The 70825-nt window shown below is 41.8% G+C and overlaps 2 protein-coding genes across 4 annotated transcripts; one reads left to right on the forward strand and one right to left on the reverse strand.

The window, feature by feature from the left end:
* Nucleotides 1-85: 85 nt before the first annotated feature.
* On the forward strand, nt 86-35518 carry GLRA1 (glycine receptor, alpha 1). The gene is made up of 9 exons (XM_009875504.1): nt 86-141; nt 15610-15740; nt 19709-19776; nt 27565-27788; nt 29230-29312; nt 29962-30099; nt 30616-30830; nt 31496-31642; nt 35228-35518. Exons 1-9 carry the CDS (start codon nt 86-88, stop codon nt 35516-35518), a joined length of 1353 nt encoding a protein of 450 aa, XP_009873806.1.
* Nucleotides 35519-50569: 15051 nt separating this feature from the next.
* Nucleotides 50570-60578, reverse strand: G3BP1 (GTPase activating protein (SH3 domain) binding protein 1). Of its 3 annotated transcripts, none has more exons than XM_009875506.1 (11): nt 60472-60578; nt 59150-59231; nt 58611-58784; nt 57713-57803; nt 57148-57241; nt 56561-56765; nt 55685-55786; nt 55002-55113; nt 54438-54563; nt 54220-54329; nt 50570-51634 (listed from the first exon to the last, which is right to left on the reverse strand). In XM_009875506.1, the coding sequence occupies exons 1-11, from the start codon at nt 60555-60557 to the stop codon at nt 51428-51430; spliced, it is 1389 nt and encodes a 462-aa protein (XP_009873808.1). In that variant the 5' UTR covers nt 60558-60578; the 3' UTR covers nt 50570-51427. The 3 variants fall into 3 exon arrangements, with proteins under 3 accessions (XP_009873808.1, XP_009873807.1, XP_009873810.1); XM_009875505.1 differs by having other exon boundaries at nt 54220-54350; XM_009875508.1 differs by lacking the exon at nt 55685-55786.
* Nucleotides 60579-70825: the final 10247 nt, after the last annotated feature.

Consider the following 70825-nt stretch of genomic DNA (forward strand, 5'->3'; position numbering starts at 1 on the left):
AAAAAAAAAAAAGAAAGAAAGAAAGAAAAAACACAACGTAAAACAACAAACCGCGAAAAACACCCAAGTAACGAGAGCCGGAAAAATGTGCAACATCAACGCACTTGGTGTCTACGTGTGGGAGACGATCGTTTTTTTCAGGTAAGGATGGGCTTTACAGGAGGAGTGTGTGAGCGCTGTGATCACCCCAAGCTCGGGATACAGTCCCTAGACACAGTGTCAGCCTTAGGACAGCGGCGTTCCGCCTTTCCCGAGCTGCCTTTTCGCCTTCTCTCGGTTCCCCGAGACTGGCTATCGCACAGACCTGGGCTCGGGACTTTCCGCGGCTTTGGGAGTTATTCCGTTTAATTAGCACTGCAATCTCGCTAACCGCAGTGCTGAAAACACCGACCCCGACTGGTTGCAAAGTGACAACTAGTGGCGACTGGGAATGCTGCACTTGAATTTGCCCGGGTAAATATTGCCAACTCGCCCCCTCCCCATCCTCAGATTACAGGTTAAGGTGAGTTCCGTGGAATGCTTTCACTGCTTAGCTATGTTAACTTGAGAGTTCGTGGGGCTCCTTTTCACGGAGGACTCATCCTCCCTCCTTAGTTTGCTATAAATCACTGAAAGCAAATAGTCTCCTTCATTTCCAACTTTTTTCTTTCATGTTTTCAACATCCTTTCCTTGCAGAATCTAAGTGAAAGCCAAAGGGGATGAGGGGAGCTGTTTGAAATTACATCCATTAACTCCTAGCTAGAACTTTGACTGGTTTAGCTGTGTTCAGTTTCTTATTAAGGCTAATGTAAAGGAAAAAACAATTTTTGTCTTTAAGAATTGTTTCTGATCCATCTCTCCTTGCAGTGCTTTTATTAAAAGGGGAAAAATACATTGGAAGTTAGAAGTTCTCTTATATTTGTACGAATAACAGTGTGCTGTTGCAAGTGACAGATGCCAAATACATGCAACAGAAAAAAAAACACTTTCTTTTATGACTTGCACTTGCTCATCAGACTTCACTTCAGTTGCATGGCTCTTACTTAGGCATTTCTGTATTTTATCAAAGTCTCACAGTTTAATATGAAAAGACTTTATTTACATATACTTCGCTGGTGTAATATTGATTATTTTCTGAATTTCAGTAGCAGACCTGCTGATACCGGGCAGACGTTTCTAGCTACCAGGCTCTTTGAACACTAAAGTCTTTCCAGGCATAAAAATTGAGATATCTCCACTTTTTCTCTAATTCCACAGAAAATCAAAGATACCAAGGTTGTAACACAAACTCAAAGCACTTCTCTGTTAACAAACCAGGAAAGAAGTTCTAGAAATAACTAAAATCACCGATATCTGAAAAGCAATGCACAACACCCAATACTTCAGAGCTATCCTTTCTCATCTTATTTAGTCAAAAATGTATAGCAGCACTGCACAATACAGTGGGGTGGACTAACAAGAAGTATATGTAGGTGAAAGAAACTCTTACGTTAAACAATGTTGAAGCATAGAGATTTAAAAAAAAACAACAACCCAAACCCAAACATCAACAAAAACCAAACAGCTACAACAACCAAAAAACCCAAACAAACAGGAAAACAGCAACAAAAACCAAACCACTAAAAAGATTATACAACAAAAAAACGCTCCAGAATGTCGTCCACAAATATGCTATAGACAAAAACAAAATAAATTTTTAAAATATCATTTACAGGCTTGATTTTCCTATAGCCCTGGCATTAAAGCATCTGTCCAGCTCTCATCAGAACTGCCTGAACAAGTGAAATTGATACATACTTGTCATGCTGATTTTGTTCTGTAATGCATGCTTATGCATCACACAACACATGTGAGCACTTATAGATTCTTAACACATCAGGCATTCAAAACTTTGGTAAATCAGTCCCTTCAGGTTCTAATGTAAATGTTTATACTATTATAAAGTGTTTCTGTATATATTCACACATAAATACATGTACTACATATGACTACATCATATTGCATACTAAAGGTATTTCTGCAGGTCTAGCTTTCCTGAAAATAACATCTAAAATAATTTGAAAGTACTTTAAATCAAAGGTAAATGTTGAAAGTAAACTGGTTTATATACTGCAATCATTTTCCAAACAAACAAAAAACCCCCACAAAATTAGTAATTCTTGCTCAGAACTGACTCTAAACAATGTTTTTCTTCTTTCACCTGCATTATGTTATGTGTCAGATTTATTACAGGCCAAAAATCTACCAGCCTTTTGGGTCCAGGAATAGCTTTACTATTTCAATAAGATAAGTTTATTCATTAACAGCCATTAAAAAATTTAATATGCCAAGTACTCCCATATTCCATTATTTAAAATAATCAGAAGCTGATAATCCAATTATCCATAGTGGAAGTATGCATTGCTTTAAGTTACAGGGTGTACCACACTTTGTCAGCCTGTCGAAAATATTCTGGAAAAAGAATCCATTATGTGTTAAGTACATACACCACCAAACCAAAGAAAAATCCAAACTCCCAAAAGAAAATTAGATACAACCAATACAGGAAATAAGACTAGATCTGTTGCTTAACAAAAATGTCCTTTACCAGCCTTTCAGGAAACAAGACCCTGTGGGAAGGAGTAACAGCTGGTGTGTGAATGCCAATATGGCATTGCCTGTATGATATTTGTTTCTGTTACAGTTTGGGTGTTTTAGAAGGAATTTACAATAAGCAGCTTATTCTGATATGCCTTTCTTTATGGAAGGGCATTTCCTATTTTGTTACCTGCCTTCCCAGACTGCAGTCACTTAGCTGTGACTAAGACATTTACTGAGAACCTGGACAGAGGCAGAGATGAAAGCTGGGTTGGAGCAGGAGACGAAGAGACTTCTGACAGACAGGCTGCTTGACCAACCTTTCCTTACACATACCTATGTAAGGCAAAACATTATTTCTTGGAGAAAAAAAAATAGATTGGACAATATTTACATAGGGACTTCCAAACGTCCTGCTTATATCCATGGAGACTTATACAAATATTCTCCCAAAGTCTAACTATGTACAATGCTTGTTTATACTCGGATTCAGCTGTGAGTTCCTTCATGCAGAACAAAAAGCTACCCCATCATGTGATAATCTTGCCCAGGCATTCTGTTGTACCATAATATTTTAATATCTGTAGTGGTCCAGAAACATTTCTACTGCATAAGCCTGGGAGTAGGGATGTACCTTGTACAAGTTAGGAGATAAAAGCCTAACATTGTCACCTTACTCAACTGGACACTGTCCTGTGAGGTTTTGAAATTGTTTAGGTCTGATTCTTGTCCTAATTGCACTTCTGTACATCAGAAATCAGCAGCATGACCTTCACTGAATCAAGATCAGAGTTGGCCCTTTCTGAACAGCAATCTGTCAGGTAGCAGGAGTGACTCAAGGCTACTGCTCCAAGTGATTCACAGACTAAAAGCTGTTGCCAGCCTCATATTCTGTTGGACTCCTCTAACTGGCATTTTCGTATTCCCTTCTGTTAGTAACAGGGCTCTTAGATTCTAGTTTTTAAAACAATAAGATAATGCCATTGTGAGTATGATGCCTCATAACGTTGAGGAAATAGAGACACTTTCCTAAAACAGACTTGACAAGTAAAGGAAGTGACTGGAGAGCAGCTGTTTTCAGGTCCTTGAAAATACAACAAAAGATGGGCAGAAAAAGAAGAGTAATGTGTTTATCTCCAAACCTTCTGTAATAGCTCTGCAGTGCTAGATAGCGTTACAGAGGTACCTGTGAACAAAACACTAGTCAGACAACTCCAGAGCCACAAGCTAAGCAACATAGCTGGTGTTCTCAGCAGTTACAAAGTATTTTCCTCACACTAACCAAAATCTAGTAGAAGTGTGCCTTATGACCTGTTGTGCCTCTGCTGAGTCTGTCAGTTCTCCCCAAAATAAAGCAGATTTAACAAAGGCTTGGACTAGATGGCTCTAAGGACACTCTTTATCTTCCTTGCTCTGCAACATGTAGTAGTCCCATTAGAGACCTTGCTAAAAGGGTTACATATTCAAGGTTTGAAAAGGTGATTAGGTAGACATTTCTACCTAGAAACCCTTATAAATCATTCCTCAGAGAAAGATTAATTTGATGTCATCTCGGTAGAAGCACAAAAAGTTTGGGAACCTGCCTTCTGCAGAGACTTTGATACACACATTCATCTAACCATAACGATTCTCTTGCATTTTAGATAATTAGGACAAATCAACATAAAGTACAAAGCAAAACATTTTCTAAGGCAGTCTAATCCTAACCTTCCTCTCTAGACAGCTGCCTTGAATGACTCCAGATCTGCTGTTGTGATAGAACAGAACAAATGAAAGGCTCTACAAAAGGCACAAAAAACGTTTCCCCCTCCATATGTTGGATGCAAGGAAGAGGAAAGGCATAGATAATCACCTTGCTTAACAAAAATATTGCAAAAATGTTGCTCTTTCTCACATGCACTAATAAAACATCCTTCGTCTCTGAGGTACTGGTGCTGTGGAGATTTTAGGTAGTATAGACTGGCTGTCTGCCTTGACTCCCACTGAACATTACTCTACATGCAGCAAGTCCCATTGGCAGGACACATATTTACTGTCAAAATACATGAAGGGAATTGCTTCTGGAAGAAACTCAATACCTGAAGGCAATGGGAGAATCCTGCTCTTACATAAAAGATCACTACACCATATGAATTGTCTGCAAATACTTGTGTCAATAACAAGAATTTACATATAGGAATTTGGAACACCTGCCATGAAAGAGATGTTGGAGACTCTTGTGTATGAAGCAAGTTAGAGGCAAAGGGCCCTCTGGCTCAGATTTAATAGCACAGGATGTAGGCTAAGAAGTTCATTCTGCTACTGAGCAAGTGATTCAAGTTAAAAACAAAAGCACTTTTAAGTAACACCATGCTGCAGTTCCCCTGGTCTTGGGACACTTCCCTTGTTGGCTGAAGAAATTCATCTCACTAAATCCTCATGAGCTGACCTCAATAAAAAAAAGGAACCCAACATCTGAATTAAGATGTTAATCAATGTCCAAAATTACATTACTTCACTATGCCAGCACTGACCAATGATCATTCATCTATGATAGAAAATCAGCAGAGAAGTCTGTTCTTGTTTCATCCTAGCATGTAGGGTAAAAGGGCTTTCCAAGTTTTGGTATTGAGAACAAGTTGTCAGACCACTTAACAAATATAATTACTGTTTATGTACTGATGAAAGACAAGTATTTTTTTTTTAAATAATCATAATTGAAAATCACAACATCCAAATCAACTCTATAACATTTAAATATGCTACATTAACTAAATCTATTCGCTAAGTTTCACTTGTTCATTTTCTATAACCTAGTGACTTTCTGGGAGTCCCCCAAGTGATTAGAACTAAGACAACAGATAGGTTGATAACACATTTTGACTTGTATAATTTTTATTTGCTTGTATCGGCTCTTGCTTTTGTGGTACATTAAATTAGAGTTTCACTATTTCCAGTAAACTACCCTTTTGCTATCACTGCCTTGCACACTTTCTACTGACCTTTATCTATCAGCAAGAGAACAATGATTTCTATATTTATGAAGCATGGTTACACTCGTGCATCTAACAACTTTCGAAAAATGGCTCATCACATTCTTTCACATGCTAAAAACTTTGCTTCAGCATACCCTCCCCCATCATGGCTTTATTCAATTTTTTGTTTGATTAAAAAAAAAAAAAAGTAATTCTAAATATTTTTGATAATTTCAGTTTAGAGGAAAAAAAACCAAAAACCATCAAGTACACAACACCATCCCCACTCCACACACACCATCATCCTTCCCAGACTAAAAGGCCTTGAGATAAATTAAGCAAGGGACAGGGAGGGTCTTTAGGAGCCATGACCAGCCAACTCGACATCGAGCTGTCTGACTGCTGACTTCTAGACCTACTTGCACACCCCAAAACCAAGCAACTTTTGCATTGCACTCAGTATAATAAAATACTGCTAATTCAGCAGGTCAGTTCCTCTTAAAGAGGAAAGAAAAAAAAAATCACCAGTTCACCTCTTTGGCTTCCTCACCTTTTCCTTAAAATATTCAAAAAATTTACATTTATGTTTACAAAGCCAGACAATAGAAACCATTTTCTTGAGAGGAGGTGGTTTGTATTGGTATTTCTTAGCCAAAATGACTGTTTGGTACAAAATGATGTCATCCCTCTAGCTTCCTGAGAAGCTGCTGATATGATCTAGATGATCTGGTCCTGAAGGTCTGCACATTTTGATCCCACAGGTGTTACAGATCAAATACATCACTCCAAGCTGCTCCTAAATCTCATCTCATACTTCAAGAGACTGATGCACGGGAACCAAAACCCACAGAAATAGAGCTTTTGTCCCCTCAGTAAGACCAAAGCACAGAGTGGGCCTGCAGAGAACAGAAATAGATAGAGACAGATGCACCCATCATTTACACACGCTGAGCACTCCATTATGCAGACAATTATTTCATCCATATCATGCACCACAGTACGCTGCTGATTTGGGGACTGCACCACATCTGGCTGGTACATAGACACAGTTGGCATCCTGTAAACACATCTCTGTTGGATCTAAGCGCCAGCTAAGAAAATCGGAAGAAATCTTAATTTACCAAACCCCATGAAATTAGGATTTTGAAAGGAAAGAGGGAACCAAAAGAACACATTTTGGCACCTGTTTTCATTTTCATTTCTTCCTCTTCACTGTTCCACTGTGGCTCACAGCCCACTAGAAGAAAATAAAAAACAAAAGAAAGAAAAAAAAAGGCAGAAAACTCAAATGTCTTAGCAGGCAGCCAGGAAACTCTCTTGTTTCTATCAGTTCCTCATTGTGGGGTGGGCAAAGAGGGGGAAAAGCCTACCAAGAGGTTGCCAAGACAAGGAGTGTCGCATGAATGGAACAGCAGGGCTTGCAGTGCAATCAATCATCGCTTGCGCTGCCTTCAGACGAAGTCTGTCGGCAGCAGCTCCCGCCCTGAGCCCGCCTCTACAAGCAGCGTCTGTCCCTACGAGCACTCACCCAGGGTGCAGATCCTGTCGCTCAGCCCCAGCAGGGCTGGGGTAAACACACAAATCGATAAATAGCAACAGAAGCAGAAGCAGCGGTGAACCAGACCACTGCCACGTGTGTCTGGTGCAGCAGCAAAATGCAGCCGAGCCAGGAATCGTGCAGGAAACCCAACAAAATGAATGGCTTTCTGCCTTTACCAGATTTCCTTAGAATTTTTTTTCTCTTTTATTTGGGGTGATAAAAATAAAAAGACACTTTGTACAAAGACCCAAGCACAGGTCTCTCCTCTCATGGAAAGAGTATAAAATGTAAAAGCATGAGGGGGAGTCATTATCAGCACTCTTTAAAAAAATCCTTAGCTTCAAATGTCCCTGTCAGTGCCAATAGCTCCTGTGCAAGATGGGTCAAGTCCCCAACTACTTGTATTACTACAGCTTGGGGTAGGGAAACATGATGCTCTGAGTTTCTGGGTGAAGCAGGCTTTTGCTATCATGTAAAAGCTACAAAGATAGGCTGTGCACTGCAAAGTGACTTTTCATGGGATATCTTTACAATCTTTTCTCTTTGTTCACTCCCCGTGCTTTGGAAGCACTGCTGAGCAGGGCAAGGATTCCTGGCATATCTACATATACACAGATTTTTATTTTTTTTCCTGCACAAGAGCTCCCAAGATCCAATTTACAAACCAAAATGCATGCATCCCACCTCTTGTGCCACCTCATGTGCCAGAGAATCACAAGCATCCTGCAGCTTCCAGCCTCATCCATCACACCCTGACACACAGCTATAGGCTTAGAAATCATCTCCCAGCAGCATGGCTGACAAAGTACAAGCCTCATCAAACATAACATGCTCTCCCACACCAACATAGTCAACGCAACACTGGCACGGTTGAAAAAATTGTGATTTTTTTTTTATTATTATTATTATTTTTGATTTGTTGGTTTGGATTTTTTTGTCAGGGAGATGAAGAAACCCAAGTCAGAGGGGAGCTAGGGTGGGGAGGAGAATAGCTCTCCTGGGCAAGGGACCCAGAGCTTAGCCATTTGTTCCAGAAGTTACATTTCATTACAGTTCATGAATAAATTGATAAATTACACCAGGAATCACAGACAGCACAGAGGGAACATTCATCTCCAGCAGGCTATTTGCGTTGCAACGACAACAACTAATTCTATCAGAAAAATATGAAAAAGAGTTCTCTTTATCACACAACTCATTTCAGACAGTGCAAAATACACACATCAGAGAGTCCCAGTTTTACAAAGGAACCCACGATTTTGCAGGTAGGTTATGCATGTTAGCTCAGGAGGCCTTTTCAAAGGATCTGTAGCAAAAAGTTTCAGAAGATAAAACCCATCACCTCTCTGCACTACATGTTCTAACTCTTTTAAAAGAATTCTATTCATACCACCTCTGATTTATCAAAAAAAGAAAGCAGTTAAAATATTCTTATCCGATTTTAACGAGCAGCATAAATCCTTAAACTAAAACTAATTTTTAAAAAGCTGCTGTAGCAAGCTATTTCTACTGATGAAAACGCGACTGATAGTGCGACTGCAGAGCTATAGTTAGAAGAGGATCCACGATTTCTCGTAATTCTCTGACACTTGTGATCTAAAACCTTCTGACGTCAATTGAGGTTCCCACCGCAGCTCTCCGTCCAAACACTAAATCAAGAGCACATCAGTGACGAGAATATTGTTACCTGTATTATGAAGCCTCGTCTTATAAAGACGTTTTCCCACTTTATTTACTGCATTCAGGAAGGCTGTTTATGCATAGCTTTAAATACCTGACTAGCCCCCGTGACTTTAAAGGGAATATTCAGTGTGTGTGAAGCTAGACGTATGCTTTTGTCTTTGCAGACTTGTTTTTTCCCTTTGTTTTTTCAAGGAAAAATGCAATTCTAACATGGTATTTTGGGGTTGTTGTTTTTTTTTAAACCCTGCAGTATATGTGTATGTAAGAGTCAATGCTGGATTTATTTCACAAACAATTAAAACCTGAGCACCGACTTGTGCTTCTCCATTATTTATGTTTTCAAACCTGTCTCAGTAGCTTAGAATCATACATCTCCAGAAAGTCACTGCTTGTACTATAAGAGCTGTAGATGCTTCTAGAAGAGGGATTAATTGAGAATGTCACTAGAGAGAATGCCCAGGACTAAAAACCAAATTTAACATACTTTTTTTTTTAATGTGAAAAAGCAAGAGTAACCATGCAACATATGAGAGTTTGAACAGTCCTTGTAAGAGCAGAGACCTTGCATGAAACCGAGCACTATTCCCATGCAGTTTGGTGGTCTCCTTGTACTCTTTCCATCTCAGCTATATACAATATGCAGATTTCTTCGCCCTCCCCAGATGATTGTCTAGTCATTTATTATTTTCTTGTTGTTCTGTCCAGGCAGCGTCAGCAATTGTTCCAAGTGCTGGTGTCTTTCCACAGAGTTAATCAGTGTAATTGGGATGTTTTATAGTTCTGGACAGGGTGTTTCGCCATATGGCATAGGAGCCATGAGCTGCAGGAATGTGGCAGTGAAACACAGAGCCATCAGAATGCTGCAGTCTGAAGAAGAGAATTTTATCATTCTGCTAAAGTTGTTGCAGTCTCCTGGATGAGAATGATGACAGAGGATTAATTCTCAAAAGCCCACGAAAAAGTGCCTCCAAGCATGTGTTGTGCAGGACCTTTCAGAGTGTTTTGGGATCTGTTGGGTTAAAACTTTAACTGATTACATCCTGTAACTACTGCAATGCAGTTACTTCTGGTGCAAAAGCTAGAACTGGTTTTAACTCCTCACAGCAACAGAGCACAACCATCCAGGGCAGAGACAGTAATACTTAATAAGCCTAATTTTTTCTTTCCTGTGTTCCTCCTCCCACCATAAACAAGGGATAAATAATAACTTATTGCCCATCTCCTTCTCACAGGTTCTCAGATTCCACATTTCACCAGTCTCACTGTACATGACAATTTTCCTATCCTATCCCAACATCCAGGTCTGCTCCATTCCTCTGTTGCACAAGCTCTCAGCTGAATTAAGAAAAAAAACAAGTCTAAATTGCCACTGCACCTCTGAGAATTACTTTTGCAAATGCACCCCTGTAGCGCACCTCACATCCATACCGCATGGACTGTAATTATCAGCAGTTAAATACAACCACATGAACTGTGATCAATTGTGTACAACCAGCACATCTGTAATACTCTGAGACCCTTCTTCTCTGCACCACACCACACCGAAAGCATAGCATTGGGTTTTTCTTCTTCTCACACACTTCCACTCTTCCTTTCTTCTGTCCATCTCTACGGCTACAGGCCACAAAATCAGACAGCATGACAGAGAAAAACACGCAGACAATGAGTTTCATCCTTTTTAATTGAATTGCATATCAATATTGATTGTGCTATTCATTTTGATAGTAAATCTAATCATTCAAAAAAAAAAAAAAAAGTCTGTTTGCAATCTCTGCCAAGCTTTCACAGACCAGCGTCTGGCAGCATTTCCCTCCAGATAACACCCCGATGCACAGTCAGAAACAACAGTCTGGGTACGGAGTTTAGGGCTGACCCTTTTCACTAGGAAAAAAAGAATAAATTTCTCACCTGTCCCTCCTACCTCTCTCTGGCTGCTGAGGACAAGATGGAGACAGGCAGCCCCAGCAGGGAGAGGATACAGGCTGGGCTTTGCTGAGCTCCAGTCTCTGTGCAGGGGCCTCTGTGCCCCAGAGACAACAGCTCAGGAACCAGCGAGATGGTCTGAGAAGAACAGGGGGAGAGTTACCATGGGTAATGCTAGTTAGGCACAGGCAACTTGATGACTTGGCTCAACTGTCCGATGTCCTCTTTGTGACTACCCTTCAGTCTGCTGGAGTCAATAAAACTAAGCTGATGAACTCTCCTCTGTTCCCAAGCCCCCATATCACTCTAGCCTGGTGATGAAGGACCAGTAATACTGGTCACCTCAGCCTGCTCACAGAAAACATCACATCTGAAAGACAAAGGTGTGAGCCAGCTCACCTCCACACTATTCCCAACGCATCTATGATTCTATCCCTGCCAAGCTTGCCAAGACTTGCATTGTCTTTCAAAAATAAACAAACCAAGCAACCACTTCAGAAACTTTTGCTGAGCTGCACTGAACCAGGGTAAGTGATCAGCTATCTTCTATTTCCCCAGCCTCTATAGAGTCCAGCAGAGGAATAAATGTAATGCTGTTCTCTTGAGCCACCTTCACAGGGACCTGAGCCTTGCACATTTTGCAGAGGGACCTTTCCTCTACAAACACTTGTTTTGCAACAGTTTGTGTTTCTGCTGCCAGACATTATTTTTTACCCTCAGAATTAATGATTAACAATTAAATTATTTGACAAGGGAATAGAGGCCCCATGTTAATTAATTTTCTTCATCTCTCCTCTTTGCAAAGACAAAAATTGATATTTCTCAGTATCAACATTCAACCAGAACTGGGTAGTTTGTGACGCTGGACTTTAATTAGATGGACAGCCACAGGTGCAGGGGGAAGGGAAAAAAAAAACACCCAACATGAAAATATTGCACAAGGACCATACAAGTGGGGGGAGGTGGAGGAGGGAACAACCAACCAGGGAGCTGGGAACTAAGCAAACTGACTTATACAGACTGCAAAGAACCTCTTTCTAACCCACATAACTTTTTTATGAGAACATATCATGTATTTAACTAAAACAAAATAATGCGGATAGGGCAAACAGTGCCTGCATAGGTTGGGAGAAACTAGTAATAGGTGCCTTGCAAAGCCCAGCTGCTCTATTTTAAGGGATGCAGTCCTCAGCTGTTCATCCTCACCAGCTTTCACCTTCACGTGCCTGCTGGTGGGCTGGACCTCCCAAGGGCTTGGTGGCATCTGCTTACACACAGCAGTAATATCACAAAAGATTATGCTATTTCATCGACCCTTTGAAGAGATCCTTTCCATTGTTGTTGCTGTGATGATTGCCTGATGGTGCTTTCTCAGCCAGATTCACTAGGGATTACACCAGCGTAAATAAGATAAGCTGCTGTCTGGCTGCTATTAAAATGCACCAAGACGCTCTAGGCTCAGACAACACTCTTGCGCCAATGCAAACTATATTCTCAGTGTTTTTGTTAGATGTTTTGCCTCTTTGTTTGTTTAGAGAATAAATTTTCTCTCTGGACAACACAATAAGCCACCCTAAATTTCCAATTCTCTTCTATTGTCAGCAATTTTCAGATCCCTTAGCAGTTTTCATGTCCTTGTCTCCACTGGGCCAGGAGATGGGACTTTCAAGGGTGCTTCTTTAAGGACTAAGGGTTGGAAGCTTCCAAGGAAGCAGACACAGCACTGATCAAGGCAGACCTGGCAGAGAGCAGAAGCCGATAGCTTCTTTAGGTGTTGTCTGAGCTAAACTGACATAGCACCATTGTCAAAACCCGGAAACGTTCACTCTGGTTGTGTTAGACAGAATCCACCCCTTCAATACACAGTGGAGTGGGCCAGCCACTCTGTAGTTCCCAGCAGTGTTTTCCACTATTCCTTCAGAAGAAGAGAGTAAACACATCTGTCTCCTGCTAGAAAGGTTTTGCTATTCCTTCATCCCATGTTTTCTTCCCTTTTCATGTTAAATCTAGAGGGTGAAGTTGTTACCAGCTAGTTTTAGGAAGAAACTGGAAGAAACTTGGTCACCTGGGTAACACCACACAGGAACCAAAGATATCTTCTAAAAGACACACCAGGAGGTATGCAAATATGTTTGACAGTTTCAGCACAAAGGTGCTCACAGAAACTGCTCATCAGGATGGACATGAAGCTGCAGAAAGCAGTGGGGCTCACCGAGGCTGGTCCTCTCCCAGATGCATGAGGGATTCATTTATCTACTTCCATGTAAGAACTGAGCCCACAAAATTAATTTACTTGCAACTTAGATGCAGAAAGAATCAGAAAACAGCCTGCAAGCAATACCAGCAGACTCACTCATTGCAAGTGGAGAGAACATATATTCAGCATGGGCTTTCACACTGAATTTACAAGAAAGCTGAACACTGACTTTCATGGTTTTTTTCACCTCATTTTTTAAAATGAATGCCAGGGCAATTGCAGTTTCTAATTATCTTTTTGCACTTAAAGCTTATTAGATTTGAATTGCCTCTTCCTCCCCTGCCCCCTGCTTTTCCACTTTCGTATACTTCTTCCAGTCTACAGTTAACAAGAAGAAATCAGTGTATTGCACTACCTGGCATCTTGCTGCTGAAGTGACAGGAGTCTTTGGTTACCAATTCATTTACTGCTTAATTGAAATCTTTTCTCTCAACTCATTGCCATGCAGACACTCTATTGGAACGCAGTAGTCAAGCCCAGTATTGATTGTCGTCCCACTTCCAGCTTTCCTCCTCCGAGTTTGCAAATCAATTGCACCTTGTTGTTTTCCTTCAAAAAAAAATAAATTAAAAGCCATTGCATATTCTATAGCCCCATTTATCCCTGAAACACTCTGGTCTGGCTTTGCACAGTTTTTTACAGCAGAGATGGGGACAAGAAATGGCATGTGGCTATAGTAAAAGCTAGATCCACACCTTGTCAGGTCTCCTCCAAGCATTAACATAAATCAGACAGTTCAGACAAAGTCTAGCATGGAAGTGGATTGTGAATATATAAAGGGTGAATAAAATCCTAGGTTTAGACTCTCATTGGAAGTGATCTAGAATGTATTTCCTCTCTCCATTGCAGAAAATTAAACAATTTTTAACAGTTAAAGATCTATTAATCAGAGAACCCTAATACAGTTACAGCTTGCAAAAGAAGCCAGACTGCAGTTGTAAGTTTGCAGGATTAAAAAACAAGGCTTGGAAAGTGATCACTGCTGACACTAGAGAAGAGAGTCAATGCAATATAGGTTACTTCAGAGACCTGATTTTGAAATTATGGTACCCAAGCACTTTTGAACTCCATCCATTTTTTAAGTACTGAGGAACTCGGTGGTTCTTGTTAAAGCCTTGTCTAGATAACATTTGTATCTTTGGAGTTTCAGCTCAAACTCTCACTTTACGAAGAGGTCTCCGAGAGCAATGTCACATTAATGCCACGCATAGTAACCATCTTTAAATTCTTCCTGCTAGATCTTGTGTCAGAACATAGCACTGCTTCTCTGAAGGACAGCAGGCTTGACTACCGCACAGTCTCTTGAGACAAGAAATGCAAAATTTTCCAAGGTGAGGTCCCGATGCTCTAAGAGGTCTCCATGGTGTCTTTTGTGAGGACATGCATAGCTAAATAACTTGTACTTGTTGTAAACATTCTTAGGCCTCTCAGCTTCTCTACCACTGTGGCTTCCACATATGTAGTTTCCACATAGCCTCGGAACTCTAAAAAATTCAGGAGTTTTGCAAAGGGTGAAGCAATGAGCCTCACTTCCTCCTGAGCAGCTTTCTTAGGCTTACCATGCATTTGCATTGCAATACTGCCTGCAGGCTTTAGCCAGCATCAGGCATCTGAACCCACAGGCAGAGACAGCTCTTGTACTAAGCAAGTTGCATGTCACCTATGGTTTTGGGATTGGTTTGTGTGGTTTTTTGGCTAATCTAGGCAATTTTACACTGCGCTTTCAGCCTGGGAAAAGTTCTGTGTTCAAGTGGAAGCCATATAACTGTAGGGAAGGAATTGAATAGCATCTATTCGTGTCTCAAAATTCAAACCTTCCTGCATTCTCTAGTTGAGATTGAGCACATAGTACCAGGAGTCACTTGTTCCTGCATAGATGACAACAACAGATGCTTCCTAAGCCCAAATCATCACCCTCCATATCTTGCAAACTGCCAGAAAGCGCATTGCCAGGCTTAGATTTTCATCTTGTACAAATAAATTGATAGGTTCACTCCCTCTGCCCCAGGGGCTATACAGGTCCCAAAAAGATTTCATTTCCTTTCTTTCTCAAACCAACATGAGTATCATTTCAGGTTCACATTCCAGACACCTTCCAGTCCAGAGACTGTGTTGCTGTATTGAACTCAGATCCCTGCATTGCAGGTACCAATAGCAAATGCTGGACTGACCAGCAAGCAGGAGGCAAAAATACACCTATCCCCTAGAGTCCCATAGGCTCTACGGGAGTTGTACAATCACGACAGTCATTTAAGTTTCAAAATCCAGATTGCTCTGATCCTACGTGCCTTTTGGAAAACTGTCAGAGTATCAGATATGCTCCTTGCTATTTGCCATGTAATTAAGCAGTAATTTCTGCCCAGGGCTAATCTCAGAGTGTATTTTACCTGTGGAGCTCAGTGCCAAAGTTCACATTTGTAATTTAGTGGCATGCCACGGAGCTATATCTAAACTCACAAAAGGATTTTCTCCACTCATCATCTCTCTTCTACTTTGGTGGCAGCTGGGATTCTGTCTTCAGAGATGTTTGGGTTGGGCAAACAAATTAGCAGAGACCAGCCTCATTAGGAATTCACATGGGTGCCCATTCTGCCTCACAGCAGAAATGAGATGCTGACTGCTCTATTTCTGGACACCAAATTCTCCCCTGTATGGGATGTACACTAAAACCTCCTCTTTCTTTCTATTCACACAGCCTGGCAGCCTCCAAAGAAGCCGAAGCAGCAGCACGATCTGCCCCCAAACCCATGTCTCCTTCTGATTTCTTGGATAAGTTGATGGGGCGAACTTCAGGATACGATGCCAGGATCAGGCCAAATTTTAAAGGTATGCAAAACCCCTGCTTTGTGCCTTTGTTTTATTAGGGGTCTGAAAAACTGCATGCAGTCCTCATGAATACCTCCCTAACTGCATATAGAATACGAACAATCACTATATCTATATGAAATATGTATGATCATGAGAGATTTGACACATAGATCACTTGTAAATGTCTGGAAAGACATCTGACTTCCACTCAGAATGGAAACAACTTTGAAACAACTTTACATGCAGGGAAAACTTCAATACATGGGTCAGGGATCCTGCCAACTCAAGCACTGATTGGCGGCGAGTTGAACATCTTACGGATTAGGAAAAAACCTTTCCTTTCCCTTGGAGTCACTGCCTGCAGCCCCTTCTAATAGTGGGCAATGCTCCTCTCTTACACTCACTGAAGCCGAGAGAAGCATCTCCCATTAGCCTCAGAGGAATTTAGCAAGATGCCAGGGGAAGCTCTGATCCATCCCGGTGCCCCGTACAGAAAAGGGGCTCTGAAAGTGCTGCCCAACACAGCTCCCTTTGCAGAGTTATGTTTCACACCCAGTTTCCCCAGTTCACCCTATTCTCCCTGGCAGCCAAGCAGCATTAAAGCAGACTCTGAGAGAGGCAGCAGAACCTCTTTTCTTTGCTCCTCAAAAACCTCTTCTAATAAGTGTGGATTTGGGGTGGTGTTGCCTGGTTGGTTTAGGTCTGGGGTTTTTAATTTTTTTTGTGGGTTTTTCCACCTGGTGGAAGGTGTCTCTGCCTATGGCAGTGTGGTTGGAACTAGATTATCTTTAAGGTCCCTTCCAACCAAACCATTTTATGCTTCTATCATATTTTGTTTTCTTTTTAAGCAAGCTCACTTTCCCAGAACTATTTGCCCTTGAATCACACACAGAGATAAAGTGGGACCTGTCCCCTCTCAGCCACTGTTCAGCCCAATTCAATGCGCATTTTACTTCCTTCTTTTGTTTCCTACTATCAATTCCTCCTCCCCCTGAGAGTCAGTGGTAACGCTAAAATAGGAGTCCCAGGACCCATAAATCACAGTGGCAGCGCCTGCCATCTAGCTTCAAACAACAAGCTCTATTCTGGGCTTTTAAAACCAATGTTGGTGGGAAGCTTATGTCCTAGTAATCAATTAAGCAACAGAACACTGCTGGTTCTATCCAAATCACAAAGAGTTAAAAAACCACCCTGTAAACCTGCCTACCACTAAATTATGCACACACACAAAAGAAATTAAACTTTAATATTTAATGAAATGTGTACATTATCTTCCTGCGGAAGGCAGCTGTATTGCATTTTTATTTGAGATAATTTAATTTCAGTTCTATTTCAATGAACTACACCTTCCCCACAGGGCAGTTTTGCTGGCTTAGCCTCCCACACATAAATCAGGCTCCAATTTACATGGAAGGCATACGAGGTGTTTTACAGAGCTTGAGGTTGTAGCTCTCAAGCCATGTCATTTAAATTAACTGCAGTAACTCATAAGGGCATTTTAAAGGCTTAGATCCAAATGAAAATAATATCAAAGATCCATGTCAGATGGATTTTTGGGGAGGGGAAGATTAACAAAAAGAAGATTACAACATTTATGGAAAACCTGAAAAATCTGGACTTAGCTGTGGATTCACATTCTGAGAAAAAGGATGAGGCATTTGGGCTTTAATTTAAGATGGAGAATGGGGACAAGGTAACTCTCACCCAAGTTGTACCCTCAACCCTGCTCCTGGAAAACTATATTCCTCCACAGCTTCTTCACACTACAGAGGTGGCACGTTTCAGGGGTAGGCAGGAGAGTTTCCAGAGCATTATACAACACAAAAAAAAAATAATAAAAAATCCAAAATCCTGCAGAATGCTCACAGCTTCCTTTGTACACAGTGGAAGAGCTCAGTGTCTCAGCAAGAGCTGTGCTGCCCCAAGGAGGGAGTCCCCTTCATGGGCACTTGGCTGAGCTCATCCCACACTTAGCTTCACATCAGCACGGGACTGGGAAGACGAGGGCCAAAGTCTTCCATGCACAGCATGGAAGGAGCACATGCAGTCATCCAGGAGGTCAGCTCAGTATTTTTCTTATGCTGTGCCTTTTGGGAGGGAAAAAAAGAATTACATGTATATGGACCTTCTGTATGGTTCATCAGATGGATCCAAAGAAGGTTTTATTACTCCTGAGCTCTACGGGAGCACTAAAGAAGGGATAAAAAAAATGCTCGAGCCTGATTAACTGTGTGCTTTCAGCTCCTGGATGAAATTCACAAGCCTCTTGGATAAGAGGCTGGTGAAGAGAGAGGGGAAAAAAAAAAAAAAAAAGACACCATTTTGTATCTGATATTTCATGCCATGCCTATGTTCAAAATTCTGGAGGAAGAGCTGCACAGGTTGAACAGTAAGTGAGCTGCTGCCCAGATGGCAAATGGCTATCTGGGAGCTGGGGAAACAGAAGCCTAGGACTCGTACCAAAAAAATCCCATGCATAGACAATATTTCTGTTAGTGATGGAAATCCTGCTCCAGCAGAGGACAGGCACAAAATTTCAAAAGAGGCCAAAGTAGGGGAGGAGGAAAAGGAAATCAAGAGGCACAAACCAAGCTCCAAATGTTACTTAGTAATCAGAAAATTCCATTAATTTCCACACAGGAGGAAGTTTGCACTGATTAGAGGCACAAGCCTCTTGGCTAAAGCCATTTTTCCTCACCAGTATTTCGTCTTGCAGCAACCGGCAAACTGCAGATGTGGCCTTAACAGGCAAGTGTTACTCCCTCAGCAAGGCTGAGCCATCAGACAGTGTTTAAAATGCAGACTCCATCCTCGTCTCCATAAAAGATGGAGGAATAATCTAGAAATTCACACTCACTGCTTCCACAGATCTTATCTCCCAGAAGCATATGCCACAGGGATGATATGAGATTAATTTCCCCAGCGTTGAAGGAGGACCTTGGTTCCCAGGGCCATGTTCTCCGCTCTCTGCCTGGGCTGCCTTTCCCCACCACAGATTAAACAGCACCAGCAGCGGGTCCTATGGGATCCCCAGAGCAGAGGCCCCTTTTGCTTCTACCCTTCCCTTGTTAATGTCCTACAGAAACCTTCTCATTATACACGGGCAAGCCACTGGTTTGCCAGGCACCAGATGTGGCTCCGATTGCAAAATGTATCCTGGCTTTTTGCATTCTGCTGAACTGCAGCTCTTGGCATCTCAGATTTGCCAGGCAATATTGAGACCCACTTCCAGTCAAACTGATACCTTTGGGCACCAGTACCACGCAGACTGACTCCCACATCCTCTAACCACAATCCTTTCATCCCTTAATCGTCGCTCCTCTCCTTGGACAGCCTGTTAACTTCTCTAATACAAACAGACTAAGCAAAGCTTCAGTCTAAGAGCAAATAAAGCCCAGGAGAGGCATCACCCGAAGTCTGGGAGTAGCCTCTCCCAGAAGACAACAGCCAGAGAATTTCTGCTGGCAGAGCTCTTCCATGAGCCTTAGTAGACCCCCCATTATCACATGGGGTACTGCTTTCTCCTTCACTCAACCTGGTCCCTGCTGTGCACGCTGCTTCACTGGCTCCATAGGAGTTCAGAAACACTTACGTGCTTTAAACAAATATTTTTAAAATGTAGAGCTCTAAACAAGAGGGTGGGTCAGCTCTTTTCTGGGGAACATTGCAATCATGTTCAAGGTAAGGTTGCCACCCACACAGCACTGTTGGGACATCTAGAAAGCTGCCCTGGCTGGCTGCAGCCTACTCCTTTTCATCAAAACAGTTCACGGAAGAGATATATAAAACGCTCCCCCAAACAGGGAAACAGAGACAAAGTAAAAGCATTGAATCAAGACTAGGCTCCACAGGTCACCCAGACCTTACTCCCATATTCATCCCTGAGCCACCCTGTTCCCAAAATATTTTTTAACACTGCAGAGTGGAGCTACTTTGTCTTCCAAGCACACTGTGAACTGCTGTTCCAATCTGTATTTGTCATGCAGGCCCACCAGTGAATGTCAGCTGCAACATTTTCATCAACAGCTTTGGTTCGATTGCAGAAACAACTATGGTAAGTAAAAATCACAGCACAGCTGCTCAGCTACTGGCTCAGCCTGATTGCACTCACAGTACATGCAGCATCTCCTCCTCTTTAGTGTCACCAGAGGAAAATATTGCATACATATTCCCAAGTTTATCAAAAGTTTGCTTAAATTAACAGCCAACAAGAGACTCATATTGAGTGTAGTTGAAGATCACAGTTTCTATCTCCATTTCTACTGAAACACTGTATAGGCAAAGCATAAGGGTCCAAAAAAGGAAACAAGTAGTCTTTTCTGAAGACTTGCCTAAGGCCCTGAAAGCTCAGAGACTGTTCCAGATACTTTGTATTTAAGCGAATATAAATCCAGAAGTTTAAGTCAACGCTAAGTGAAGGAAAATTAGCTGAACTCAAATTCAGTCTGCACCAGATTTCAGATTCCGAAAGATTAAAAGAATCACTAGATGATTATTTTCTTGGAGGTGCATTTGTGTTAGACAATGATTTTTGATTAAAAAAAAATAAAATCAAAACCAATACTTGCAAGTTAAGCCTCACTTCAGACAAAACTAGTGAACATCAGCAAGAGCTGCATCTAATTGCCAAGACATTAGGAGCAAAGGATCACTAGAACAGGAGATAATTGCTCCATCTGAACACTATTAAAGATTGGTTGTGACATAATCACTGAACAGCAAAGGAAAACTCTGGAGGTACAGCGCCTTACCTCTGTGCTAATTAAAGCTAATCCAGAAATATGGTGTTTAATTACTCTTCAGTAATTCTTTTTCTAGAAAGACATTGAATGAAGAGTGCAAGACTCCATCTTCAGGTGTTTTGTGCATTCAGGCAGGATGTTATAAATTTCACACATAGATCACAGCCCTTGACTTGCACAAGTTACTTGCCATGCATGCCACTGCCAGAGGAGTTCAACAGCTACATATCGGGGGTTATAAGTCTCTCCTGACACTATAACATTCTTCTGGAAATGCTTGGGGTCAGGGGCAGTTCAGTTCCAGGGATGGGAGAAGCAAAAAAAAAACAAACAAAACCACAAACAAACCCAAACCATTACTCTGTCTAAGCACAAAGAAATGCATTTCATGGTTGGATTGCAGAATTTGTCAGATTTCATAGTTGAGATTTGTATTCATGGATTCATTTGTATATAAAGCAAAAGAGAAAGAACTAGAACTGAAATGCACATCTGTTCCCTATGTACTATTTTACTGGATACCTCTTTTGGTGTTACAGGCAATAGATGCTCTGTTCCTACACAATCTAGCAGAGACTATCTAGAGCTCAAGGGAGAGGGACAGACCCACAAAGGATCCCTGTGCAGAGCACATTACAATAATGTGTTTTTCAAGATACACTACAAGATGCACTCAAGCAGTCATACTAAGATGCCACAGTATCCCTGCAAGCAGGATGCTCTATAAAATTAGCATAGACTAGCATGAGAAAGAGAGAGATATAAAGTTCACCTCCAAGACATGCTGCAGGGACTTGCTGTTCTCTCCAGATGCCACTCATTTCAGAGTCTCTCTTCCATAGAAAAAAAATTCCCATGGGAAACCAAGAACACCCTCTGGGCACATTACTTTGTCTAGAAATACCCAAGCCAGCTCTGACAAGCTAGTCCAGATGTCAGGCTGACAAAGCATTGCACAAAACCTAATAGCACGCTTCTTTGGGGACAGCGATTCTACTTGTAAACACCAACAGGAACACAAGCAGCATAGGTACCGAAGCGTCTAAAAATGAGAGCCCAGCAGGTTAGAGCAGTCTTTGGGATTTGTTTGCTGACTTTGGATTTACTCTGTAGAGAAGCCGTTCTCTCCCTCCTCTCCGAGATTGCAGCAGGTTAAATATGCAGTGTCAGCTCCCCACCACAGCTTCTAGGAAGGGCAAAACGTCCCATGTTTCTTTGGGCACACTCCAGCATCTCAATATCTTTCTTATAATAAGAGGTCCCAAACTGAACATAGCATTCAAGGTGCTGCCTCGCCAGGGCCATGTACAGGGGCAATTGTGCCTTAGCCCTGCTGGCCGCAATATTTCTGATGCAGAACAGAATGCCGTTGGCCTTCTTGGCCAAGTGGGCACACTGCTGGCTCATCTTCAGCCAGTTGTTGACCAGCACTCCCAAGTCCTTTTCCATCTGACAGCTTTCCAGCCACTCTTCCCCAGCCTGTAGCACTGCATAGGGTTGTCGTGGCTCAAAGACAGGACCCAGCACTCTATCCACGGTGCCCACTCCTAACCACAAACTCTTAAATTCTTCTTTCTCTTCAAAAGTATAAACAACTTTCCCCCCCAGCAATACCAGAGTAAGCAGCCTATAGCAAAGCTGAACATTCTTCATTAAAAATGGAACAAAAGTCAAGTACACAGAGAACAAGTTCTTGATTTGAAGTTAATGGACTGCACCAGCTTCAGCTTTTCCTTTGTTGCACAAGACAACTAGTAGGATTATCTGAGCACTTAACCTAAAAAATTTCCTACTATAATGGCAAAATTTGAATTAAGCAAGGCCCTTGAGTTCTCTTCCAATGGAAGCTACAGTTCTACTTCTCTCTCAGTGGCTTTGGCAGTTGGGAGCATTTTGAATACAGTGAAAGCACACAGAGAAGGAGGAATTTTTTTTATATCATCACCTAAAGTTGCTAGAAGCTGGATACAACGTTCAAGATGACCCCTCCCAATCTCATGTTTTAAAAAGGACCCATGTGCAGCAAACGAGAGTGTAAAAGAAAGAAAACCACAAAACAGCCAGCACAGGCTCCTCCAGACACATTGCATGCATGCAAATTTATTTTTGCCACTTTCATGCTATAGTTATTCCATCTGAAAAGAGTAAACCAAATGTGACCTTCCAGCCAGCTGCAGTACAGCCACAATTTGTCTCCCAGCATCTCGTAAGGACAGGAGAAGCTGGAGGCTGCAAGTGTCCAAATGTTAAATACTTATTCAGAGACATCTGTAGATGATATTTCCAATGAGATAACAAATCATCCTGCAAAACAGAGTAAGCAATTCATTCCAGCCTCACAAGCCACAGCAGCTAGCAAATGTGAGTGATGAAATGCACAGGTCACACATTTAATACTAGGCCCACTCACCCCAAGGTCAGCAAAGGACATAAGTATCAACACACAAATACACAAAGCCTGTAACAAAGGCTAGGCTTTGAGCTCAATTTTCCACAGTCAGTCATTCTTAAAACCAACCATCAGTCCCACAGAGACAATAAGCACGTAACAAGTCACACAAGGCAAAATGAAAAGGTTTTCACAACACATCACAGTCTACTGCAATTTCAATATTAGACCTGCAATGCTCTGGCAACCTATATGGTTTGAATTTGTCTTTGCACTGAATGGAGAAACGGAAAAGAAACAAACCCTAAAATGGGACTACGCAACTCAAATACAAGGATACATACATACAAAAAACCCAAAACAACCCACCAAGCTATCATCACTAAACTGAGGATACTGGCTACAGCCCACCCCCAACAGCTCCACCCTTTCCCCAGAGAAACATAATTTCTCCTTCTTTTGTCGGGAAACACAGGAAAACTTTCTGGTTTGGGTTCCAATGCAAAAACTCAACACCTATTCAGCACTAGAATCCTGCCCCCATCCCCACCTACCTTCCTCAAGCAACAGACCTCTTCCTCAGCAGCATCCCTAGCACAACTATTACTCAAACCCTCATCCCCTTGGCCCAGCTGAAGTTTTCACACCAGGCTTCAAATTGATTGCTTGGCTACAGCTGTGGCCATATGACGAGGTCACTTATTAGCCCTCCCAAGGTCTACTCCTGGTGTGCTTTGTTTGGGTTTTTTTGAGGTTTTTTTTGTGATCAATCAGTTGTAGTTCTCCTTTGCAGGGTAAGTAACCTTAAAAATGTTTGTTCATTCCCTTCTGAGAGAATGAACTCAATGTTAATACAGCCCCTTGTGCTCCGCTGCCCAGGTGGGATAACAATCCCCTCCTGAGGGAGTTCAGTCTCCACCTTTTTTTCTCCATCAGTAAAACGTAAATTTATCAAAGCGAAGTCTCTCATCAAAACTGTTCAATGTGGAGGCTGGTCTGACAGAACTCCTGAGTCAGGGGTTGAAACCTATTGAGTTTCCTGACAGCATCCATCCCTTCTTCACAGCACTGCCTCCACCCTGCCACTTGCTTTCATCAGCTCACTCATCAGATGCCAAGGCTGCAGGATCTTGGGAAGGAAAAGTCTCAAACAATCTTTTGTTTCCTTGGCTCCTTGCAAGGTCACTAAGCAGAATTTTATTTCAGCGTTATCAAATTGAACTACTCTGATCAGTTGTTATTTTCTTCCTGCCCTGTGTCATTTCCCCCTTGGGAATAAAATGCCTTGTGCCAAATTGCAAAGCTTCTGAGTGCCTTCTCAACACAGAGTTGCTCCTCTCCACTCCCAAGCCAGCCAGAGGAACAGACTGCACAAGATAATCAATGCCTCTATGTGATTGGCACACAAATGAGGAGTTCAAGAGATAAGAAGGATATGGAGAAAGAGATTTTTTTTCTTCTGAATTTGCAGCCTCAGTAAAACCTTCTTCTCTTTTTGCATGAAAGTTCACATCAGAAATTGGTCCATTCTGTCCATCATTTAGGAATAACTGTGTACTTCTTGGTGATGCTAATTAATATCTCATACAACAACATTCAGAAGAAGCACTGTATATCTCCAGGTAGCCAACAAATGAGTATTGTTCATCACCTCTCAGCTTGACTGCAATGTCTATGCATGAAGCTTTCAACACACAGAATCCTTTAGCTGGTACAGAATACTGCAACTCTTATTTTAGGCTATGTCACAGCCACAGACATACCCCATTTGCTCTTCATGCCTTCTACTGGCTCCTCAGGCAGAGTCACGTCCAGTTTGCAGTCATACTGCCTGTTCTTACATCTGTGTCCAAATAAGACTGGACACAAGAAATCTAAAAAGCTGTTCAGCACCTTCAATGCTACAGAGCAATGCAACCATCTGTCACAAGGAAAAAGGCATCTGGGAGGAAAAAACTGGTCTCAGTGGCCAGGCCAGGACTGTAGAATAAACCCACTGAGAAGCAAGATCTTCATTAACACACACGTACACATAGATAGGCACAATACTAAGGCTATAAAATGACAAAGCCCAAGAATTGCATTCAGTGGAAGTATTATATTGATTTGTCCTTGCTTTTTTTTATATTACAACATAAATGCTCAGATGTCTATATTCCCAAACAAAAAATATCCACTGCAAACACTTGTCTGCAAAGCAAGAGCACAAAGAGTAGCATTCACTAGCACTACTCACCACACTGCTGGACATGCCCTGGATGGAGGTAGTACAGTCTCTCACATCACACATCAACCATCCTACATGTTCCCATGTAGGAACTGAATACAGGATGCTTGGACTCTGGAGATGAGATAGGAGAGACCTTCTTAAAGACACCTACTGTGAGAAGATAATTTTCATTTGGCCTACAAGCTTGTGATTAAGATCTTTCATCATGCTGACGAAGACTGTGGCAATCATTCTGTCTATGGTCTCTTATGTCTGCTGTGGGGGCAATGTAAACCATGCTACACATCTCTTCTTAGCTTTTCTTTTTGACAAGTTTTGAAGATGAAACACTGAATTTACTGCAGCAACAAAGCTTATCCACAGCAGCACAGGCTTCCAACACTCCCTCAGGCTGAGAACACTTCTGGGCAGCTACACCTGAAGTTTCTTCCAAACATGAGTTTAATTTGTGTTATACATGACATAAGCCCCCAACTGGAGCTGACCTTCTGGCATCCAGCTTATTTGTAGCTGAATAAGCAAAACAACCTTTTGCTTTCTACCTATTAGGTCAGTGACATTGATTTCCCCTGACTGCAATGGCTGCAGGTCTTAACACACAGGAAAGGGAGAGCTGGAAGTATACAAGGTGTTTGGGGAGCAGCTGCCATGGGAATTGGAGGTTCAGGGCTGCTTTCCTTTTTGAAGTTTGCATGATTGGCTAGTCCTGCACTAAGCCTCTGGTTCTCAGCTGTCCACAGCTATTCGCGTTTTCTTAAGATGCATTATTCAGAGTCGAAAGAGATGAATAATTAAAGTGAGGGGGACCCACTAGGAGTTGTGAAGGTGACATTTGGAATATCAGCAGAAGGAGAGAGTGTTGCAAGTCTTTTTCATGTTCAGAGATCTGCTCCTTTTAGCATCAAGTCCTTGGTCCATTTGCTATTGTCACAATCATTAATGTCACTATCAGCATCTGTGCTCGGAGGATGCAGATGGCACCAAGTGGCCTGAAACAAATTCTACACCATAGGCTTGGCTATGAACTGCCTCATCCAAAACACAAGGCACCCAAGACACAATCCTCTCCCAATCCTCCAGTATGACTGGACACCACAAGAATCATGTCCTCCTGGACAAGAGTCTGTAGGTTCATAGTCAAATGATCACTTGAGGCTGTAACATCAGAAAGACTTTCCACATTCAACCTTCAGCATGAGAGCTTTGTGTTCTCCAGGTGGAAAGAACAGACCTGATGGCAGTCAGGGAGATCCCCTCAGAGGTCCCAAATAATCTCACTGAAAGAAAGGTCCTAGTGCCTGCAGCAGGTCCGCAGCGTGTCAGACACCCTCCATTAACTGTCTCATAATAAAAAAAGTCTTCAAAGTATGTTAGTGTTAGAAAGGCACCAAAGAAACTCTTAATCTTAATAGCAACTACTAGTTCGGGCCAGGGCAATGAAATTGGTTTACTGCATGCTGCTCTTCAGATGCAGTGTGCCTCTGCACTTAGAAAATGTCATTTAATTTACGGACATGAAGCTTTTATCCCTCTCCTGACATCTGGTACATCCTCTTCTCATTTCAGTTTGTTAGCTTACTTTCTTACGTGAAAATCAGCAGCGAAGAGACATGCAGATCACCCTGGCAGGCTATTGGTCAGACAGAGAGAACAGAAACTGCCTTTAACTGTCCAGGAGAGTGTCTGAGCTTGACCTCAGCAGCCAGCCTTGGCCTGGGAGCTCAGGGGAGCTATTAGACACACGGTTACAAGGCAGATACCACGTTCTGTAGTGCTCAGGGATTAGCTTCAATTACAGAAGACGGCTATCCTATAAAATCTGTAGCATTTATGGCATTTTGATACTAGCGAGGGAAACCCAGAAGACTCACTTAGGATTAGAAGGGCAGACTTCATGCACAATCCTCCCATGTTCACGTACTCTCATCAAGAGCAGCTGGTTCTGTCAATTCATCTGAGCTACCCTTATATTAGTGGGCACACAGGGAATATCTCTTCTATGGCCTGTCTGTCTCACTGTGCCCTTTCTTTTCACAAGTCTAGAGGAACCACAGATAGTCACAATGTGGGATGGTTCAATGCTGAAAGGAAGCTGGCTTCAATGTCCTTCCCCCCTTAATCCTCTGCAACAGTCATCTGGATGACACTAGCCCTTACGATCCCTGCAACTGAGCATTGCTTCTCCAGCCCCGGGGTTCAGGCCAGAGTTCTCAACTCCTCACACACAGCTGATGATTGCTGGGATGGAGGGATGCAAGGATAGGCAGCTGCTCTTGCTATGAGATAGCTGTAAGCTACAGAGATAAAAATAGCAACAGCTCCTAGAGAAATAGTGTCAAGAAGCTTGCCATAGCTTGGGAACATAGGCATAGACATAGTTTGTTTTTGTGAATTATTTTAGTACATGCTCCTTGGTGCTCAGCACTTTCAGCCTGCCCTAATCACAACTGCATTTCTCTTCTCCCTGCTTACACCGTGCAGGATTACAGGGTGAACATCTTCCTGCGACAGCAGTGGAATGACCCACGGTTGGCGTACAATGAATACCCTGATGACTCTCTGGACCTGGACCCCTCTATGCTGGACTCCATCTGGAAGCCTGACTTGTTCTTCGCTAATGAGAAAGGGGCCCATTTCCATGAGATTACCACAGATAACAAGCTTCTGAGGATCTCCAGAAATGGCAATGTCCTCTACAGCATCAGGTGAGGTGACTCAATGGGAAGAGCTCCACCAAGGCAGCAGAGGGCAGAGCTAAACTCCACTGAGAAAGTGAAGAATCTGAGTATGCCATTGAATTAAAGAAATTAAGGTGTTTTTAAAGTAGGAGATCACACAATTAGCAGTGCTGTAGCAATGTGGTGGGAAGGGACCTCTGGAGGACTGTCATGCAATCTCATCCTGAAAACTGACTACAGATCAGGTCAGCTCTGGCTTTGTCTAGCCAAACTGAAATACTCCATGGATTGAGATCCTATGACCTCTGTGGGCAGCCTGTGCTGTTGTTTCATCCTCCTCATGGGGCAGATTCCTTCAACCCAAAATCACAAAATAGTGAAACACATCCCTATTTCCCTGAGCAATATTACTTATTTTTTATTGATATTTAAATACAGCTACACAAGCTAAAAGAAAGAAAAAGGTCAGTATCTAGTATCTCTCAGTATCTGTCCCAACATGCATCTAAACTCAAGCAGAGAATTTCTTCCAACATAAGGATTTAAGTTAAAGTGTCTTTCCCTCCTGCCAAGTTTCTTGATGGTATGATAATAGAAAAACTCAATTCCCATTCCCCAGGAAATGCTGCCATTTCTACATCAAGGCAAAAAGCTGAAAAAACTAAACACTTCAGGAAGCAGCACTTTTAGCATTATCAAACCAATAACACAAGTCTAGCTATCTGAATCAAATAATTTAATAGCAGCTTGTTGAACCAAGCAAACATTTTGAGCATAGATCATGGTATAGGACAGAAGAGCAATATATCATAGAAAATACAGCCTGCACCTAGTGGAAAATGGAGCTGGAGAGACAAAAGTAGAGGTCTCAGGAGGCACAGCAAGAATTCAGGAAGATACAGAGGTTCATGTTACCACAACTCATTTTCCTTGCAGAAATCCTACCAAAGTCTCTATTTTCCCCCACAGCAACATTTAATCTTGTCTAAGCTTCATTTTTTAATTTTTTTTTTCTGACATGGAAATGTTCTGTTTAAAGATTTCCAAACAGTCTCAGTCTCTACAAATGCATCTAGGGAGTCCAGAGAATGGGTCTGGTCTTGCTGCTAATCCAGATTACTGTGAATCTGAGACAAGAAATGAAGGTGCAAGCAGCAAAACTGTTTGGTGTGGGAACTCTATGTTCTGCACAATAACATTCCAACGAAACACCATCTGCAGCAGGCAGCTCTGCTGGGAATTATATCACAGACCCAAATGTTCAGCATTTCTGATGCTTTCCAACACCACGTGTGAAAAGACAGACAGGGAAGAGGTGAAGGATCAGTCATTCCCCCCAGCATACCAGTGCGCTTCAGGCAAGGTAACCAGCCTGTTTGCAACATTGGATGTCTGAGATGGTTCCCCCCCACCTGTCGTGAGTGCCACAAACTGTCTGGCATTCGTCTGTGTTGTCTTCTCTCCTCAGGATCACGCTGACTCTGGCCTGCCCCATGGACCTGAAGAACTTCCCCATGGATGTACAGACGTGCATCATGCAGTTAGAAAGCTGTGAGTCCTGCGTACATATCCATTCCGGAGAGGAGACAATGTGTTCTTCCCCTTCCTCTCCCCTGCCATCTCCCTTCCCAGCTGCAACTCATTCCCAGTTCAGCCTTCACTGGGGGCTTGCTCAAGAGCCACCTGATCAAGATTTTCCGTTCATCCAGCACATGAGACATTTTCTAGAGAAGTCAAACCTTAGAAGTTCCCATGAGAGGAGCCCTGGCTTGCTTGTATTTACATTGGCCTTGCACTTTGGAGGAGAAATACGAAAGTGTGTTCAGCTTTAAAGGGGATTTTTTGCTCTCTGGATGAATATTTGCCCCTTGTACATCTTGCTTATCCCAAAGGAGGGAAACATGATGAATAACTTCATTCACAAAAAGAGGTCAAGTTTTAAAAAACAGCAAACAGCTCAATAAGCCAAATTCAAGTAAAAATGTGATTTATAGCAGACAATTCTTTGCACACCACCACAGGTCCTAGCTTTTACGATATGCATAAGCAGCTCTGCCTCAACCCAAATCCCATTCATTACAACATGAGAAAGGCCAGGATAAGTCCTTGCCTCCAAGCATAGCTCTCTTCTACAAATCCGTCCCTTTCTACATCAGTATTTAACATGTTTCACACAGTATTATTTCCCGCCTCTCAACAGTTGGCTACACAATGAATGATCTCATATTTGAATGGCAAGAAAAAGGAGCCGTGCAAGTTGCTGATGGGCTGACATTGCCTCAGTTTATCCTCAAAGAAGAAAAAGACTTGAGATACTGCACAAAGCACTACAACACAGGTCAGTGCTGTTTACCCTTGGCTGCTGGGTTCATTAGAGAGGAATTCAGGACTGTGAATTTGTCAGAGTCTCTTGCTGTGTCTGATGGCACTCCAGTGAAACAAGCCTCATCCTACAGAGCTAGAGAGAACATATATGTATGAATACACACAAATATGTTACTAGTAAATATATGTGTATATAACCAATAAAAAGCTAATGGACATGAATGTGTGGAACTCTCTTGTCCCCAGCAATACCTGCATCAGTTTAAGGGTGTTTGGTCTGGAAATTTTCTCCCAACGTCTTTTCTCTTTGATGCAAGGGAGTAGGTGAAATTTAAGTGACAAAGGACATACTGCCAAGAGCTTTCTTGTTGTGCATTCATATTTCAGAACTGGGCAGCAGCTGCTCCTTTCCTCCTCTAACAAGTCTCTGGTTCTAGGCAATGTAAGGAAAGTCCCCAGACAATAACTGAAAACAGGAGGCTCGCCGTGCCTTATTAGTAATCTCCCATGTTTCTCCTGTCATTTTCAGGCAAGTTCACCTGTATAGAAGCTCGTTTCCACCTCGAGCGGCAGATGGGCTATTACTTGATCCAGATGTACATCCCCAGCCTCCTTATTGTCATCCTGTCCTGGATCTCCTTCTGGATCAATATGGATGCTGCACCCGCTCGCGTTGGCCTGGGGATCACCACAGTGCTCACTATGACCACGCAGAGCTCTGGTTCCAGAGCATCACTGCCCAAGGTAGGGAACACACTTATCTTCGCAGAGGGGCAAAATGTGGACTTTCTGGGGACAGCACATAAGCAAGTCACCACATAGATCCTCCTGCTCAACACAAGAGGCATTCTGCCGCCATTGCCCTTTTCCAGTTTAAGAGCAAGCAGAACAGATTTCAGTATCCTCTTCCAAAATTTTAGCAGAGTTTATGTGACTAGCAATAAAATTTCCCCTAAGATGCAGTACTCACAACAAGATCCACCACAGATCCCTGTAGCCAGGAAGGAGCTTTGTACCTTACAGATCCCTGCAACAATGACAAATGGACATACATTCTATATTCCAGCTTTTTACTCACTTGACTGCCATACTTTTATAATAGTACTGAATTTCCCTGTGATGAAGGCGTTTTGATATGATCGGATTGGATGGCTATTTTACTTGTATATAAACCATCAAAATCAAGACTGTGGAATTATTGCCACTTAAGAGCCCAGGACCAGTTTCAGTGTCCAGATAAGACTTTCATGTTAAATGAACTAGATTTTTGTTTCCAGGTGCAGATGTCATCCATACCATGGCTTCATCAACTCCTTCCACAGACCTTGGGAGTAATATGTAAAATAGCAAGTAAAAAGGCATTTGGGTGAAGAAGTCACCCTATCTCAGTGTCTTTCTCTGACTCCTAGGTGTCCTACGTGAAGGCCATAGACATCTGGATGGCCGTGTGCTTGCTGTTTGTGTTCTCCGCACTTCTAGAGTATGCTGCTGTCAACTTTGTGTCTCGGCAGCACAAAGAGTTGCTCAGGTTCAGAAGGAAGAGAAGGCATCATAAGGTAATACATAAAGCACGAAGAACACTGCTGGAATCTGTCCCAGCAGAACCTCATTACATGGTCAACTGAACCAAGCCACTAGCTCCCAGGGAAGTCCTCAGTACTTGGTCAGATGTTAAGGAAGGTCACACATCAAAAAGCAGGGCTACCTCTATGAATTGTCTCTTCTAACAGTCTGCTAGCCCCAGGAGTCTAGCAAAAGTGGATTTTGTTAGCTAGCCAAGTGGTCTAAACCAAAGAGGTTGTTCTCAACAGAACAATTTTCACACAGTAATGCTCTGGTCTGAGTTCTCCTCCTCAGAAGACACAGCGAGGGCTGGGGGGAGGCAGGCAGGGAGGTGTGAGGGATGCCTATCAGAGAGCAGCATCCCCCAACAAGACAGCCCACGTTAGCCTGGAGGTAAGTGACACCTCTTTTGTCTCTGTCTTCTCCATGCTCAAAAGCATCTGCTTCTCAGACTGACTGCAAATTCCTCTCAGAAGAAAAGAACATTATTCTCTGCCCTAGCCTGGCTCCGTGCTTACTCACCATGACTGATGCCAATCCAAGCACCCATGTGTCACATAGACCTGCAACTCCTTAGCCTGGACTCTACTAGCTTTCAGGCTGGCGTACTACAGCAAAGATTTCACCTCACAGGATGCACTAGAAAAAAACATAAAGGTGATTGTGATCACAAGACTAAAGGCACTTAAAATTTGTCCTCATTTAATTAGTAGAATCATCTAGGTAGAATCAAATCTTCAGCACCAGGCCTGAGAGGCTACCTTCAAGTTAGCATTAAAAAAACAGTAAATTTTCTAAAAAACCCCACCAAACTGAGAAAATTTTGCTAATGGGAATCTCAAGAGAGTCCCTAAGAGACCATGAAGATCTGCTTAAAATATTTCTCATAGGTATTTTAAAGAATCCTCTGTGATCCATACGCTCCATTCCACTGCTTCACTGTCCCAGCCATTAAACGGTTTGCCCAGAGTCTAACCTGTCCGACAGCAGTTCATAACCTGGAGAATTGCCACCTTTCTAGGAGGCAGTGGATGTTAAGGAGCAGAAATCCCTGCTTCTTTGTAGATTTGCCTCCCTCTCCTTCAATCGTCCTATCTGCCAAACAGGAGATAATTGTTCACTTGGCCCCAACCCAGTCAGGACCAGGGATGAAAAGTGTTGGATGGACAAATGCAATAGAAAGGAAGTAACAGATGAGACTATCAGCGCCGACTGGTTTTGTCTGGCCAAAGCAAGACCCTACCATCTCAAAGTCAATGAGGCAGTTCTGGTTCAGAAGATGCAGCCTGCTTAACAAAGCCAAACTTAAAACCACCCAACATGGGTGCTTTATAGTGCCTTTATCTCTTCATCTAGATTCAGACATCCTGCCTCTGGATCTATGCTGTTGCATGCAGATCGCTCAGTTGATAAAACAATAAAAACAAAAAAGCCACTAATACACAGATGAGCTTAAAAGATATTTGCCAGAGATGTTTCATTGAACAGAAGGCTGCTATTACAATCCCTGGCCAATCTCAAAGCAATTTAATTGGAACAAAGCATAAACAAAAACACTTGCAAAAGCAAAACGAACAAGGTTTGCAGGCTCATCAGAAAACCAGGAGCTGACTGCAAATATGCAAATAGGTTAGCGCAGCTGCCAAAGAACCTAATTGCTCTGTCCCGACCGCCTGACTTGTCTGGGTGGTTCTGGCTGGTTTAGGTATGACCCTCACGAAGGAGACCAATCAAGGAAAGGGAGATAAGTTAGTGATGAGAAGGACTTTTGCAAAACTCTCCCTGATGCCCTAAAGCTGAGGGATGCTAGTGCCCACTGTCCCCCAGGTGCAGCCCTGGCACAGTCCAGGGCTCCCACGTTGCCCTGTGCCGGCAGGGCCGGACAGCAGCGTGGCTGGAGGCATGGAGCAGACTGCCAGGCAGCAGGGAGGTCAGAGATGGTCCCTGCAGCCTGCACCCCTCCAGATCCCCATCTGTTAGTGCCTCATCTGCAGTGCAGGTCCTGGCCACCCAAAAACCAAAATGTCTGCACCACCTATCATCAGAAAAACAGCCTTTTGACTGAAAAAACTATCTCCAGTGGAGCCAGGAGAAGCATTTCTGTGAATCTCGACTCACAGCTCACTGAGTGACTTATTAGATGTTCAAGCACATGGAGTCACACAACCCCGAGAGCAGCCGGATCTTGATTTCTGTGCCTCTGTTTTCCCAACCAGTGCACTGCCCCCTCACAGATGCTTTTTTCTGAGGCAAAGACATTTAAGGATTGTCAGGCCTCAGGTGCCAGGGACCAAGGAGACACAATCAGAGCAGGGAGCAACTATCTATAGGCCTGCAAATTTGTCTCAGCTAGGACCTTGAAACAAATAATGGGTCACACAACTCATCAGCTTGCCACCCTCCCAGAATAAACCAGCACAAAAAAGATGGTTTGGTTTTATTTGGGTTGTTCTGCTTTGCTCAGACATGCCAGTGTGCTCTCCCCTTCTGCTCCTCCGCCCCAGCTTCCCGGTGCCTCCATCCCACGCAGCGACCCGCTAGGAGCAGGGGCCATCCAGAAAAGACACTCTGCAAAGAAGAGAGGAAAGGGCAGCGGCACACAGCAGACAGGAGGGTTACAAGGAAGGAGGGGCCTGTAGGTCAGGGTTGGGGGACACAGGTCAGTATTGGAAGCAACAGTGTGGATCAGTCTCCATGACAGTTAATTAGTACGGTTGGTGTAATAATTAGCCTCAGTGACCCAAAGTCAAGAGATGGGTTTCTGAGCCCGCAACTCACCAGTTGTATTATTTTGGCCAGTCTTGGTTTCCCTCTGTGGTTGTATCTCTGTGTTCAATAAAATAGGGCTACATCATCTGAGAAGCCCACAAGACCTCCACCAAAAATGCAGCAATAGCATTTGCCTTTTGACTGGAAAAGAAATTATTTTTCTTGCTCAATCACTGGAATTAGCTCAAGTAGCCATGACCCGCAGAAGGACACTACCATTCTTCACCTGGAAGGTGGTTGGTGGGGAGAGGTTGTGGAGCTCAAGGGGTGCCGGCGAGAGGAGGGCTGGTGGCACGCTGCCCGCAGAGGTCTTTTCCTGGACAGGTCTCGGCACCTGCATATCCATGTAACTCTGTGGGAAGTCTCGTGCTGCGGCTTCAACTACATGAGTTACATGGAGCCCACTCCTTCTGGGCAAGCTGATACAGCACAAGCAAAGCAAAGAAGGTGCTGATAGGAGTGGGGGGTGGGGGGAGAGGCAGAAGCAAAACAGGGGATGCAATTGGAAAAATGAAAGCAGTACCATAAACCCTTCCAGTATGTCAAAGACCCCAATGGGGTGGAAGTCAGTCTTGTTCTCCATGGGGTGCCTGGATCCCCTGATTTGCATCTGTGCATGACACAGCTGGCACCCTTCTATAAGGCTGATCTCCCGAGAGCAGAGGGTTTGTCCAAGGGTGCTGAGGCTGGGCCATGAGGAAGATGTCTTTCCTTCCCAGAGCAGGAAGCTGTCAGTGGGAGAGTCTTATAGCGAGGGTGCACTACCTATATCTCATTTTAAGTAGAGTCCCATGCTGAATCTGTTTCAGGAGGACGAAGCTGGTGAAGGCAGGTTCAACTTTACCGCCTACGGGATGGGACCAGCTTGCCTACAAGCCAAGGATGGCATCTCCGTCAAAGGTGCCAACAACAACAACACAGCCAACCCCGTCCCCCCGCCATCCCGCTCCCCCGAGGAGATGCGAAAGCTCTTCATTCAGCGAGCCAAGAAGATCGACAAGATCTCACGCATCGGCTTCCCCATGGCATTCCTCATCTTCAACATCTTCTACTGGATCATCTACAAGATCGTCCGCAGAGAGGATGTGCACAACCAGTGAGGGAAGGGGAGCAGCTGGGAGGGAGCAAGCAATCCTTTATATATGTGCAATAGCAATGCAGCTATGCATGAATTTAAGAATGTGGCAATATTTACTAAAAATAAGGGGGAGGGGGGACTGGGAGGGACTTTTAATCATATGAACTGAAGATAACTGGCACAGGGAAGAGAAAAAAAAAAGCTCTTGATCTGGAGAGTGCAGGGTAGGGGTTAGTTTTACAGCATAGGAAGGTTTGGATTGCTCCAGCTGCAATCCAAGCAGTGTAATATATTAATATATTACTATATATTCATGCTTAATTATAATGCAAAAAGAAAACAATCAAAAATATAAACAAAAAAAATCCTTTTTTTAGCCTATTAACAGCTTAGATTCTCAAGTCACTGGAATGATTCATAATTCCATGTGCAGAAATGACTGCAATTATGCTTTATTTGACTTTTGCTATAGAAAGGCCATACCAGTCAAGCACGTGGGGAAAAAAAGCCCTAACAAAAAGAACAAAAAAACACCAAGAAAATCATTTTATGCTTCTCTAGGTTTTGCACTTTGAAAACTGGATAGATGGGGAAACTTAAGAAAGAGGCTGTGGATTGTTTTTTTATTTTTTATATTTACTTTTTATAGTCATGTGTTTGCCAATCAAATACTTTGCGACTTTTAGACAGAGGAAAGCAAATACATTCTCTCTCATCCCCATCAGAAAGCACCCAATGGGAAACCCGAGAAGGTCATCGGGGCTTTCACCAGAAATTGCAGATACCTTTTGTCCTTTTAAATAGCCAGGCAGGATTTGAGTTCCAGGAGTCAGAAATATTATATGGAACATTGGAAATTATGAAGGATTTTTAAAAAAGCTCACTTTTTTTTTTTTCCAAATACCTTTCTGCCGTGTTTGTTTACAATGGGGTGAGTTAAAGCAGAAATTATATTTAAAATATAGAGGAAAGAAGCATATTCATGCTGTGTTGTGACAGGATCGGGCAAATGGCAATACTGTCAGGAAGGGGAAGGCGGGGGGAGGGGGGAGGCATGTACAGAAGAGAGAGGCTTTTATTTTCAGACATTTCATAGCAGTAATATTAATAGTGAAGCTGGGCCAAAGGACCCAAAACTCTATTTTTGTATCTATTTTGGTGCTGCATTTAGCTTTAACGTGGATGGAGGAGGCTGCTTTGTCCCTCTCTGCTGCCCAGCAGAGTCCTGGGGAGGCTGGCACAGCTTAGTGGGGATGGGGAAGGGGGAACAGGAGGTGGGAATGGGTAAGCAATGGGATTTGCCTTTGACCAAGAGGTAGCACAGGTTGTTGGTGGTGTTCAGGTTGTCAACTGTCTCCCGGGTGTTATTTAAAAGGCTGGCTCAGGGCTGGTGTGGGCAAGTCAAGGTGTCAATGCCTCACTTGCTTTTCTAGGACACCAGGCATGAGCCAGGCTCCAGCACCCAACGGGATTCACTTGTGTTCATTTGCACTTTAGTGAGGCAGGGAAAAGGGAGCAGGAAGGAAGAGACAATCAGTCTGCACTGAAGCACTTGGGTTTAGGTCTGGATTAGGCACTAAATAAAGGCAGAGAGACAAGTGGCACCCAAAGGGTGCTTCCACTCTCCTGTCTCTGCCTTAGCTCCCTGCTCAATGCTGGATCAGAGCCAACCTGGGCTGCAGATCTGCTGCTTGCTCTGGGAACAGAGAGGCTCCTGGGTGCAGAAGGTGCATCCTCCACAGCAGCTGGAACAGTTCCCAGTCAGGTCCAGTCTGACCCAGGTCAGTGGCTGACACAGGAGGTGGGGGTCTGTGCGCAGTCATGAGCGTCCCAAGCAGCAAGAGGCAGCTAGGGGAAAGGATGCGGGAGCACAGGAACCTGTGAGCATAGGGTTGGTGCCCAGAGAAAGCACCAGGGCACTCCTGGTCAGGGTAGAGGGATACCTATCAATTCAGCACCTTTCACCAGCACTAAATACACTTTATTTAAAGGAAAAAAAAAAAAGAAAGAAAAAAAAAGAAAAAAAAGAGAAAGAAAAAAGGAAGAACAACAAGAAAAAAAAAGAGAGAAAAATGAAAAAATATAGTGATCACTGTGTGGGCTAGGGCAAATGGCAATATTTCCTAATGTTTCGACAAAGGCCACCTGGCTTTGAGTCCCTTTGCACTGCTGAGACAGGGAAAGGTCATGTGATACCAATGTGTGAACCAGGACATCAGCCCCTTCCTCCCTTTCCCCCTATCAGAGCAGCAGGAAACCTGTGGGGTGAGGATTTTTCCCTCCCCGGCAGACAGTGCTTTCCCAAGCAGGGAGATCTCAAGCTGTTGAGCAGAGGCGTTACTTGATGCTAGGACAACTTCCCAAGCTTTGGCTGGAGCCCAAGTCTGCTGCTGGCTCTGGTTTTGCTTGCTAAATTATTGAACTCTGCCTGCATGCGCGACGGCCGGTCGTGCCAACTGCGGGTTGTGCAACTGCTTTAAACAGCCTGTCCTCGTCTGAGATGAAAGAGCAAATCCAGGGAATTCCCCTCCCTGCCCGGCGGCAGGGCAGAGGCTTGGCAGCCCACGCACCACGGCTCCTCGCTCACGCAGGGGAATGACCACAAATCGCTATAGTTTGAGGGAGAAAAAAAAAAAAAAAGGGTCCTGCCTTGATACCCACACTTTGCACTTCAGATCTGGGCAACTCAGTGGTGATTCGCACATCTTTTCAGTCTCTCCAGGCTATCTGGGATGGCTCACCAGGGCACAGCCAGCTGCAGGGCTGTGGGTTTCCTTCCTAACTGGAGTTGCTCTAAGGAGTTGCCTGTAGGTTATTAACAAATCCCATGCACCATCCTCCCACCCAAGTGAGTTTTGATCTCAAGAGCATGACCCGAGGAAGGAGAAGGAACATGTTCCCACCTCACTTCATTCTGCTCCATCTTAGAGAAGGACTTCAAGACCACAGAGGAATCTCATGTTCATCCTAGATCTACTGCTTGGAGATGAAGATAAGTCTGCAGTTATTGCTTCACTAGAGCGCCGGTGTCACTTCTTGGCACTAAGGCAAGTTAGGGACTAGAAATAATCAGAAAAACGCTTGTGTTTTCAGCTCATACAGAAGCACTTCAGCTTCTAGAGGAGTCCATGGGCATTTATGGACTGAAATAAGAATTACAGGCTTACCAGCCTGCCTTTGCATCCAGCACTCTGCCAAGCAGTAAGCACCTTTTATGCTCACCAGAGGTAGTGTTATTTTCTGCCCAGCAAGCAGGCAGCTTCCATTCAGGACATTTTCCACCTGCAGCGCTGCCTACATGGTGACACCCACATCCCCACATGAAACATGCTGGGTCTTGGCAAAGGTCTGACAGTGTCGAGATAGCTGTCCCACAGATGTCCTGCCAGAGAGTTTCATCACGTGGAGAAGACTTTAGACTGTCCTAGGAGCCTCTGGCAAGTCTGTGCAGTTTTCAAAATCAAACGTTTTTCTCCATCTGTACTAGGCTATGTTTAGTCTCTCTATTGCAACAGAATGTGCTTTGATAACCTATCTCATCTTCAAAGTAGGCTGCTTTAATAGCGCCAGCAATTGTATTTATTAGGAACAATGCAAAGGATTTGATATTGCAGGGTAGCTTCCAGGCATATTGATGGAGTTTAACCCAGTAATTGTTAGCTCTTGTTAAGAACAAGGCCCAGAAGCAAAACTTCTGAATAAAAGAGACAGTAGTCAGTCTGGCAGTAAAGAGAAAACACGGTCCTAATTCAGTTGGAATCTTTAGAAAAACAGAGCCTTATCCCAAACAATATTATTTCCAGATGTTACTGGAAACATATCACTTCATGAACAAGAATTATTTTTCCTTATACATAAATATAACTGTGGAAATGAAAAAGTTAAAAAAAAAAGTAGGATAAACTTACTATTTTTTGGCCAGGTAGATGAGTTTTTCCCACTTCAATTCCTGAATAAGGCACGTTTCCATCTGAGATCTCAGTACAACAGAAATCTGAGAGAGGTGCTGAAAGAGGGTGCAAGAGGGAACAGTAAAAGCTGTGGTCTGCTACAGGCTGCAAGGCTTAGCCTTGACCTTGGCAAAGCACCAGTTTGCCTTTAAACACACAGGCAGAGTAATTTGCTTTGTAGGAGCAGTAGTGCCCTCATTACTCCTGTCCTGGAAGCCTTCGCTGGTCAGGGCATCAAACATTTTCACGTTCTGTAAACAGAAACTTCGCTCTTGGTGTTGTTTTTCCCAGACTTTCCTGAAGGTATTTTTTTTTGATTCTGCCATTTCTAAAGATCTTTAATTTTAAGGTAAGTGCAAGACAATTCAAATTACACTATCAGTTATCATTTATCTCAGTTGTAATTTGAAGACCTTGCTTGGTTTCCTAATGCTTGTGGGGGGAAAAAAAAATAGAAAATATTAACATTTTTTAAAAAGAAAGGAAAATATGAAAGGAGAAAAGTCTATTTTCAATGGTGCCATATTTTTCACAGATTTTATACAATCATATTTTTGTACTGTACTGACATTCCTTAGTAAAGCATAGGTCTTATCCCTGTACCAAGCAGACAATCTCTTTCAACAGCCCATTCCTTACTCCAAAACCTTGCTACCGCAGCAGTGGATAATGCAATACGGACCCCTTCTCCCTCAAACCCCAACCCTACCAGCACGGCTGCAGCTCTGGGGTCACTGCCCACCAGCTGGATGCTGTGCACTTCCCATCAGGGCATCTGCAAGCAGTAGGTCCTGCCCTGCTGGAACATCCCGCAGAGCTCCCTTCAGTGGAAGAAGTATCTGATCCCATCCTTGGTAGAAGAGAACTGACACGCTCCTGTCATCTTCTCAAAAGGAGATATAAGGGGTATCTTGCACTGCTCCTGCTTCAACAGACTTCCATCATTTGTATGGAGGCAGTATACTGTTTAAACAGAAAATTGAGATACTTGATTGTTCTTCAGGATGCTAGGATGAGCATGAAAGCAGAAGCTGATAACCATTAATTCTAGCATCTTCAAAATTACTTCAGGTCCTTTAAGTCTTCCCACCCCCTCATCTTCTTTTTAACAATTATTTCTTAAGGGCAGTTGCACATCTCTCTTGCTCAAAAGAATCTACGCAAGTCTCTTCCTTCATTCAAGTATATTACATTTTTCTGTGTTCATCTCCTTTCACTACCCGAACTTTCATTTATACAGGGCTGAGTTCCTCAGCTCTGCAACCTTTGAAAGACCTGGCAAAGATAAGCACCTTGGGAAATATGGGGCAAAATACGTGAATAAAACTATTCCTCTGTGCAGGCAGGGTAATAGAGTTACAAGGAAAGCACTCTCATAGCAAAGCAAGCATGAAGAGGACTCTCAGGGAAGGCACGGCTGGCCAACATGGTAGTTTTTGACTGTGCTCTGTGTGACAGCAAAGTGGTATAAGCCAGAAAGAAGGCAGACTTTTGGGCTATTGTTTCTACAGGGCTCTGGGTTTTTCAGTGAGCCAGCTATATGGTAGCTGTTTCTTAGAAATCAGGTTCTTATATTCTCAGTGTCCTCCTACAGCGGTGCGTAGCAGAGGGCCCTAGAAGAAATAAGCTGTTGTGAACGTGCAAGGAGCTGCTGCATGTTTTGCACAGGGCATCTGCCTGAAGCTACTCCAGGCTCCGCCCACAGCTGATGGGGAAGACACTGGTGCTTGCACCAGGTAAGTCATTCTCATCTGAGAACTGCTAGGATGAGCAGGCTTTGGGTGATGCCCTCAGGTGATCCCACATGGATTGAACAACAGAGTGCACAGCCTAGACTTGAGACACTGGAATTTTTCTCATAATGGGAACAACTGGCTGAGTCAGGTGAGGAATCCCAACCTGTGATCTCCATTGGTATCCTGTGCAGAGGAAAGCTGACTTTTTCATTTGCAGGCTCTGAAGCCTTCCTAATTTATCTCTACCCTCACTCACCCTATCACACAGTCCCATCATCATGCTACCAGCAAAAGGACTAAAGGTCCTGGTACTGTAGCATGATAAAGGGCACAAACCACATGCCAGTCTGTAAGGACAAGGATGTTTTTAGCCCTCAGCAGAGGAAATTACTGGTTAAATTGTTAAATTAAACTTCTTGCATAGACTGGAAGAGAATAGGAAGGAAAAAGTAATAGGAGAGATTTGTTTGCATGACACATCACTCTCCCCTCCCAGCATTCAAGGCAGACAGTGCTGACAGGTACAATGCAACAGTCAAAGCTGGAAGCAGTAATTATGAAATTATACTAAGTAATCGTGACAATGAAGTCTAGCAAACTTAAGTTGCAGTCCTCGTGCACTTTAGTGTCAGGATTCTGAGTAGAAATTATAAGGGAGTCTTGTGTTTGTGACATTCCTAAGACAGGGCTGAATCCTATCCTGTGACAGGGCCAACTCTCAGCACTGCCAGGGACAGGTTAGCCTGGGTTTGACCCAGGCCCCACTCTCTGGGAACAGCACAAGGGGATGTTGCCATTTTGGGGGAAAGCAGGGATGGCTCCATGTTGGCTTAACTATCCCATTGGCACTCAAAGCATCACTGCTGGGGCTTGCAGGCTGTGTTTAGTGCTGCCACCACTACTAACAGAAAGAAGCCAACCACAAAAAGCACAAGGGGAAGAGGGCACCTCAGCAGCTTCCCAACAGCAAGTTCTCAGCAAGGAGATAGGATATAAAACTCTAGTACATTCTCAGCATGAGGTTCAAGTATGTTGGTACATTCAGTATAAAACCATCCCCCTTTTCCTGGGCATAGGATGATATCATCATAAGCAAGCCATCAGCCTGGCTTGAAAGTAGCTTTTACTTAGAGATTTGCCACTTGAATTGGATAAGCAGCTTAAGCCAACCAAGGACACCCTCTTCACCTACCCAGAGAAGTCAGCTGAGCTCACTGGGGCACAAGGTGCTGTCATTAACTACATGCTCTGGCTTAGAGCTGTAAATGTGCCATTGCTATGGCAGGTGAGTCAAGTCAGGCACAAGCAGGGGCAGGTAGAGCTGGCCTGGAGCTGCCGGGTCCCAGAGGCACAGAGCTCACAAGTAGCTTTTGCTGCTGAGGCTGGTCCCAGGATTGTGAGCACGGCAGCTAGCTGAGATCCCCTTCCCTGGTGGGTCTATGGGAGGACATGTCTACCTTATTAAAATACTTGGTAATGCTGGGGCATTGCTGGGTTACTCATCCGGCAAAAACATCAATCAGGCTGCACACCAGCTGAGTCAGCTAGTCTGGGTTGAGCACACCACAAAATTTAGACACTAAATTAAAGCTCCAGGTTGGAGCCTGAATCAACCTTGCAGTGAAGACACAATCACAATTACAGTGGTGGCATGATAGCAGTGTTGCTTAAACGGGTATTGCCGTGTCAGAGCCCTGCAGAGATGAACAGTCCGTGACTTCCAGTGATAGCAGAATTGGGGCTTGGGCTTCAGTGTTTCTCACTTGATACCTATCCCCAAACACTGACCTTCGTTGAACTAAAACTATGCAATATTGAACAGATTGTGCCAAGGGTGGTGCCTTCAGCACTTCATCCTGGTTATGTACTTACATACTTCTAAAAAGTATCCTTGTTGGGGTTGTTTGTGATGGGCTAAAGAACAAACACAAGCCCAGCTCGGGCCAGCTCTGGAGCTTGTGATGTGCCACAGATGGCACTAGGCCAGCTCTGCTCCTCTGAGGCTGCAGTGTTAGAAGTAGAGAAGTCCTAAAAGTTCAGTTCCCTACCTAAGAGTAGGGCTAGAATCAAGAGATGAGAAAGGAAGAGCAGATCAAGACTCATGCAAGGCACAGGAGCTTGTAGCACTTACTCCTGACTGTAGCAAGTGCAGTCACAACTGTTATATCCTCACAATTTTGTTCATGGCCCATGCTATTGGTCACAGCAGTAGAGCTCAGCTCTACAAGAAATACTCATCTAGAATCTGACTTAACATCTTAGCAGAAAGCAGCACAACCTCCTTTACCTTATACTTGCTTAGGCTGGGGAAACAACTGAAAAAGATCTTTGAAACACTCTGCTCTTTTTTTGCCTACATTGAACTTCTACCAAATTCCTTTCCATCCCCCTTCCCCCAAACCTTGTATTTTTGTTCAAAACACTTGCATTCTTCCAATTTCAGGGTTAGATCAGAAGTACACAGGTAAAACAAGGTCAGACACAGCATGGGCCAAGCTGACAAATCCCTAAGTTAACCTACTCCAAGTGGAGAACTGTAAAAACAAGTTACTAAACTTGACAGGGCCAACTGGAAAACACACGCATTTCAAAACCATGATTATAATCAATGAAATCAGGTCAAGACAGCAGGTTAATGTGGGATCTGTCAGCTTTGGAAGTATCCAAACTGGAACTTTGGGGAAGTAAACATTAAGGCCCAAAAAGTGATCTTATGTGAGAATGAGACACAGATGTCTGACCCACCTCCCCCTGGCTGGGAAGAGCAATCTGCTGTGTTTGAACTCTGCCTTTGAGCTCCATCTCGCTGCAACATCACAGCACCTCAGTGGACCACCAGCGCTGCATTCGCTGTGACTGGTGAGATGACAGACAGACATTAAGGTACAAAGGCCAAGTGGTTAAACTTACCACATGCACGTGGAATTAATTAACCTGAAAAATGCACTGCCTGGAGCATCCCAAGCCTACTGTGAAATGGAAATCACAGGCAAAAAGACAAGTTTGTGTGGTTGCCGAGTCCAGTCATGACACACTGACAAGGCTAATCACGGCCAAAGCTCACTATCAAGATGCAGGAAAGAGATGACTGCTTCAAAAGGACTGAAATAGAAGGCAACTGTGTTAAAAGCCATCCACACGTGCATTTGAGATACAGTAAAACTTCAGTGAATTAAGAAATCTGTAGAGAAGTAAAGATGAAGCAACATACTTCACCTGAGAATGGCCTGACATGCAAAGGTCACGGTGCATTTCATCGTCTTTTACCATCCCCACAGCATCAGGGATGGTAACTCTGGAAGCAGCCTTTGAATCGTGAAGATGCACAAGCTTGTCCTGAGCAGCTGTTTGCAACCACCCACCAGAGATCAAACAACAGCCATAAGCAGCCATAACATCACTGCGGACAGTGACATTTTATGGACTGTGTTGTCTACTCACATTCTACGACCTTGTACAGCATATCATGCTTATTTTAATAAAACTGAGATGAGGAGTAATGAAAAGGAGTAAAGAAAAACTTGCGCTAAAATGATATATTAAAAAAAAAAAAGGGAGGACCCAAGAATTTCTCCTATAAATACAGATCCATTTACATTGTTTTGTACATGAATTTATCTTGAGAAGAAAAATAAAAATACTTAAGGTCTCTTCAGGACAACCACTGCAAATTCGGTTTTACTTTGGAGGGGAGATACACACACAAGCACACAATACTTTCTAACTGAAAAACATACAAAACAAACTGAAGTGGAAACAGCTCAGCACCTAGCGTCCTTGACCAACATCATCTCAGTTTCCTAGAAACATCCGCCTCACCAGTGATCGAACCCCCAGTAATCTGGGCTCCAAAGAATACCTCCAAAAAATTTATGGAAAAAAAAAAAAAGCCTGTTAAGTAGCAGCATTGTTTTGTTCTATTTTCTGTATCTCTCCCATCTGTAAGTCATTTATATGAAGAAACTCTTGGTTCCCAAAGCTTAACTAAGGCTCATTTGTTCCAAAACACAAAAGCGCCTGGATGCTGCTGACACCAGGGACAGCCAAGCGCTGCGACACACACACTGGGCTGGGTTTAGCAGCCGCAGGGTAAGATGTCACCGCTGCCCCATCGCTCTGCCAGTGGCCACATGCCCCCTGAGAGGGCAACACCAGTCACCCTCCACTCTCCAGTGGAGCTCAGGGTAAAAAAACCACAGGTTTTGCCAACACAGAACTGAGCTGTGGGACAGACCCTCCCACATCAGGGCAGGGCACAGAGGATGACACCCTCCTGACACACCCAGCCACCAGAGCCCCTTTATCAATGATCTTTGTAAATGCTAAATCTAGATTTAAATAACTTCGGCATTTTGTGTGTGTGTGCTAGCTAAAATAATCAGGATACAGGTATTTTCTCAAGCTTGTTCATAACCAGGAATGGACCAGCAAGAAGGCCAGAGCATTTGCTTTTCATTCCTAAATCTTACTGAGGCCTCAGAAGGAAACGGCACCACTAAAACTGGCCCCATTTAATCAACGTTTTTAAGCATAGGAAAAAGACACAAAAACATTTTCCTTTAAGTTCAAATAAGCGTCTTTAAAGCAGGCACTGAAATGGTTTATATGTAGCTGTTTTAGTTTTCTTCCTTGCAAGGCAGGTGCTAAAATACCAGTAACTCAAAGCAGATAATCAGAAAACTATTCACAGAGTAAAAAATTAATCCCTGGAGTTAAGGTAAGAAGTGAGAGAGGCAAGCAACTCAAGTGCTCTTCGAGTACCTCTATTGGTTCATTAACACAAGTCTGAGAAAAATAATGGGAAAAGTCAATGCTTATTAACTTTCAAGCTACTCTCCCCTCAAGAACAGAGGAAGGACTAGAGAAATACAGAATATGGAGTATCCATGCCTAAAACTTAGGATGTAAAATTCTTTAAAAAGAATAAACTATCTCAGTCGTCGACTACTTACATGTCTTCTCCCTATCCACCTTAAAGAGGTACCTATATTTTCTATATTAATTTATTATCTATACACATCTATCTCTATATATATATATACATATACAAAATTGGTATGGCCTTACACTCCATTTAAGGATATTTTGCTACATCGGTCAGAGTGCAAATCAATTGTTTCCTTAAAAGCAGCGTTTTTACTTCATGACGAAATAAACTTGTAACTTAACACAATTTGCATGACCACATAGAAACGGTGGCAGATTATTTTTCTGGCTTGTAAAAAATTTTAAAACAAAAGTTCTATTTCAGCAGTTTGAAGATGGAATGTAAAGTTTCTGCTATTATATGTATATAAAATATATTTATTGAATCATACATTCATGCTGATTCCAATAAAAAAAAATAAAAGGTTTTTCTGAAATTCTCACCATGGATTTTTACTGCCAGAGGTTCCATGCTGTAGCCCATGCTGCTGGTGCATTCATGCTAACATAGTATTTCATGAAAATAAGACAAAAGACCAGTTTTACTGTTAAGCCTTTTATTCCCAAGAATCATTTCTCCTATCTATAATCTCCCGAGCCCCACCCCACAGGGTAGGAATTCCTACAACAGCAGCAACCTGAGCCACAGCCTTCAGACTCCCAAACTGTTCCTCGTTGTTTCAGACCCTTGCCAGGCTAACGCAGGCAGCTAACACAGCCCTCCTTTCCCAGGATGCAAAATCGAGTCCAGGCAGCAGAAGCAAGTTTTCCACGAGAGGGACACAGCGCATCTCTAGCCTCTGTAAAACACCTCTCACAATCTTTTACACAGTAGCTGCAGGTATCCAGACAGAAAGTTCTGTTGTCATGATATCCTGGATGTCAAAGCCAGACACAGGTGAACAGCAGTGCTTGTTGAGTCAAACTATGCCTCAAGTTCTCACACAAGTTGAAACAGGTTCTGGCAAGGAACTTAGCTGTTGGAGCCTAGAGTCCATGCAAAGAAAAAAAGGTATTTCATGTGCCATTTTGCAAGCTAGGACATGGCACTATTCATACACAGCCTTAAAATACTTTGGTAAATGAACTGACCTTGGTGCACACAACCAAAAGGCAGACACATTTTAGAATGTTAAAGGACTGCTGCTCACGCTGAATCTCAAAGATGGGCATGATAAAGTATCTTTCCTTCCACAGTCAGGTGCTTTGTCAAGTTTGAAATATCATCAGTGGAACAGCAGATCCCACCTGGCTTGGCAAGTGGCATTTTGTGACAGAAAATAGAAGGGCAACATCCTGTCCTTCAAGGCTATTCTGAGAACACACCATTACTCTTAAGTCTGCCATCTTTAAGGAATTGATGCAGTTTGAAAGCATTTTATTCAATTGCTTCACGTCTCATAACCAGGTAAGCTACTAACAAACTCCTTCGCCCCATCTTCCACACAATAGGCAAACAAGACCACTGAGATCTCAGGTGAAGTTTTTCAAGTTACCAGCCAGATTAAGAATGGTACTGCTGGGAAATGAAAAAATGAGAGATAAACACTTCCTGCTAAAGCATGCACAACTTAAGGAAACTGCTAGTGAACTGTGTACTCTCAGCCCCAGCGTGTAAAGGAGGAAAAACAACTAAAACCCACATTTTGTTCAAAAACGCCACTCCAAGAGGTGCAGAATCAGCAGCTGCAGAGAGAAAACTCCAAGTCTTCATGCCTGCACCCAGAACCATCCATTTCACCACAGAGAAGTGGACTCTCAGGTCTGAAGGGCACCCACTCCCTGTGGCACTGGTTATTCAAGTCAGAGCTTGCTGTTAGCACACAGGCTCAGATTCCTACTCCACGTGTAAATCCTCTTTGCAAAGTCCTACTTCCAATAACATGCTCACACCCCCACCCTTGACTGGACGTGACTAGTGTATACCTAGTACCACTACAGCTTCAGCTCTGAGTAAGTTTGTGGGGGGGTTTTGGTGGTGGTGTTTTTTTTGGGGGGGGGAACTTGGAAATAGGGCCCTGCAGAACAAGTGATCCCTGCCTGAATCCTCAGCTGCAGAACAAACACCTGCAGTGCTGAATACACAAAAATTTGAGTTCAGTGTTACACAGTAACTCCACACAAATCTGCTGCTACTCCAGGAGTTTCTCCCAGCACAAGAGAAGTGGGTAGCTAAGCCTAGGTAACTGTGCAATGCCCTTAATCAAAGAAAAGGCAGCAAAGGCTGCAAGGCTTCTAGTTCTGCTTGGTACAAAATACACCTGTAAATTAAAGTATTGTTTTTATTTCTCTTACACTATTAAGAGCAGTCAGAAAAGGCCAGATCACACCAGTCATACATGAAACCCTCCCATGCTCTCAGAAGGGCAGATCCTTAAGGTAAAAGGATCAAAGTTGTTCCTCACACTATGAGGCTTGTGTGGGTGCAAAAGCAGCCTGTGACAGGCCTGACCAACTTCTCTCTACCTTCTACTCCCTGCAGAGCACTGGGACATCAAAACCTCTTCAGCAGCCACCATCTCTCTCTCAGTTAAAGCAGAGGTGCTAGCATGGAGACAGTGTCTGATTCATTTGAGACTTCCCTGTAGCATCTTTTCAGAAAGTGAGGACTGCTGTGGTTGCCAGAGGTTAGCCTTCTTGCAGCTAATCTAGCTCACTGCAGCCAGGTGAGACAAATCAAATTATGACTTCTTTATAGTTACTTTCATTAATGCTTGCAAAGCACTGAAGACCTTAGACAAGAGATAACGAGGTTTTAACATCATAGTATTGCAGCAACCATACGGCCTTGAGGCTACTAGAAAGTTTAAACAAAGAGCCAGTGTGACACTTTATAGCAGGTCTTTTCAGTATACTTTGTTACAAGCGAGTGACAGAACAACCAAAATGCAAATACTGTTCAAGATGCTTTTTGAAAAGTATTTCTTTACAAGACATTCCCAGAAAGTTTTATGTAAATATTTTATTTTGCCTGTCGTTTTGGACAAGAACATCACTTTTTGGGTCAACATGTTGAGTACGATTCATACGAGAACAAGCATACACTTCATCTTATACGCTTTTAAATTCTTCACTGACATTCCTCAGCTCTCAGAACAGACCACAATGAGCCAGAACTGTCCAACTCCTACTACAGAAAAGGTGTTTCAGGCTTATGGGTGCATTTGCAGATTTGGTTAAGAGCTATAAAAGCTTCTATTAATAGCACTTTGATAAGTCTGAAGTGCAATCTGTTACTGTGGTCTTGGATTTAACATCAAGAACAGTAAAACCCCAACAAATACGAGAAAAAAGAAAAAAGGTCACAAACAAGGACAGAGTTCTGTGAAAGACTTCCATTGCATACCTTCACCTGTCTTTCCTCATATGAAAAACACAGAAAGCTTTTTTTTTAAAAAAAAAAATACCAGTTACCACCACAAGAGGAAGCAGTATGTATTTCCAGTACGCTGGCAGAGAGCATACCACAGCTATTGTCATCACACTTCACTCTCCGCCAATTCACTAAGACATTTAAGTCTTCAGGAATAGATTGTAAGCAAGTCAATCCGAGAAATATTTGCAAAGAGGAAAGGGAAAATAGCATAACAACTCCAAAGATGAAAATAAAACAGAAACTAAAACTGTAATGACTTCTAATACAAACAGGCTCAACCACTAAGTCTGGCAAGTAAAAGGCAAAAAATTACTCTTCTGGAACAGGCAATACCTATGTGCCATGTGGGCAAGAGCAGATTTGCTCTAGCTTTAAAACAAACAAAGATCAAGAGAAATATACCGCATATGCACAGCGATTATATTAATAAATCAGGAAAACACAGAAACAATGAACTTTGAGACAGATAAGCAAACTTACTAAGCAGTAATTTTCTATTACCAAGAGCTCTGAACTCAAAACTGTAGTAGACTCAAAACTGCTATTTTCATCCCCATGTTTAACACCATAAATTATAGAGATAATACTGCTTTGTGCAGTACAATCTTACAAGATGTTTGACTGAAGTTAGCCAGTTTTGTATTTTATTGTCAGTTTCATCTTCTTTCAGAGGAAGTGAAGAGCATTCAACTTCTTTCTTAACACCAGGACAGGCAGGTACCTTCTGTACTTCTGACAAAAATGCCATCCATCCCCCTTAAGTCTGGCAGAAGCAGAGGATGAAATTAATGCCTGAACTGCACAAATAACTCCATTACATACAGCAGCTTGAACTGTAAAGGACCCAACAGAGGTACTTCTGCTTCAGTCGTACTTTTGCAACATTTGTAATGGGGCCTGCCCAGCTTCAAATTGAAGTCATTAAACTCCAAATCCAAAATACACTCATTTTCAATTATTTAACTGCAGTCAAACTGATGAACAGAAAATACTAAAAACTCCAGCTATAACGACTGTTATCTAGTAAGTCTAGAGACTCAAGGAAGAATTTCTTCCCCTTGCAAAAACTCCAACATACTCTTGACTTGATAAAGCAAATCTAGACCTTTTTTATTATTTTTTTTAAACAATTTGCCAAGACTGGAATGAGAGATAAATAGAAGGCACAACAATTTTGCTTTTTTTTTTATACAAATACAAACTAAACATGAAAAAAACCTCCCTATTTCAATAAAAAATTTCACAAGTTCAGGAAAAGTGTTTTAAGAGTCAAGTTCTAGACATTTAAAACCTATCCCACAATCCAAAAAAATTTGAAGTGGTAAAACAGTAGTTCGAATTCCTTTCCGTGATCACGTAATAAAAAAGATTCTACGGATAGCCATTATTCCACTTTTACAGCGCCACAAAGCGAAAGGTGAATGTCAATTTTTCAAGTGGCAATATCTCCAGACCAGAGGACGTTCATATGACCCTCAAAGAATAAATCAATAGTTTCGTTTTCCTGCCCTTGAAACACTTGCCAAGTACTATGTTCTACAGGCTCTTGAACGCATGCATGTGAAATATTATTCCACTGACTGAAACACACCCAAATTCAGTAGAAAGAGGGGAGAAAAAGAAAAAAAATAAAGACATTCCTTTAGGAAAAACCACTGGTACCAAAAAAATCCAGTCCGTTAAGTTTGAGGTGAACAAGAAGATTCAGTTCTTTTCAAAATCCACTTTTCCTAAAACGTTGTTCCACAAAGCTGGAATCTGGGACAAGGACTAGAAAAAAAAAATAAATCACAAAACCATAACACAAACGAAAAGGGGCCAAAATAGTATCAAACGTAGCAGTCTATAACAGGCTAGGGCCACATTCCAAGATACCCAAGGCTGAAATTCACAAATCTGCAGGAGAAAAGGTTTGTGCCAGCAGGTCAACATCCACGATGCATTCACTGGCGTTGCCCGATCCCCCTTCCAGCTCCAAATCCTGGCTTCTGGGACATTCCTCCACGTGGAGGCCCTCGAATCCCACCTCCCAGCCCCCCACGAGTGCCTCCAGGTCCACGTGGTCGGTTATCTCTGCGGTCACCCTCCCTGGCAGCTCGTGTTTTCTTCTCCTCCACATTCAGGCGTACCTCTCCCCTGAACATGATGGGCTGCAACAAAAAGCAGAAAAGGTACTTTCATTAACGACTCACCAGTAACTCTTTGATGTCAAGCAGATTTCTGCAACCTCATCTCATATCCTTCTCTCTGTGAAGAGAGACTGAAGTGGTTTACTAGAAAATGGCAATAGTCAAACTATGCCTCCAGTCTTACGTCTTTACTGGAGACACAGAAGTGTGACACTTCAAAAACCAATCTCGGGCTTAACACTGAGCATTCTGACACCTTTTAGAAAAGAAATTTAACAATTAACAGTAACCTTTCCTCATTACACAGCAAGTCACAGTCTCACATCATGCAGAGTCCCAGTTGATTTCTCTTACGGCATAAAGAATATCAAATCCTTTCTGTCACCTTGCTATACAGGCCAGTAAAGTCTTTTGCTAAGATCAAGCTCAATTTTTTAGAATTGCAGCAGTTACTTGAGTAGGAAACCTTACTGAAGCAAGAACAGAGAGGAGCAAGACTGCAACATCCTACAAACATTATTGCAGACCAAAATTTGAAGTCAACAAGAACCTATGAACTGCAGGAGTAAGGACTCACCTGTTACAGATTACGCCTGCAGTTGCATAACAAACAAGAGCACGAAGAATATAATTGATCACTGGCACAGGAACAATGTCTTCTCATCAAATGGACAGACTAGCCTTTCACTTCTACTAGACTGCCTACAGAACAGATCTGAGGATGAAGCACATTGTCCTCCTCCAGCCACCAGTTGTGCTGCATCCTGTTACAGTCTTACCCACCAACTCCAGGGTAAACTCCCACATTCCACTTCGGGCAGCAGACACTAGGTTTAGCTTCACTGGTTAACAGTCTGGTAAAGCCTTTTAAACTCGTTTATAGCAAAGCTTACCCTGAAAAACATCTTACTGGTTTGGGACAAACATTTGCTCAAAGCACCGGGTCCATTTGCATGGCAGTTCACAGTGGATGTTAAAACTGTTTTTATAGGACTTCACGAGGGTTTTTTTTGATCAATTTATTTCAGAAAACCATGCCCATTCACTATACGTTAAACATTTACATGGGCTTACAGAAAACATAATCTGTGTGCACCAACTACTACACATTCAAAGTCTAACTTGGAAGCTGCTGTCTTTTCTGGCTCCAGTTACAGAGCGGCACAGCTGAACAAGTAAATCAAGGCCACAAACCCCTCAGCAGAGTGTGCACCTTTGGTGCTCCCTGACATGACATCTGGCACTCAGCTCTTACCTAACTCTTCCAATGCCACAAAACTCACAGGTGAACATTTCTAGTTTGTTTCAGCAAAGATTCAAACACGCAAGTTCAAGTCACTGCTGAAAGCACTCACATATTGCCTGGAGCTAAGAAATGGCGTAAGGACCCACTGTAACTGTGCTCCTTGTTCCCACCCCAACTCAGGCCAAGATCAACCAAACTTACTCAACCTACCTTTTATCATTCGTTTCAAATTATCTGCTTTAGACTTTACCCTAGACCACACTGGAACTGCTCAGCCTGCAATAGTATGAAAAAGTTAAGGAAACAATTCTCTGTAAAATCATAGAATGTTTTGGGTTGGAAGGAACATCTAGTTCAACCTCCCTGCAGCAAGCAGGAACATCTTTAAGTAGATCAGGTTGCTCAGAGCCCTGTCCAATCTGACCTTAAATGTTTCCAGGGATGGGACTTCTACCACCTCTCTAAGCAACCTGTGCCAGTGTTTCACCACCTTCATTACAAAAAATTTCTTCCTTATATCTAGTGCAAGTCTACTCTTTTTTAGTTTAAAACCATTATCCCTTGTCCTGTCAGCATTCCCATCTTGAATCACCAGCTCCCTGACAGAGTTCTAGAGCTGCTGGGCTTTGCAGGTACTAATTCAAACGCTGCCAAAACTGCTGCTGGCATCCCACCACACGAAACATCCCAAACTTAGATCAAGTCTCAAATGACTTAAATCTCTACTCCGGTTACCTTTCAATTTAAAGGCAGAAATATACTGACAATAATGTCGTACAGTAAGAAAATAAAGACAGAAGGATATTCCTGTCTGGTGAAATGCTAGGTTGTAAGCAAACACACTGCACAGCTGTTACGGTACATCCAGATCTACTGCCTATCCCCACATCACACAGTCATGGGGTGCACATTTTGCATTTGCAACCGCTGCTAACAAGCTGAGCAGGTACCTCCTGCCTTTGTTAGCAGAAATTCTTTTCAATCTCCACACTAGTACAGCCCCTCTCTTTCAACTTCTTCAACCAACACCACCTTACTTGTCCACAAGGTCAGACTCTCTAGCTTGCCCTCCCAAAAGCTATTTACTTACCCCTGAGTAGAGCTCAGCAACTTCTCACTGGAAAAAAGTTCTCTAATGAATAAATTCATGTTCATCTAAGTTGTTACGAGCTACTTCAATGACAAAAGACAATCTGTAGAAATGCTGCAAAAGTCTTCGTAACCAAAAGAGATCACACCTACTTTAAGATGCTCAAGAAAGGCCAAAGGGACCAAGGAGATTTTTCTTCTTGTTAAAGTAATCTGAAGAGCAATGCCTGTTATTACCAGACCAAATCCCACTGACTAGAAGTTTATTTACCCTGCTGCTAAGGATCTTCTGAACTGGTTCAGGATCATCAAACACCACAAACCCAAAATTGGGGAGCTTTCCGCCGCTGTTGATGCGGAGTTCAACAACATTGCCATAGCCTGCAAGAGAAAAGCCAAGTTCTTGGGTCATACATTAGAATGTTCTGTTGGCCACACTCATGGCTGTAACCCCCTAACCCTGAGAGCTCAGCGAAGCAACTAACTTACTTTGGAAAAAGTCCTTAAGCTCACTTTTATCCACATCGTGGGGAAGGTTCCCAACAAACAGCTGATGACTGTCCGGGTATCTCACAATCCGCCTGGTTTCCACATCGCCTTGTTCACCCTCACGAACTTGAACAGAAAAGCAGAACTTGTTTAAAGAAAAGTAATATTTGTTTAAGAAAAGACAGTCCTCATAGCAAACAAAGAAACAAGCCATAGTCAGAATTAGCCCTTTACAAAAAAAAAAATATTAAAATAATCAGAGTGCACACACTATTTATTTACTCATATAACAAAAAGGCAAGCATTCTACACTACTAAGTTTGTAACTATGGCAAACACACTTGAGTAGAAGCCTAGATATTACAAGAGAATGTTAGTGAAACTCAGCTATAAAGCTTGCCAGGCATTCAGACCAAGATAATCTAAAACAACCATATGTAGAAAAGCAGAAATTATTTGTTTACTGACAAAATTAATGTGATTTTAAAGGCTTTAATCCCTATATTGCTTCCTTCAAAACCATCAAATAGCAGAAAACAGTTTAATCCTTGTAGCTTCTCTTACTTGGTCTAGGACCCCTCTGTGGTGGGATGCTTGTTCGCTGCTCCCTCACTCGCTGATCTCTCTGAGGTCTCTGAGGTGGGGTCTGAGATTCAGGTTTTGCCTCAGGACGGGGCTGTATAAATTCAAAAAGGAGTTAATAGGAAAGAACCAGGCATAACTGTTGTTGATAAACTAAACTGAAAATACAGAAAAAAACCCACCAAAACATAGCTCTTCCCACCTGCAACTAAAACATGTGCTAAAAGGAAACATATAATCTGACTAATAATTTCAAAGTCATCCCATTCACAGTTATATACCACAAAGTGTGCCTGCCCAAAGTGCAGTGGCAGGTACACAGAGATATCACATTAGGCAAACTCTTCTGGTGGCAAAACCTCATTCATGAATAGGCAGTGGAAAAAGCAAAGTTCCCTCTTAAGAGGGTGTAATTATTTTAGATGGTAGATACATCCAGCTCTGGCATGAAAATTCCCTGGTTTTCCTCCATGAGAAACAATTCCTTCAACTCAAAAGCCAAGGAATAAAATTTGTATCAAGTCTATCAGGAAACACTGAATTCTGAAGTATTTGTAATCTCTGAAAATTCAGTAACCAAGTAGATTTCACTATATTTTTTCCCCGCTTCAGTTTACTACTATCAGCCAGTTTGCACTTAAAAATTCTCTGTGCCAGATTCCTACCTGCGAGACTGGAACTTTCACAACATGAGGTGGTATCCCCGATACCGGAACAGCTCCACTGGGAGGGAGGTTCTTACTGGTTACTGATGCCCAGGAAAATGTCTGAAAAACAATAAAACGAAAATTATTGTAACTCGATTCCAGACACTTTTTTATCCTTCTGAAATATATTCCTGATAGTACAGCTAACAGACACAAGATAATATAACAAATTTTAATATGTCCTTGATATTCAGTATCCAGCCACAATTTCCTTCAAATCATTTAAATTCAGAAAAGACTTAATGTAAGAACAATGAAGTTACACTTCCACTCTCTTTCTGTATAGAGTTGAAACAGGACCAGCAGTGGCCTAAAACCAAGTATCACATCTAAGTTAACCAAATTATTGCTTCCCTGAGTACCCATTTGTCCGCTTTGGCTTCCCTTAACACCAAAGGGTGACAAAAATCTCCACATAGAAATAAAGCTGAATTTCACCTATTTTCCTGATTCAGCATGTTGGTTGCAGTTTGTTCAGAATTTCAGCAGCTCTGTCTATAAACAATGAATTTAAGCCTCTCTCTGCTGCCACAGTTCCCATACCTAGCAATACACAAAGTCTTACCTTAGCTTCTGGTATTTTAACTAATCACCAGCTAGACTTTCAACTACCTGTTATTGTATAGGAACTAATGGGAAGAAGGCAACTGGTCGCAAGAAGAATAATTTGGGTAGGGGGAATGGGAGATGGGAATAGAAGGAGGAAATTACAGAGCATTTAAACACTTTTAATTCCAGATATTTTTCCTCTTGCCAGAAAGAGGATCATACTCTGTAAAACAACAGATGAGTGAAACCACTGCATCACAGAAAGGAGGCAGCCACTGTCATTACCCTGGAGTCCTCTTGCACTGCAGGAGCTGGATCAGCAGGAGCTGGAGAAGGACTCTTTTCCACAGTCTCTTCTGGAGCTGACTCCTCTAATACTGGCTCAGATTTTTCTTCCTGTGCTTCTGGTTCAGGTTCCTGTTCAGGCTCTGCCTCTGGCTCAGGCTCTGCCTCTGCAGCTGTCTCTTCCAGGTGTTCCTCAATGTCATTGCTATTATATAGCACCAAAAAAGACAAGAAGAGGGTGTGGTATTGCATTTGTTTCTATCACTGGGTGTTAAGCAATACTACTTTGATGCAGAAGTCAGGCACATTGCATACAACAACAACAGGGCTACTCTGTCTAAGTAAGGTCACACTACACCGCGATGCACGCTTCACACTGTTACACTATGGAGCAGCCAAAGCTTTACATTTATAGAAAATCCAGAGTCTCAGCATTCACATTAACAGTACATTGATTTCAGCTGCCCAATAAACAGAAATCTTTTGGCTACCAAAGAGGAAAATCACAAGTAGCTCTAAGCTCATTTGACATGTTCTACAAGCCGTCTGTACTACACGAAGTCAGATGTTGTGTAATAAGATATTACCTGACAGTCTGCTCATAATAAGCACTGGTATCATCGGGAACAGCCTCAGGTGTCTGCTGTCTTTCCTCAGGTTCTTCCCCTTCTTCCTCTGATTCTACATGAAATTAGAAAAGGAAACAACACACCACACACATCTTTAGTACTTGGTTCAAACACAAGGCATCTTCCACAACACGCAGCGGACGTTTCCACATGGGAAGCACTATGATGACGTAAAACCGGACAGACGTTTGCTTATACTTCTTCTGTCACTTCAGTTACTCAGTTTTAACTTGGTCAAAACACGTTCTAAATAGCTCACAGAAGCAGATTTACAGTCTAAAAGTCCGACTGCAACTGCTGAAAGAAGTCTTACAGTTCTTTTAATAGAAACAGAATATGCTAGAAAAATAGTCACATGCATGTCACAACTCCTTGCTAGAGTGCAAGGAAACTAAAGGCAAGGCAAAAAAACATAGAACATGAAGCTTAATGCTGATCTGCCTTCTCTGGTCTGGAAATGGAGTGTTAATATAGACCCAGAAACAAATACCAGCAGAACCATCCAAAAATTCCTGCTACTTACCCTCTGGAGGCTCAGTGTCAGAGTCACCGAAAACCTCATCTTGGTAGCGGAAGATATCATTGTGGACATAAAACTTGTTTGCAACAGAACCCTAGCAAGAAATCAAAGGTAGGAACTGATTCAATTACATCAACTGCAGTAATTTAAAAACTGAGGTAATGAGAAAACAAGAACAGCTTGAGCAAACCATCCTTCCCACATATAATTAATCCAAACTTGCCTCCTTCAGTAAGATGTCTGTTATTCAGGGGGAAGAAAAAAAACAACCACACATCACACTGGCAAGTCAAGTATGTATGGAACAATGGGAAAACTCTTATCAATGCTTCTAATTCCAACAGCTCACAACACTGAAAATTTAGGAGTGAGAACTTTCTAGGGTGTAAAGTACTAATTCTTAGCTCCAAGTTAAACTGAAAAACAAAGTGATCTTGCAATACTGCTTTTCACTACCATTTTCAATTATGTGAACTCCTTTGCTCAAGTAACATGTATTTCAAAAAGCACATGTATTTCAAAGGTCTGGAACCAATGCCCTCAAATGACAGGAAGCATCTTTCTCTTGCTACTAATTCTTTTCAGTAAGAGGACTGGCTGCCAATAGTGCAAATCAAAGACAAAAAAAAACCTTTAAAACACTTATGAAAAAAATGCATTGGCCATAGTAGTAGCTAAAAGTTAAGATATTTACAACTGTAATTATGATATTCAAGGTTGACATATAACCATGCAGAAGTAGTGTAATTTCTTAAGTAATGTGCAGAACATCACTGTTTAATTTTGTGGCAAATTACCTTCCCAGTCTAACCCTTCAGCTTCCAACACTGAACCAGACAGGCCTCATTAATCCTAACATACCAGAGGCACTGTAACACCACCAGCACTCAGTACAGCATACCTCGGGTGCAAGCACAAACGTTTGCATGAATCTGCGCACAGGCTGCCTGTTATTGGAGAGCTCTCCCATCACCTGGACTACAACACCATCATTGAGAGTAGCGTGGGCATCCACATGGCGAATCTTCGTGTGGCAATCCTTGAAGTTTAATGACAGCACCTTTTTGTGGATATCCTATGAAAGAATGGCATACAGGTTACACTGCTGAAGCCATTTCTGCCAAGCCAGCAGCTTTCCAAGAAAACAAAACCATAAAGCCCTGTTTCAGAATACATTCTCTAACTCTAGAAACAAAGCTTGGCAGCACGCTCTTTAAATTTGCTTTGCAAGCAATTTTACATTAATTATGAACATTAGTAAAGGAAGGATGTCTTGCTTAACTATTGCCATTTAGAGTTAGAGAGTTTGCTTTCCTCATTTTTTACAGAAAGGATTTGGACAAAGGAGGGATTAATCACAGCTAGATACATGTCTTCTCAACCACAAAGGTGACCAAAAAAAGGAGGAAAGAACAGTAAGGGGTTTTTCTAAGTACTTACAGATTGACCGTAGACTGCATCAGCTGGTTTTCCATTGGAATCCAAGCCACCATGGACATAGGAAGAGTTCTTTCCATAAAATCTGTCGAAAAGAAGTATTTTAACAGTAAGCTTTGTTATGTAAGAAGACTGAGCCTCTACATTAGCATGCACAAGGAATAACTACTCTCAAGAAAGTTTTCCTGTCTGAATTATTGGAATACAGCCACACAATTCCAAAATCCCGTTAGTAATTCGGAGATAGAGGGGAAAATGCAAAGCTCTCCTGTGTAAACTGCAGTGTCCAGGTATGTCAGATATTCAAGCACTAAAAGCCAAAATCAAAGTCTGGTAACAGACAGGTTATCCGATCCCATTCTCACCGTTCTCTACAAGGTCCCTAAAGCAATGCAATACCTTCAACACACAGGATGCTGAAGGCTTCCCCTCAAGTTCTAGCTTGAAGTTTGAGCAAGGAGCAAAGATACTTTTGTTCAGCTACAGTAAATAAGCTACTGCAGGTAAATCTTTCATTCTATAACTGAAGCGTTACAAGGCAAAATGTCACAAACATCACAATACTAGATTCTGTCAGAAGATAAAAGACTGGAACAGAATCCCATGGCACGTGCTAAACTTTCCTCTGACCCAAATGGATGAGGTCAGCTGTCAACCTACGTGGTGAAATACTCCTAGTAAGTGTTCCTGAGATGGGAAGAAAAGTTTCAGAAACTGTCTAGCTACTCAAAGAACAGCAAAACAAAGCAAATTCTAGCAACATAGGATACCTGTCAAATAAAAACAGGCTCAACTTGTCTAGTTAACAGATTGCAGTTTGTTGCACTTTCATAATTTCCGACTTTCCTTTAATGAAGAGCTACTGCATTGTCTACTGACGCATACCAATATACAAGCATACTCCACTTTAATGCTTTTCCCCTAGTCAGGGCGCATTGTATCAAACAAAATTACAAAAATGCTTAATTAAATAAGACCTATCCAAGTTTCATTTATAGTGACTACAACTAGAAGTAGCAAGCAACACGCTTTTGATTTACATATTACCTTTCTTAATTTTCGCTTAGAATACATGTCTAGCAGCATTTCAGTAACAACCGCAACACAGATATTTAAAGAATTCCTATAATGTACTATCCATGTTTTAGCTTTCTATTTTCATCAGCTGGGTTAACTACACCCCCAGTCTGGCTTGAGTAAATCAGATTTTTAAGTGTCCAAATTCAGCAAGCCAAGATGTGGTAATAAGCCTACTCACCAAATTTAACATACAAATTAAGAAATTCACCATGAAAAACAAATGATAAAGTGAAGCAAAGCTTTACCTGTGCAAATAGTCAGGTGCTTGGTAATAGTACTGCCTCACAAACTCCCGCCCGACCAGCAGGGGACTTGGCTTCTCCATCACCATTTCTTTGGTCAACTGAAAACTACGGAGAAAATCAAAAGCTCCATAAGACACGAGCATTTCATATTGCTGTTCACAAAGCGACAGCATAAGCCAAATAATCACAGTGGAAAGCATGCACCAAAACTCATTAGCTGTTTTACCACAGTAAGTAGTTTAACCAATGTTTTTTCAGAGTCATCAGTCTTTGGTGCCAAAGAGAAGACTGCTGGGTACCAAACCAGTCGCGGGAGAGGCTGCATAGGTGAGGGAGCTTACCTCATAACATGCCAGTGTTTAATCACCGTACAGTAAGAAGCAGATGGCAAGCAAGTATGGTTCGTCAAGAGGATTTGCTAAGTGGCTAAGTCATTTACAGTCGATCCCAGCTCTACTTACCTCACTTGACTTCACAATCGGAATTAAAAGTCAGATGTTCTAAGGCAAAGTCTGTGCTAATGTATTAGGGGCATTTTTAAAAGGTCAGCACAAGTCCAATCTATTTTTATCAGCAGCATAGCACTCCTTGCTTGTGAGTGACAAGCGCTGTAGAGGAATATCGGATTATATTAAAATTACTGTGGTACAAACAAATGTATACTGCTCTTCCCTTGCTTTCACCAAGCTCAGCAAGTCACCTCTTACTTAAATCCATAAGACCGTGGAATAAACATTACCACCCATATCCAGGCACAAATCAATCTAGATACCTTCTATCTACTTTCCATAGATCCGTAAGTTACAAAAACAAAGTCTTCGCTGATAGACTACACAATATGTACCTTCAGTCCAGGTCAGTCAAACCCAAAGGACATTGCTGCTTCCTTGCTTTCAAATACTCACACACACTGTTCAAACTCATACAAAATAGGTTCAACATGGTAGGAAAAAAACACAGATACCAAAGCATATTCTTGCTAACTAACACAGAAACAACAGTAAATTTGCTGCTTCATCTTCAATTATACCAATAGACAGCAGAATTGTTGCTTAGCAGACAGTTTTGCTGTTGATCTATCACAGATTATACACAACAGCTTCTCCTCCTGCAGCTATTCAGGCCTAGCAGCACTGACAAGAACAAGTTAGCAAAAGCGCTACCTGCAGTGAGTCAAGTAGATGTTAAGCAAAAGGGCCTCTAAAAGACCACATGTAGAAGCTGGAAAAAAAACCTCCCCCTATTACTGATTCCCAGTCCCTCCCCCTACACAGCACTTTCCCAAGCACAGGCTATGCAAATTCAACACAAACCTCCCCAGGGGGTGTGCAAATCAAAACCAATACACTACTAACTCGATCCCTCTAAAAAGGAGTTGAAATAAAACCAGGTAAATAAATGACAGACTGCACAACTATAAATGGCTCCAAGAAGTGGTGACATCAACTAAAAAAAGGAAGTCAACTAAGCAGTCCTCTAGCACAGACTAATCCAGATGGAGCCTGCAAAGTTCATGCCTAGGCAGTTATATTAGAACAAGCTTTCTCTTGTCACTAAACACAACAGCATCCTGGGCAAACAGTTTCCCACAACTATCATCTGAACAAACAGAAGAAAAACACCACCAAAACAGACTGCCTCTCCCATATACTTGTACCAAGTCTTGTTCCAGTTCATCCAAGGATCTTGTTTGACACTTCCATTACATTTGATGAATTTCAAAATAGTCATCCTTTAAATGCTAAGAACCGACAACAGACTATAGCTTCAAAAGACAAAGGTGACCTACCAGGTTATTACAGTGACAGCTTCCCCCAGAATTCAAGCTTATTCCCATATATGTCACAAGACAGGTTTTTACTCAATTTAGTTAAATAATGAAATCAGGCTCTTTTGAGAATTATTTTCAATTGCTTCTAGAATATGAACATACAAAGCTTGACATCCTCACATAATGGTAAATCGTTACCTATAGCACTCAAAAAAAATCTCACTCACCAAAAGCTTTCAGATTTCTCTTCTTCAGCGAAAGGGCCCTCACCTGTATTAACCTGCTACCACATCACCTTCAACCTTGTTCTGAGCTGTCCCAACGCTGTACTGAAGACACATTGCAAAGTGGCTTGTGATGATTCTGTCTGTTATATTTGCATGCAGAAAAAAATAAAAATCAAAGGACTTCCCTACTGCTAAAGGTTAGAAAAAAAATAAAATCTATCACAACTGACTTTTAACATGGAAAGAATAGCAGAGTGCCCAGTTCTCATCAAACAGATTTGAAAAGAAATGGGAAAAACCTTTGCATGACCTAATCAGAGGACAACAATCTGTTTTTACTCCTACTGCACCTGCTGCTACTCTGCCAGTTGCCATCTGTTCTTGTTCTCCAGCCAGCACAACCTGAATGATAGAAGGCAAGCATTTCCAGAAAATATTTGCTCCTTACTGCTCAGGAGCAATTTATTACTCTGCTATTCCCTGACCTAAGAATAACTGCAAATATTTTTCACCGCATTTCTACCGCACAGAGCGTAATAGTACCAAATGCTTGAACTGTCACTACATTACTCCTGACAGAAGATTATCCACACATTTTCATGTCAATTGAGACAATGATGAAAGGGTGAAAATTGACAGGAAAAGCTGAAAATTGGATGATTTAAGATTCATACATAAACATGCACTCATACTACTCCTTATATGTAAAACAAACTAGATAAGTGAAATTATAAAAAAAAAAAAAACCAACCAACCTACAGTAGAACAATTCTGCAACATAACTGAGCTCTTCCCTTAAGCCAAGAGATTTACAGGAAGCCAAATACCTTCTTTACAGTGGTTATCACCTGGCTGGTGGAAAATTTCACCATCTGTTACAATGCTCCTACTTGGCAGAAAATCAATGCTAGTCACTGAATTTCTAAAGTACAGTTATGTAAATTAGAGCCATTTATGTAAATTCTGTATTAGCAAAATCAGATTTAGGTCCACAAAAAAAAATTCTATCAGCATATTAGTATTCAGAAAAATAACAGACTCGGCACCTAACAGTGTTTTCCTCACCAAATTGCTACACAATGAAAGGAACTAACCATTGCCATCTCAACTGATTTTTTTTTTTTTTCATTTTAAAATCCAAAAAAGAGTTTAGGAATCTTGCTCGTTCTAGACTTCCTACACAATAAAAGTGTCTCTAATGTATACTACACAATGTTCAGGCTCTCAGGATAACCAGTGATTGCAAAACACACCTACCCTGACATAACAAGCCAGAGCACCAGACTCCATTGAAAAAAAACCAGAGAATTCATAAAATCCCAAACTTCACTTTCTAAAATGTGTGGCAATTTTAAACATCTGTCAAGAAAAACATCAGTACTAAGGGAAAGACAGGTTAATATTTACACTGAAGCATATTCTAAACAGACCAGGGTTTAACATTATCCTGATGCCTTTGTTCTATGCCGTTTTCATTTCTATATTTTTGACTTGCATTTCAATACATGAAACAGTCTCCAAAAAATTCAAAGTTACTACAAAGCATTACAGTTCTGCTTGACTGCTACATTACACAGCAGGTACAGGGAACAACCCTACAGCAGCTCACGGTTTCTCTTTGGGCTATTTGTGTGCTATAATGTGACTCATTTGATACAATGCTCCTGCCCATCTCTAAAAACTGGTAGAGTTTACAGGGCACCAAAACACTCATATTGCCCCCCCCCCTTTTAATTACAGGTTTAACCGACTAAAATATTCTCATAGAGCTGTAATACTGTTCCAAACAACCTAATCAGCTTCTGTGACAGTCAGATCTCTCATCTCTACAATTTAACTCTAACTATACAAAAGGAGCTCTGTCCATACGGTTGATGTTTTGGTTTTTTTTTACTCGGATGAAGATTATTTTTTCTGCCTCTAAACCAGAACGTCAAACTTCTCATGCAACTCTACTCCCTTATTTCGCTATCAATACAAAAAAGCTTTTTAAAAACTTAAGAAACACCCAGAGAAGTCCACATGGAAGAGATGTCACACTACAAAGCTGGCAAACAGCAATTTTGTTAGATATTAAAGGTCTGGTCAATAGTTAATAGGATTGCATAATTAAGTGTCATTTGGGATTTCTCCAAGTTACTTAGCAACAGGTGAGCACATTCAAAGCCACAAACCATTTATCCATGTGAAGTAACAACCACTAGAAGCAGTTATTATCACTGCTTTGGACAAGGAAAAAAAAAAGCCAGAATAAATAAAATCATTAAGAAAACTCCTAATATGCCTCCAACAGACATGATATAGATTAAACAATAAACAACTGCAAAACAATTCCAGTTACATGACTAGCATCTGCTAGCACTGCTGACTATAAAAAAAAAAAAAAAAAAAAAAAAAAAGCTGCTGGTACCTGCATGAACTATGATACAAAATATTACAGTGAGCAATGAAACACAAACAAGTTAAACTTGCATCACTAAGCAAATTCCAGTGTCCATCTCAACTAGGGATTTATATCATTCTGCCAGCTCACTCTCAGTAGAAAGAGTAATGTAAATATTTTCAAGGAAACTTGTATTTGAAACACTACAAGATACCAAATAGATTGTGAGGTACTGTCTTTACTTTGATAGTCTTAACTATCTGGAAAGAAAAACAACATGTACAAAAAAACTGCAAAACAAAACACAGCACATCGGTTGTTGATCCCAAGATTAAATTACGAAGTGCTGAAAAAGTACCTCAAATAAATTTGCAACCGAAATCTCAAAACACTAATCTCCTTTAAAAGATGTGTCTTATTACTTGCCTCTCACTGGATACAGAAGATGTCTCAGCAACACCACGTGTATTTTGTACAGAAGCCATTACAGACAGCTGCCTGCCTGAAACCAGTTCAAATTCCTCATATTTTGACAGTCACAGGCTGAGTAAAAGAAGTTATATTAAAGGTAGCACTGTTCAACAGGAGGCAAGACACTTAAAAGCCAGAGCATGGAAACTAAGTGATGGGATATACTAACACATAATAAAACATGATTGATTCCTCAAACTTCACATAGGTTTTTCTCCATTCACTACAGCAACTACTGTCTACTCTATGACCACCACACAACCGCAAGACAGACATCCTTGGGCAGACAGCTTTCTCTGTGCTTCTTTATCCCCATGCTGAAGAAGTGCAGAGAAATACACAAAACCCCTTCTGAAGCTCTTTGAGACATACTGAAGAGGAACACTTCAGAAAAGCTAGATACTACACCAACATATGGATAAGAAAAAAAATCAAATTAGAAGCTTAATTATTTTCTAATCAATCAATCCAAATTTAAGCACAAGAAAAAAACATGTTCATTACAAGATTAAAAAATAATTCAGAATTGCATTCAACACTGCCCATGCTAGTACTGAAAAGCCCGTCCGCTTTCCAGTGGCAGATGGGAAGCCTCAGTCAGCAGCAATGCACAGTCCTTTAAACATTGTAAGAATACAAATAAACAAACCACAAATTGCTGCAGGAGAGCTGACATTCTGCAAGTCGGCCTGTGTTTTTGCTAACAACCTAAGTGTGATCCACAAGTTGATGGATACGATGGAGTCTGCCAGTTTATAGATAAAATTCAATGCTTCTTATGTTGTTCAGTTCTGCCAAGCAAGAGAGACACAAACAGAAGATTTCTACTGCTGTTACTCAAAATCTAAAAGAATAGAGAACATTTCAGATAAACATAATTTCTGGAGCATTAGGCTCAAAAGCAGAGAACCAAAGTACAAAAGATTACTACCTAAAGCCTATGTTAAGGTAGTTGAGAGCAGTATCTGTACTTGTACATTTAGGAATACTCATCTGGGGAAGGAAAAAGATACTATATACTACTCCCATAGTTAGGAGCATAGAGGTCCAAAAGACAACAAAAGAAAACAGCAAATTAGGTCCTGTTTAAAAGAGGAGGGGAGGGAAGAAAGAAAAAAAAAAAAAAAGGGGAAACTGACCTAGAAGAATCTTAAAAATTTGATACTAAAGCAAGTGATATCACCAGTTTCTCACCAAGTTGTTTTTCTTGGATTATCCTCGCAAAACACTTTTGTCTTCCCCAAGCACTCAGCCTATTTCGGTGTGGGTTTGGTGATTTTTTCTTTCTTCCTTTTTGAAGCCCTCTCAACTGGCTTCCAATGTTCTACTTTGTATCACACAATTATGGCTTCTGTTTAGCAACACAAGAACTAGCAATACAAAGGGGAGGATAGCATTTCTGCAGAAGCAGCGTAAGTATTTGAGTTCTAGCTTAGAATTTGCAGAAAGAAACAGATTTTATTGCAAGTTAATGTTTGTAACAGCTGTCCTATGCTCATGACCCGGAAAGGATCACCTTTCAGTAGCCAAATATGATTCTATGAAATATCTGGCATTCCCCTTTAGACAGCAGCTAAGGTATTTAGCATTACTTTTTGGAAAGTTCTGCTGCACTATATCACAGGAGAAAAACACTGAAACATATATATAAGTTCTTTCTTACGCTACAAATGGATCAGCACACACAGTTTCATATGCAGTTTATCATTTCCGTTTCAATAATGTACATTGTAAGATTTATGGTACAGGTAGTGAAATTTTTCTCTTTGGTTTTCAGCTGTTGCAGTATGGATTTGCATCTCTCAACAAGTCACCAGAAGTTTCCTATTCATTGCACAAAAGCAAGATGAGTAGGCAAGGTGGAAGCTATAAAACTAAACACAGAAATTAAACTTTTATTGCCTAAAAAACAACACCAAAAACCACACAACTGACCCCACAGAAGGATTACATTAGACATCTTAATCTCCATTCCTTCTACATGCCTGACAGGCAAGAAGAGAGCCCTGGATTGATAATTACTTTGCTCAGTTCCTCCTTGTGGCAGGACTCTGACATTAAAAATAACTTGCATGCAATCTCAGAAGTACAACCTGGAGCTCAATCCTTATTTGGGGATTTTTTTCCTGAGACAGCTTCACCTGAAATAGGTCTTGCATAGAGGTCAGATAGTATTTCTATTTTTAAACCACATGTAGACAATTTGATCATCCTCCAACAACAGTTGCCCGCAAGACAGTCACAATAGTCCATACAGGCACTAATGCTTTTGAATTCCTTTGTGCATTTCCAGAAATGCAGTTCTTGGTTGCTGAGCTGCTGTAACCAGGTATCTTAGGTAAGCAGCTCCAAAATGAATGGAACATGCCTCATCCTCTCTCCTTTTTGCACTAGAACAGTCAGGAGCTGCTCATATCCTGCTTCAGTTTCGTAGTCTTAAGAATTCACAGAAATATTCCCATACTTTCAGTTATAACATTCCTAAAGCAGATTCTGCTAAACAGGCTTTCTCCTACACCTGGGTGAAGGACTTCCTCATTTCTAACTGGACCTATTCTAACCTCATTTACCCTACAATTACAAATAATATTTTTCTGTAAAACTACATTTTAACCATGCAAATCTCTTCTAAAGGGTGGTAGGATAATGCTAGTCTGAATAGTTTGCTTACTCATTTTTAATGAAAAGTAAGCCAGCTTTATGCCTACACTGCTACAGACTGCTTCATGATAAAGTAACTATAGACTCGGCAATTTTGCCATTAGAACAGGTTTTGTTTTGACATTCAAGAGCTGCTCCAACAACTCGAAGTTGGCAGCAGGTCCAGTTGTCTTCTCTTAGGTCTGTAATTTTTCCATTTGGCTCCACTGAAGCTTCTTAAAGTAAAAATCCAAAGTCACTCATAAACAGTCAGAAGAGGAAGATCAGAACACCCAGCTACATAGACATAGTGAAATTCAAACTCATTCACACCACCAGGATTAAGATTTAACAAAATATTTTCTGCATGCCAAGCAACAGATACCTATCAAGAGAGCCAACTCTTTCACATCTGCAACTGCGTACGGCACTTAAGGCTGATCAACCGACACTGCTACATTGTTAGACACTTCAAAACAAAACAGAAAGTCAGCCTAAGAGCTGTCATAAGTGAAACAAGAAAACAGTACAGGGCAACAAAGAAGAAAATCAAAGACGGCCATCAGCATTTTAGCACGTGGTATTTCACATTTGCCTCATCAAGGAATCAGGTTCATAACAAATTATTTGTATATAATTGACAGAACACAAACTTCTAGCTCTGAAAGCAGTATTCTACCAGTTATGTCTTTCTGGAAGAGGTCCAGACTTAACACAGCAAAACCAGGACTTCAGACCAGTCTAATATACACTGCCTGCAAGATTATTATTTTTTTTTTAATTACTCCAGCTTAATAATCTTCAGCTACCTCACTATTAGCAGTTTCAGGAATAAATTAAATTTGAACTCTAGAGAACATATAGGCATCTGTAAAAAAGTATCCAGCCTTCTAGACAAAACTATTACTTTCACCTTTCATTTTTTTCAAGCACAGCAGACTACAGCCAGTGTAACAGCTAGCACCACCCTGCTGAAGTCCTGCTCTACTTTGATTTCCTCTTTGATTTTTCATTCCTCATATTACTTAGATGAATGCCCAAGTTCTTATATTAAAAACTAGAATAATCAATTCAAATGTCTTTCAATCCAAACAGGCCATTTATGCTAGTCTTATGAAGGCTCTCTCAACATAAACTACTCTTATGAACAGAAATTTCAATAAATATTTATAGTAACACTGCTTCCTTTTCATTAGAAAGTTTTCCTCTGTATATAATCACCTTACAACATGCAAAGCAAAAAGAGAAAACACTACCTTTCTGAACCAACAAAGCGTTTGTCGTTTCATCAGGTGCATAAAGATTTCACATTTAAAATGAAGATATTCAAACTTAAGAGTTTCATCAGTTGTGTTGAACTCTGCTGATGCTGTTGTGACAGCAGCAAAACAAACAGCAGAGCAGTGGTCTTATAATCACAGTACAAGTAAGTCTTCTGGTATGTTTTTCTTGTTTCTTAGACTGTAAATGCAAAGAATCCATATAGAAGATCCTGTTGTTTACACCTGACCCACACAGACAAACAAAATCTTGCCTACTAGGTCTTCTACCTCAACTTCAATTATGTTTTCCAGCCTTCAGTTTAGCAATTCACACTACCAAAAAAAAAACCAATTCACACAAGAACTTAATACTACTATATACTGCATCTGATATATACAAAATACTTTTAAAAATATCTAAATCTTAAAAAGAATACATATATTTGGAAAGGTTCCAACGTTGATTAGATTTTTTTTTTTCCTAACAGATTTTGTACAGTTAAGACTTTTTAACGTGCTTTAATACTGCTTTTCAGGCAAACTAGGCCCTGGAACATGTGATGCTATAAAAATCAGTTGGGAGATCATCACAAAGATGATCTGTGACTATTAGGATATAAAACCTTCAGAATGTAAATACTTACAGCTAGCCTTCACTTTAGCTATATATTCCGTCCACTGACTGAAACACCCAAGAAAAGGTGAGTTCAGTTCACAGGATGTGAACACAATACCACCAGTATCATCAAAGTATCACAGAACTACCTATTTAGCAAGATCATTCACTATATAGAGGGAATAAGAGAAGTGAAAATTTGGTCAAAGGAAAGATTTCAGAAAACATCTGAAATGCAGTTTTTATCTGTCAACTTCAGCACTTCCTTCTCTTTATGACACCAATCTGAAAAAGTCTTGTTAGCTAAAACCAATCCAACACACACAAAACATTTGATTTATGGCACCTGGAAGCATTAGCTTTCAGTGCTTGATAGCAGCATCCACATTTCCTAAAGCTGTCACTCGTGGCTATGAGAGCACAGGCTAGACAAAAATAGCATACACTGGAAACATGGCGGCTTACTGCAAATGCTGCTTTGAACCAATTGTGGGAAAAAAATTATAAATCTTTTTAAAGAATACTTATTACATGCATGCAACCCATAATATAAAAGGTCACCAGGTAAACCCATTGAGAATTAATAACACTTTAGTCTCGAACTGGACGATCTAACATGTACCCAAAGGATGCATGGAAGCCTTTTCTCTGGTTTTCCTCCAGCACGTATATTCAAGGCCTTACAAGAGGCTGGAAAATCTTCATGTAAGAACTACTTCGCATTTAAATCTCGGCTTAATCTCGCATCCAGCCAAGGTCATGTGGAAAACCAGGGTAAGATACATGCTCTCCTGCTCGAATAATGACTGTCTTCATCTAAAAAGTCGAGCAAGGGAGACACCTACGAGCTGATACGGTACGGGCGACCTCACTATGTAAGCACCTAGTATTACTCCCTCCATCTACAACTAACTACGGAATGAGACTATCTCAGCCACACGCCAAGCTTCGGATGCTTACACCTAACCCTCACCACCCTCAAAA

Source organism: Apaloderma vittatum, unplaced genomic scaffold (genome assembly GCF_000703405.1).
Source record: "Apaloderma vittatum isolate BGI_N311 unplaced genomic scaffold, ASM70340v1 scaffold8788, whole genome shotgun sequence".
Classification (NCBI taxonomy): Eukaryota; Metazoa; Chordata; class Aves; order Trogoniformes; family Trogonidae; genus Apaloderma; species Apaloderma vittatum.

What these genes read in the sequence shown, in the direction of transcription:
- GLRA1 (XM_009875504.1), top strand. Translation starts at nt 86, where the DNA reads ATGTGCAACATCAACGCACTTGGTGTCTACGTGTGGGAGACGATCGTT. An exon ending in CATCATGCAGTTAGAAAGCT is followed by an intron (nt 29,313 to 29,961) that starts GTGAGTCCTGCG and finishes GCCTCTCAACAG; the next exon opens with TTGGCTACACAATGAATGAT. An exon ending in CCAGAGCATCACTGCCCAAG is followed by an intron (nt 30,831 to 31,495) that starts GTAGGGAACACA and finishes TCTGACTCCTAG; the next exon opens with GTGTCCTACGTGAAGGCCAT.
- G3BP1 (XM_009875505.1), bottom strand. Translation starts at nt 60,557, where the DNA reads ATGGTGATGGAGAAGCCAAGTCCCCTGCTGGTCGGGCGGGAGTTTGTG. An exon ending in GCTTAAGGACTTTTTCCAAA is followed by an intron (nt 54,351 to 54,437) that starts GTAAGTTAGTTG and finishes GTATGACCCAAG; the next exon opens with AACTTGGCTTTTCTCTTGCA. An exon ending in AGAAGATCCTTAGCAGCAGG is followed by an intron (nt 51,635 to 54,219) that starts GTAAATAAACTT and finishes TTTTTGTTGCAG; the next exon opens with CCCATCATGTTCAGGGGAGA.